This window comes from Pipistrellus kuhlii, unplaced genomic scaffold (assembly GCF_014108245.1).
Source record: "Pipistrellus kuhlii isolate mPipKuh1 unplaced genomic scaffold, mPipKuh1.p scaffold_m20_p_9, whole genome shotgun sequence".
Classification (NCBI taxonomy): domain Eukaryota; kingdom Metazoa; phylum Chordata; class Mammalia; order Chiroptera; family Vespertilionidae; genus Pipistrellus; species Pipistrellus kuhlii.
In genome coordinates, this window is record NW_023425595.1 from 46,040,100 (window position 1) to 46,112,188 (window position 72,089).

The 72,089-nt window shown below is 37.3% G+C and overlaps 2 protein-coding genes across 6 annotated transcripts in view; one reads left to right on the forward strand and one right to left on the reverse strand.

Moving 5' to 3' along the window:
- Window positions 1-3,247: 3,247 nt before the first annotated feature.
- Window positions 3,248-54,900, forward strand: NAALAD2 (N-acetylated alpha-linked acidic dipeptidase 2). The gene is made up of 19 exons (XM_036426334.2): window positions 3,248-3,528; window positions 4,273-4,384; window positions 19,412-19,598; window positions 22,494-22,595; window positions 23,270-23,395; window positions 27,505-27,691; window positions 32,990-33,083; window positions 34,058-34,156; window positions 38,600-38,685; window positions 38,971-39,090; window positions 39,193-39,275; window positions 41,367-41,430; window positions 42,523-42,590; window positions 45,038-45,129; window positions 46,206-46,296; window positions 47,629-47,893; window positions 49,993-50,074; window positions 50,245-50,337; window positions 54,534-54,900. The coding sequence occupies exons 1-19, from the start codon at window positions 3,351-3,353 to the stop codon at window positions 54,721-54,723; spliced, it is 2,319 nt and encodes a 772-aa protein (XP_036282227.1). The 5' UTR covers window positions 3,248-3,350; the 3' UTR covers window positions 54,724-54,900.
- A 4,990-nt stretch (window positions 54,901-59,890) lies between these two features.
- Window positions 59,891-72,089, reverse strand: part of CHORDC1 (cysteine and histidine rich domain containing 1) — a 25,560-nt gene continuing 13,361 nt past the window's right edge. For 2 of the 5 annotated variants that reach the window (XM_036426963.2, XM_036426962.2), the window contains 5 exons: window positions 66,728-66,798; window positions 65,556-65,661; window positions 63,552-63,671; window positions 63,056-63,118; window positions 59,891-62,858 (listed from right to left, as the gene is read on the reverse strand). In XM_036426963.2, coding sequence (XP_036282856.1) covers window positions 62,712-62,858; window positions 63,056-63,118; window positions 63,552-63,671; window positions 65,556-65,661; window positions 66,728-66,798 — 507 coding nt within the window. In that variant the 3' untranslated portion in view covers window positions 59,891-62,711. Of the gene's footprint in view, window positions 62,859-63,055; window positions 63,119-63,551; window positions 63,672-64,563; window positions 65,194-65,555; window positions 65,662-66,727; window positions 66,799-72,089 lie in introns of those variants that run through there. The other 3 variants (XM_036426964.2, XM_036426965.2, XM_045577468.1) reach the window with 3 other exon arrangements.

Genomic DNA, 72,089 nt, shown 5'->3' on the forward strand with positions numbered 1-72,089 from the left:
TATGTTCGTTAAGGAATTCGCCTATATTGCTTTATGAGGCCATGAGTCACACTTTGTTTTCAAATCTCCTGTGACCCAGTTGAGGGAATTTTAACTTGAATGTTACCAGAGAGCCTCTTTCAGTATGTGAAAAGGGGGAAAGATTATGTAAGAGCAATGTATGTGTGTGAACGGAGAAACTAGCTCAGTCATGTGAGAGGCCCACTGAATAATGAGCAGGTCGAAGGTGTGAAGCAGTTTTATTGAGCGTTGCATTTTCCAATACCAAAAGGTTTTTATACATTTCTTAGCTTTGAAGGAAAGATTGAAATGGGTTGACATAAATCAACAATGGTGTTTTGTTAAGTGTGCAAATATTGTCTGAGGACAAATAATTAGAAACTGGGATAGCAGCCTTGTGTTATAAGGTTTGTTAGGATAAAATAATGTATCTGTATCTGTATTAACACAAGGCCAAAGATGTGCTGAACCGGCTAAGTGAACATTGTACGATGGATTGGCAAGACAAAGATTGTAAATGCTACCTACTGAGGCAGCGGCAGCCTTCACATTTAAGGTAATATTGCTCCATCCTAGAACACTTAGCTTTATTTTTTAAAATACATTTTTTATTTTTTTTTTTTTTTTTTTTTTTACAGAGGGAAGGGAGAGGGATAGTTAGAAACATAAATGAGAGAGAAACATTGTTCAGCTGTCTCTTGCACACCCCCTACTGGGGAGGTGCCTGTAACCAAGGTATATGCCCTTGATCAGAATGGAACCTGAGACCCTTGAGTCTGCAGGCCGACATTCTATCCACTGAGCCAAACCAGTTAGGGCTAGAACACTTTAATTATATATTCAATATTTGCCTTCTCATTATACCACCAACTTCCTAAAGGCAAAGATCAGATTCTCAGAATTTTTCACTTCTAGCTGGCTGTAGCCTCTTAAAAATTGACTTAAGAATAACCTAACTTTTGCCGAAACCGGTTTGGCTCAGTGGATAGAGCATCGGCCTGCGGACTGAAAGGTCCCGGGTTCGATTCCGGTCAAGGGCATGTACCTTGGTTGCGGGCACATCTCCAGTGGGGGTGTGCAAGAGGCAGCTGGTCGATGATTCTCTCTCATCAATGTTTCTAACTCTCTGTCCCTCTCTCTTCCTCTCTGTAAGAAATCAATAAAATATATATTAAAAAAAAAAAAAGAATAACCTAACTTTAATTTGGGAAAATTAATCAGCTTAGAAAACTGCTAATTAGTACACTAATTTCTTCTACTAATCCAGCTTTAGCTATAAAGTTGGGATAGGAGTAGGAAAAAACAAATTTCATCAATAACAGTAATTTTAATCACTACTTTCTAGCTCGTCTTTCTGCAACAAGTCTTCATCTAGAAATGGTTTTGATCTGCCTTTTGAGAGGAATGTAGCCAATAACAGCAATCCCATGGGGAGCAGATAGAAAAGGCCTAGAGCCTAGAAATTAAGAAATTATATAATCAATCCTCCAAAGTTATACATGTAACATATTTTTTGTGAATACTGACACAAATGACATTTGATATTGTTTGTGACATTGAGGAGACCCTTGTCGCCCAACTGAAGTATTTTGAAATCAATTAATTCACTAACAACATTTGGTTCAATGCTAACTATCAGGCCTTTCACAAAAGTGCCAAGAGAAAAACCATCAGATATATTCATCAGTGATTACAGTGCCAGAAAAAAGTAATTAGACTCTTCTGGAAACTCCTTAGGAGCAAAGTAGAATGCCTTAACTTTGCTAATGCAAACTAACAGGCCAAAGTGATAGGCAACAAGCATTTCTCTGAGATCCAAAAGAACAGCTATTCTGGAAGCACTGATTCGGACAGAAGCCCCAATAGCGTTCTTAAAGACAAGGGGTTTTTATGAGAAAGGGAAGGAGAATAATCACGTTAATAGAAGGGAAGGCATTTCTATTGGTGCTAATAAGCCAAAGAAGGAATTTCTATAGGGACAGAGAAGCTAAGTTATTGCTTAGCTGTGCATAGTGCTGCTGATTCTACAGAATGTCTTTAACTTTCGGTCCTGTCGTCAGAATGTCTGCTTTGCAAACAGTGGTTTGGAATACCATGTGGCTTTGCCCCAGTTATTCTGCCCACTTAAAACACTTCAAAATTGGAGGAATGAGATGGGTACGACAGTTCCTCTGGGTTGGTGACTCCAGTTCCATTTACACATTTTTTTAAAGTATGTTTTTATTGATTTATTTTAGAGAGGAAGGGAAAAGGATAGAAAGGTAGAAGCATCGGTGAGAAACACGAGTGATCTGCAATCTGTTGCCTCCTGCATGTCCCCTATAGGGATCGAGCCTGTAACCCAGGCATGTGCCTGACCAGGGATCCAACCAGTGACCTCTTGGTTCGTGGGTCAACACGCAGCCACCAAGAGACACCCGCGAGGCCCTTGGCATATTTTTCACAGCTGAGGTCATCAGGGCTTGGAAAATGCAGTGGAGATTGGGAGTAAAAACCACAGATATACTATCTCTCATAACCCACTCAGAAGCATTTTTTCTTTGGCTGTAAAACTGTTTTTGGGACTTGCTAACGATTGCCTCTAGGGTGAAATAGTTGGATTGGGGAGTGCTCTTTACAGGGACTTTCCTTGTGCAAACTTTCTAAGACACGTTTGTTGTTCAGAAAACTTACTATACTATAAAGACAAAACACTTTTAAAGAGAAGCATCTGTAAATGTGTAAGTGGGGGAGGACAGGGAGGGTGGCATTTGTTGAGACCCTCCTGTCAGTTATGGAGCAAAGCACTTGCAATGGTTAATCTCATTTACTTGAATTTAACAGCACTCCAGTGAGGGAAGGAAACACTCCAGTTACAGAAGTAACTGAGAATCTGGAGACTTGTCCAGCTAAGGGAGAAACAAAAGAACTCAAACCTATCAGTTGGGATGCTGATGCCTGAAGGAACATGTGTGTGACCTTGGAGAGGGCAGCACCCAAAATGCTTCCCAAGTGTGACCCGTTAGAAATGAGGGCAGAGAGTCTGGGTAATCTACAGGGAAGGAAAAGCAAGTGGGACTTCAGTGCATTTCCAGCTGAAACTCAGCAGTTCCTAGAATGGGGGTGGCACAGAGGCAGGTCAGCCAGGCAGACTTTGCTGCCTGGAATCAACAGGCTGGAAGCTGCCTGCCAACTGGAACAATGTGTTTCCCTCCCCCTGCAGAGCTTTCTCTCTCCCTTGGAGGCCCCCTGGGGAACGAAGGAGCCCGCAGTTGCTGGGGGCAGGTTTTAGCTCCTCTGCGGAGGGACCTGGGGGGCGGAGGCAGGGCCTGGGCCAAGGTCCACAGGGGCCCCGCCCCGCGGGAGCCTGCATGCTCAGCGAGTCCCCACGCGTGCTCTCCTGGTTCCTGTGCACCCTCGAGGCCCCCCGCTGCAGCGCGCGCTCCAAGCTCAGCCGCCAAGAGGCCATGGCGAAGTCCAGGGGCCGGCTGTACCTCTGCATGTGCTTGGCTGCGGCGCTGGCCTCCTTCCTGGCAGGATTCATGGTGGGTAAGTGTGCAGACCCCTTCCCCCAGCTCAGCGCAGCTGCTGCTCTGCAGGAAAAAAACAGGGTTGGGCTGTGCTGGCCTCCTCAGGCCTGCTGAGCTCAGCCTCAGCCCGGGAAGGTGAACTCCCTCAGCCCGGGATGGTGAACTCCAGGAGTTTCAGCCCAACTGGAAGCCTCAAGGAAGGCATTGGGCCTTCCTACTAAAGTGGGGCCGCAATCCAGATCTAGTAAATGCTCCCTGGGTTCAGGGTACTGCTAAGAGCTGTTCAGAGAATTGAGAGCTGCCAGACTCCACAGGGATGAACATGGAAGTTTCCGTTACAAGCATTATCAATGAGTCAGAGCTAGTAATTAATATGTGCAGCGTTGCAAAAAGTGCCCTTCCCCCATCATCGACTAAATAAAAATCTGTGGGATGCTCCCTGTGTGTCTGGCATGGTGCTAAGAATTAGATTCCCCCTGCCCCCGGCTCCCAATCCCCACCTCCAGCCCCAAAACAAGACTAAGGCCCAGACCTTGATGTCTACGTGGGAAAATGAAAAGAACTTCCTGATATAAAAACTCTTTAACCAACTCAAAATTGCATTGCACAGTGGGATTAGGTTCCCTGCCTTTATGATATTCATATTTCTTACTTAGGGAAGGGCTAGTTTTGGCTTCTCGTTTTTATAAAACTGTAAAGTGTGTGTGTGTGTGTGTGTGTGTGTGTGTGTGTGACATATATGAACCTATGTGTCTTCTCTCAGGCTGGTTTATTAAGCCTCTCAAAGAAACAACCACTACACTGCGCTATCATCAAAGTGTGCGGTGGAACCTGATATCTGAGATGAAAGCTGAGAACATTAAATCATTTCTCCGGTAAGTGTGTTTTGCATATTTGATCTTAATAATAAAGTGTTTAAGATATTGCAGAGTGGAAGTGTACTGAAACTGGTTGTATTCCCATGGTAATCTTTGTGTCAAATTAACATGAGATCGCATTCATAAAATGCCCCTGAACCACTATGAGGACACACAGTCTATTTGACTGTTGCAGGAGTCTTTCTTGCCTAACTTCATCTTCAGACAAAGTTAGCCAGTTGCTTTATTAAGAGATGTTTCAACTTCATGTAACTTTGGGCTGCAACAGAATGTTATTCTTTGTTCCTCAGTCCCTGGGTTTAATCAGATCAGCAATGTTGTTTAAACATTATATTTTGTCAGGAAGACTTAGCTGGTTGTAAACTCTGGTTTAGAGGGAAGGAGGTTAAAGTTTCAGATTCTGTCTGCCACAGATTCAACCTCTCTCCCATATTGCAAATATAAGTAATAAAAATCGGACAAAGTGAAAGCAAAAGGGTCAGTGCAAATTCATAGGTCTCTACGCACGAAGAAGAGTGACATTTGAGGGAGTGGTTTTGAACTCCTTGGAGTTAATCAGCATGATATTTATTTCTATATTCAGACTCTTTCAAACAATATTGTCACAAAAAACATCCCAGCTTTATTGAAGTACTAGAGGCCCAGTGCATGAAAATTCATGTACTTGGGGGGATGTCCCTCAGCCTGGCCTTCCCTCTCTCACAGTCTGAGAGTCCTCGGGGTGGCAGGCAACCCAGCAATCAGGGGAATGCAATGCACCCATCACAACTCTGCTGCTGCCACCGCTGGCAGCACAAGCTTCAGCCAGCCCTAGCTACCTGAGTTTCCAGCAGCCTTAGGTGGCTGGGCAGCCACCATCCGAGGCTTGCCTGTACCTCAGGCCCACCCTGGGCAGCTGCACTGCCGCCATCTGAGGCTTGTCTGCACCGCGTGCTGCATGCCTGCCACCCTGGTGGGGCTTAGGGAACTGGGCACTGTCATCTTGTGGCTGTGGGTGCGACCATCTTTGAGGGTGTGACAGTCAATTAGCATATCCCCTCCTTATTGGCTGTGGGTGCCACTGTCTTTATGAGGGTGTGAGGGTCAATTAGCATATCCCCTCTTTATTAGATAGGGTAATTTACATAAAATAATCTTACATATAAAGCCTTTAATTTGAGAGTATTGACAGCTGTATAATAGACTCAACAAACCATCACCTCAGTCTCAACACAGAAAGTGTACATCATGTAACTTTGCAGTTTACTCCTCCCTTTACCCCTGGCCCTAGATGATCACTGATCAACTTTATGTCACTACTCGGGGCCCAATGCATGAAATTCGTGCAGTGTGGGGGGGAAGGGTCCCTCAGACCAGCCTGTCCCCTCTCACATACTGGGAGCCCTCAGGAGCCCTACTGAGGTGACCGGGCTGATCAGGGGAAGGTACCAGCCCCATCACCCAGCTGCTGCAGCCACTGCCAGTCACTGTAGCCACCAAGATATTTTAATCAACATGGACTCCAGTCCCTTCACCAAGAAAAAAGACAACTTTCTTTAGGCATTTTCAAGATCTGTCTTTCATAGAATATGACATTTCTTTTTTTTTTTTTTTTTTTAATCTTCACCTGAGGATATGTTTCAATTGATTTTTAGAGAATGTGGAAGAGAAAGGGGAAGACAGAGAGAAACATCAAAGTGAGAGGAACACTTTGATTGATTGCCTCCTGCATGAGCCCTGATCTGGGCCCTGGCCAGGGAGGAGCCTGCAAGCTAGGTACATGTCCTTGATCAGAATTGAACCAGACCCTGTTGCTAGGTCAGCAAGCCTAGGCATTATCCACTGAGCCAAACTGCCTAGGGCAGGATATGATATTTCTTAGCCCTGCAGCAGTGGGCCTTCCTTTTTTTTCTCAGAAGTGTGGTAGAAAAACCCTAGATCACCTTTTTGGATTCTTCTACCCAAGTTACTAAGAATATTACCAGTGGCAAACAGGGAGCTTAGCCAATGAGCGGTCAGAAAAGGTATTTCCTCTGTAGTTCACACCAATTGCCTCTGATCTCTGGCTCTGCCTCTGCCAAGGCCTAAGCCCCCACTCTCTCCAATCACCCGGCTCCACCCCTGCCCAGGAGTCCCCTGGCTCAAGCTCTTACCAGGTTGCTTAGGACCCAATGGGGGCCGACCTCAGAGTGACCTGGGTGCTGAGAAAGTTCCCAAGATCCAGGCTGCTGGGAGCCTATGTATGCAAATTAACCTCCATCTTTGTTGGGTTAATTTGCATACTCACTCTGGCTGTAGGCATAGCAGAGGTATGGTCAATTTACATGTTTATCTATTATTGGTACTATGAAATTCGTGGTGCATGAAATTCGGGCACAGGGAGGGGGTGTCCCTCAGCCCAGCCTGCACCCTCTCCAGTCTGGGACCCCCAGAGAGATGTCTGACTGCCCGTTTAGGCCTGATCTCACTAAATGGGCAGTCAGACATCCCTTTCACAATCCAGGACTTCTGGCTCCCAACTGCTCACCTACCTGCCTTCCTGATTGCCCCTAACCACTTCTGCCTGCCAGCCTGATAACCTCCTAACTATTCCCCTGCCAGCTTATTAATGTCTAACTGCTCCCCTGCCAGCCTGTTTATCCCCAACTTCCCTCCTCTGCTGGCCTGGTCACCCCTGTCACCCCTGCAGGCTTGATTGCCCCCAACTTCTCTCCCTTGCAGGCCTGGTCCCTCCCAACTGCCCTCCCCTGCTGGCCATCTTGTGGTAGCCATCTTGTGACCACATGGGGGTAAGATCTTTGACTAGATGGGGGCAGCCATCTTGTGTGTTGAAGTGATGGTTAATCTGCAAATTACTCTTTTTATTAGATAGGATGATGGATTTGTTTGCATTTTCTAGAATTTTATATAGATGGAATCATACAATAAGTGCTCTTTTGTGTTTATCTTCATTTACACAGCCTAATGATTTTGGAGTTTATCAAAGTTGTTGAATGCATCAGTAGTTTATTGCTTTTTACTGCTGAGTAGTATTACATTGAATGAATATACTACAATGTGTAGATGATAGACATTTGGGTTATTTCTAGTTTTGTTTTGTCTTTTATTATCGTGAATAAAGCTGTGATGAGCAAATGTCTGCAAGATTTTGTGTGCACATATGTTTCATCACTTTTTGGATTGCTGTGTTTGGCTGATAAGCATATGTTTAACAGAAGAAAATGTCAGACAGACTTCCAAAGGGATCGTACCGCTTTCCATTGCTCTGGATCATGTGTGAATGTACCAATGCTCCCTATCCTGGCCAGCAGTTAGTTTTGTTAGTTGTTTCAATCTTCACCATTCTAATGGGTGTGTAGGGGCATCTCATTGTGCTGCTTTAAAAAAAAATTAAAAGGCTTTATTATGAAAATATATCATCTTTGAAGTCTTCCATTCATAATATTTTACTTTTTTTTTTTTGCTTGTTAATTCATCTCATTCAGAGTTTCACTTTTTCACTAAAATTTCTCCTTCCTTCATTAAGAGAGGTGTCCGTTTCCAACTAAAGAATCAATAATTAATGCTCTCAAAGACTGAAGAATTAGCAGCTACTTCTTTTGTATTTTGAACAGACTGGTAAACTTTAGGTTTTGATGGATGGGAGGACTCTCTGGACTCATCAAAGGACTTGCAAATTGACCTGCGATCATTTTCTAGTAGAGTATGCAGTCTGACCATCTATGGAGCTTTGCAATCTGCTGTATACGTAGTTGTTATCATCCACCATTTTAAGACCACCATGTCTACTCGTCACTGTATATATATATTATAGATCATTATGAGGCTGAGATTTATATAATGCCAAAATGGGAGTAATTGTGAGAACTTTCACCTGTCCACAGGGTCATGTGGTAGTCAGGGTCATACCTAGACTTGGTCATTTCCCAGGAGACCTGCAGACAGAGCTGGCGGTCCTGTCATTTCTTCATCACTGCCTTTGTCATCACCTGGGACTCGCCTGTTTCAGCTCCGTTTGCACTCTGGGCCTGGAGATGCCTTTATGGGTTCAAGGTTATTCCCCCATAAATATCTTAGCTGGATGACAGTTGGCTCTACATTTGGCAGACTTCATGCATTTAACCTAGTTGCCACTTTGGTTTCCATTCTTTATGGGCAAAGTTCTCACAATTGTTCCCATTTTTACATGATAGAAATCTCATTGTGTTTTTAATTTGCACTTTCTGATCTTAAGCATCATCTCCAATGCTAATTAGACTCTTCTATATCTTCTTTTATAAAGTCTCTCCTTAAATATTTTCCTGTTTTTTAATTGTTTTATTTTCTTGTTACTGGGTTGTAGGATTTCTTTCTTCTGGATATAATTCCTTTGTCAGGCATGTATTGTGAATATTCTGTTCTGTGGTTAGCCTTTTTTGTTTACTTAGTAGATTATTAGAGTTTTTGAAGGGCAGAGATTTTTAAGTCCAATTGGCCAATTTTTATGTTTGTTTTATACTCTGTATGATGTTGAACTTTGCCTATGATAACTTTGAAATAATTTCTATCTTTATTTTTTAGAAGTTTTATAATTTTAGCTTGCACATTTAGGTAAATTATCCACTTCAACTTAAATTTTGTGTATGATATGAGATAATCAAGTTTTAAAATGTAAATATTAATCTATTCCAACAACATTTTTTAAAAAATAAAGCAATTTTCTTTCCCCATTAAATTGTCTCGGCATCTTTGTCTAAAGTCACTTGACCATAAATGTATGTCCTGTTTTTGGATTTTATATTTTCTTCTAATGACCTCTTAATTTATATATATCAATACCGCACTATCTTCTTTAATGTAGTTTAATAGTAAGTCTGAAAGTCAGGTAGAGTTAACTCTATAAAATTTTCTCTTTGAAAATTGCTTTGACTATTTTAAATTATTTGTATTTACAAATAAATTGTATTTATTTATTTGACAATTTTCAATATTTCAAGAAAAATAATTATTAAATATAATGTTACATGCAATAAACATTAATAGTTCAAGGAAAATCATTTTAAAAGTAATGTTTATTACATGTCACATTATATTTAAAATAGTTTTTCTTGAACTATCAATGTTTGTTACATATAACAGTACATTTCAAGAAAAATTATTTTAAATATGATGTTACACGCAATGAACATTAATGTCTCAAGAAAAACTACTTTAAATATAATAATGTTATATGCAATAAATATTAGTATTTTAAGAAAAAATTTTAAAATATATTACCAAAACTGTACTAACATAGTGTAATATCACAAAAATTATAGAAAATATTAAAAATATTTTAATCTTAAAAAAGATTACTTCTATTCTAAAATATTTTTTCTTCTGGCTCTATTTTTGTTCATCAGTTTATGTTGTTCATTATATTCCACAAACAAGTGAGATCTTATGATATTCTCTTTATGGATCAATCCCTTTAGATTATGTTGTTGTCTCTTGTGATGGCCTTCATTTTAAAATCTATTTTGTTGGTAATGAGTATTGCTACTCCAGCTTTTTTTTCTTTTCCATGGAAATTTTATTTTCCATCCCTTCACTCTCGTCCTGCGTGTATCTTTTGTTTTGAAGAAGGTCTTTTGTAGACAGCATTCCAAATTTTAAATCAACTTCTCAATTTCTACCAAAAAAAAAAGCCTGCTGGAATTTTGATTAAAACTGCATTTACTCTATAGATGAATTTGGAAAAGAAGTTACATTTTAAAAATACTGAGTCAATCCATTCATTCATTTATCTTGTGGGTTGTCCCGCGGTTTAACTTTCCACTCATTGAGGGACACTGCCATTTTTTTCAGTTTTGGGATATTAACATTTGTGTACAGGTTTTATGTAACCATAGGCTGTCATTTCTCTGAGACACATGCACAAGAGTGAAAATTGCTAGTTTTAGAGGAGTGCCAAACTTCTGTAGAACATGGCCTATCACTTTATATTCTCAATTAGTGTTGTCACTATTTTAAATTTTTCTCATTCCGAGACGTGCAAAGTGATACTTCATTGTGCTTTTAATTTGCATTCTCCAAGTGGCTAATTAATTACATTGAACATCTTTTCCTGTACTTATTCACCATCTGTATATATTCTTCACTGAAATGTCTGAACGTGTCTTTTGCCTATTTCCAGCAAGTTCGTGTTTGTTTTCCTTTTGAGCTTTGAGAGTTCTTATATTTTCCAGATATAAGTTTTTTGTATGCTTTGTGGAGTATCCTAATATATAAAATCCCAGGGCCTGTAATATCTAAAATGACCAAAGGCTCCACTGATCAGAAGTCAGTGCTGGGTTGCCATGGCGACCCATCACTGACTGCCACTGCTGCTAGTGCTCCAACCCAGCACTGACTGCTGAGGGGGCTGTGGATCAGGCCTGAAGAGAGGCCTGGGGTAAGAGAAGCAGGGTCTGATCCATAGCCTCAGTGGTAGCTGTTGATCAGCATTTGCCTCTCTCTTTTACACCAGGGCAGGCAAAAGCAGTTAGGAGTAATCAGGCAGGAGGATTAAGGGCAATAAGGCAGGAAGGCAGAGGCAGTTAGAGGAGATCAGGCAGGTAGGCAGGATCTGTTGGACATCCCCCAAGGGGTCCCCAATTGTAGAAGGTGAAGGCTGGGCTGAAGGACCACCCTCCATTCCCCCCCCCCCCCACCAACCCCAGTACACAAATTTTGTACATTGGGCTACTAATATATATATTTTTTCCCAGTCTGTTATTTGTTCTTTCATGATTAATGGGGCATTTGCAGATCAGAAACTTTTAATTTTAATGGGGTTTAGTTTATCAAGTTTATCAGTATTTTCCTTTTATGGATCATGCTTTTATGTTTATGTGAGTAGCCCTAGATCCCCTTACCTCTCTCCCCGCCCTTCCAACCCACATTGTAATTCATCTAGAGTTAATTTCTACAAAAGGTACAGTGTTTGATGAGGTCGATTCTTTTGCATATGGATGCCCAATGTTTCCAGCACCATTTGATGAAATGTTATCCTTCTTCCATTTAATCACTTTTGCCCCTTTGACAAAAATTAGTTGAATACATTTATGCAATTCTATTTGTGAGTTTCTATTTTGTTCTATTGATCTATGTGTCTACTTTCTCCAATACACTGTCTTTACTTACTTAATTGTATTTGGTTTACATTGGTTAAGAACATTATATAAGTGGTAAGTGCACAATTCTAAAATATACCTTTTGTGTATTGCATCGTATACTCATCACCCAGAGTCTAGTTTCCTTCAGTCACCATATATTTAACCACTCTTACCCTCTTCATCCTCCCCCAACTTCCCTTTCTCTCTGGTAACCACCGTACTCTTGAGTGTCTAAGAGTTTTAGTTTGTCCATTTGCTGCTTTCTCTTTTATATCCCCTATGTGAGTGAAACCTATGGTTCTTGTCCTTTTCCGTCTAATTTATTACTTAGCATGACACTCTCAAGCTCCAGGCATGCTGCTGACATCATTCTGTCTACACTGTCATGATTATTGAAGTTGTATCATAAGCCTTAATGTATAGAATGATTTCTCCCACTTTATTCTTTTAACAATTATTACAGTTATTCTATCTCTTTTGCCTTTTTATATAAAATACAAGAGAAACAGTAATGTTTAGAAAAGTCCTTGAGATTTTTATAGGAATTGAATTAATCTTATGGAGCAATATGGGGAACTTATTAGTTTTAATATGTTCACTCTTCTAATCCATGAATATAGTACACCTCTCTAGTTATTTAGGCTTATTTCTTTTATCAATATTTTATAATTTTCAGGATGCAGATCCTGCATCTGTCTTATTAGATTTATATCTATGTAGGGTTTTTCCCCTTTGGAGCAAATGTGAGTCATATGGTGTTTAATTTCAGTTTCCACATGTTTTGTTTTGTTTTTATGTAGAAATACTGTTGATTTTTATGTGTTGTTGTTATATCTTGTGGCTTGTCTAAACTCACATGTTCTATGAGTTTTCTGTAGTTTAATTAGGATTTTCTAGGTAGACAATCATGCCATTCTTACATAGGGACAATTTTATTTCTCCCTTTCCAAACTGTATGCCTTTTTCTCCTCCTCCTTCTCTTTCATTTTCTTTGTCTTTGTCTTTGTGTGTGTGTGTGTGTGTGTGTGTGTGTGTGTGTGTGTGAGAGAGAGAGAGAGAGAGAAATTCCAGTATTGTGTTGAATAAAAGTGGTGAGAGCCAACATTCTTCCCCTGTTTCTAAGTCTTAGGGGGAAAGCATTCAGAGTTTTACTATTAAATTCAGAGTTTTATGATGTTATCTGTAGATTGTGTGTGTGTGTGTGTGTGTGTGTGTGTGTGTGTGGATGCTCTTTATTGAGTTAAGGAAACTCACCTCTATCCCAACATTGCTAAGAATTTTTTTTAGAGTGGGAGAGAGAGGGGCAAGGCAGAAGAGAGAATGAAGGAGAAAGAGCAAAAGACACTGGTTTGTTTCACTTATTTATGCATTCATTGGTTGATTGTTTTATGTGCACTGACCAGGTATCAATCCCTCAACCTTGGCATATTGGGATGATTCTCTAACCAATTGAACTATCCAACCACGCAGAAGTTTCTTATTTCTTTTTAAAAATCATAAGTATTAAATATTGTCACATGGTTTATCTTCATCAATTTATCTGATCTTATGATATTTCTTTTTTAGCTGGTTAGCAATTCTTTTATTTCTTTAATGATTTGGGAGAGAGGTTCAAATTCTATCAGGAATGATTTTCCAGTCTCCTCTGGGAATGTGAAATTATCTGTTCTTTCTAATTCTTTAAATTATTGCTTTATATATTATAAGAGTCATTTATGAGGCATATACACATTAATTTGTTATGTCCTCAAGAAAGAACTACCCTTTTTCTTTATGAAATGTCCTTCTTTATCTCTGATAGTAATCTCTATCTTTAAATCTATTTTATTTGGTATAAATTTTGCCTTATCAGCCTTCTTATAGTATACTTACATGGTATGTCTTCTTTTACCACTTATTTTTAAACCTATAATTTCCTTTATAATTAAAATGTACCTTCTAAGAAACTCCATACTATTTCTATAGTGGCTGCACCAATCTGCATTCCCACCAACAGTGCATGAGAGTTCTCTTTTTTCCACAACCTCACCAACTTGTGTTTGTACATTTATTGATTATAGCCATTCTGATAGGCTTGAGGTGATATCTCATTGTGGTTTTAATTTGAATGACCTTGAACATCTGTGATGACCTTGAACATCTTCTGTCTGTTGGCCATCTGTATGTCCTTTTTGGAGAATTGTCTATTCAGGTCATTTGTCCATTTTTAAATTGGATTGTTTGTCTTCCTGGTGGTGAGTTGTATAAGTCCTTTATAAATTTTGGATATTAACCCTTATTTGATGTATCATTGGTAAATATGTTCTCCTATTCAGTGGGTTGTCATTTTCATTTTGTTACAAAAGCTTTTTAGTTTTATGTGGTCCCATTTGCTTATTCTCATTTCCTTTGTTTTCCTTGCCAGAGGAGATATATCAGAAAAAAAATATTGCTACAAGAAATGTCTGAGATTTTACTACCTATGTTTTATTCTATGATTTTTATGTTTTCATGACTACGTTTATGTTTAATCCATTTTGAGCTTTTTCTTGTGTAAGGTGTAAGTTGGTGGTCTAGTTTGTGTCCGTCAGTAAATGAATGGATAAAAAAGCTGTGGTACATTTACTTTCAGGGATTTGAACTCAGGGCTTCAGTGTTTTCTAGCCTTCAAGATAGCTGTTGAGATTTTGGGGCCATTTGATCCCAGTTCTTTTGTGTCTGATATTTCTTGAAGGTTTTAGTATATTTCTTTTTTAAAGAGCAAGGGGTTGGGAAGGGGAGGAGAGAGAAAGAGAAGAGCATGTGAGTGAAACATCATTAATGTGATAGAGACACATCAATTGGTTGCCTCCCGCATGTGCCTCCAACCGAAGCTGGGGATTGAAACTGTACCCCAAGTATGTGTCCTTGACCAGGAATCAAACCCACAACCCTTCAATCTAAGGGCCAACAATCTAACCACTTAGCAATACTGGCCAGGGCTCTCACATGGATTTTCAAAATGGGAACAATGGTAGAGGAATTGTGAGAGTTCAATGAGATAATCCATGTGAAAGTACCTGGCATATCATTCCTGGCATATAGTAAGTTTTCAACAAATGTCAATTTTCCTTTTTTGGTTGTTCTCTGCCTTACTAAAAAAAAAACAAATATGAAAGTATTATTGTTCTACTGATGGGGAAAGGGGTTTGGGAAATAGTTTTAAAATATTATTTACCTCAAGCAAAATAGATCTCATTAAGAACTACATTTGCGAGGTCACGTGAATGTTCCCAATCATTTAAACTCAGAACCAAGAGAACATTGCCCAAACACAATTCAACAACTTCTGTTGTATAATTATTAGGTGATAGGCAGGAAGTAAGCAGGAGGGATTTTCTCTTTAGTGATTAAATAATTTCATACAAAATGATAAAGCAAAAGTATATATATATTGAGTGGCTAGGTTATTATGACCACTGCATCAATACTTCGTTGGGCCACCTTTTGCCTTCAATACTGCATCGATTCTTCTTAGCATTGACTCCAAGAGATGTTGAAAGGTGATGAGAGGAATCTGACACCATGCCTGATGAATAGCACTGTCTAGTTCTGTGAGATTTGATGGCTGTGGAACTAGCTGCCCGATGGCTCTTTTAACTTCATTCCACAAATGCTCAATTGGATCCAGAGCTGGTGATAGTGTGGCCACCTAAGCAAGGCAAAGTCTCCCTCATGTTATTGAAACCACTCCTGCACAATACAAGCACCGTGGCATGGTGCATTGTCTTGTTGGAAGAAGTCATCTTCATTGGGATACACCATCAACATGATAGGATGAACTTGATCAGCAACGATACTTAGGTATGTTGTGCTATGCAGACGTTGTTCCACACAATTTTTTTTTTTAATTAGGAGTCATCTTTATTACGTCCCTTTCAGAGCAGAATATCTCTGTCAAATTCTGAACAAACAAAAGAAGCAGCATTCTCTTTTTATATCTTTTCTGTTCTTAGTGTATTTACTGTTGCAGATAACTTGTAACCTTGAGTATATATCATTTCTATACAGATAACTTATAACCTTGAGTACATATCATATCTAACAAACACCTGGCATGAGAATATTATCAGTATCAGTCCCTTAATGTTAGATGGCTAGCTTGCAAGGTCATACAGTTAAGTTTATCTTTTATATTATTAAAGCTAAAAACAAAAACAAATTTATTTTACAGAATAAGAGACTGTCTAAAAATGACAGAGTTTACAGAATAAGGGACTATTTAACAATAGCTGAGAATTTCAAACAGCAGTTTTAAACATCAATTTTTCCAAAAGACGGATTATTATGCTTCATTACCCATTGGTTTTATGTATAAGAGTCAAATCATTGATTCTTGTTTTATTGCTGGGGAGAGAGTTATAGTGACCTCTAAGGACTATAAGCTTGGTGGAATTAATTTTCTGTTGAATAAAGTTAGTAAACCAGTTTATAAGACAGGATCCCAGACTGAGGGCCAGGAGTATATGCAAGAGAGTCTCAGCTTTAGTCTGATGAAGAATCCTGGATTTTTTATTCTGCTGGTGCTGCCTTAAGCCCAATGTGATGAAGCCACATTGGGATCCCATTGACCTTGACCTTGCCATGGAGGTGGTCAAGATGACAATGTGTGGTCCTCTTTAGGTAGGAGTTAGTCCTTGTGTGGTAAATTTCTTAATCCCAGAGTCACCAGAGTGGAAGGGATGAACTGGATCAGAAGTTGGTATAAGCAGTACATCTCAGGTGTGCTTCTGGACTGCTCTTTGGGTGAACTATAAACCTGTAAGAACTTGAGTAAAGATTGGTTATGGATTTTAGCTTTCCTAGATTGGGATATAGTAGTTATCTTTTAGAAGCTCTGCAAGCTTAGCATGGTTCCATGTAAGCTGGTGAGGTGGGTAGGTCAGGGTCTGGAAGAGTCACTAGAATCTGCAGAGGCCCCACTAGTTTTAGGGCAGCCCCCCAGGCTGCTTCATCCACAGTTTAGTTCCCTCTTGCTTTTGGGGAGTCCCCTTTTTGGTGTCCCTTACAGTGGACCAATGACAAGACCCAAGGACCACCAGGGAGCTGAGTCCGATTCAATAAACAAAAGAGCCTCTTCCATGCTAGCATGGGCTCTGTCCCATTCACGCCAACATTGCGGAAGAGAGGCGAAACTTCGACAGGTCAAGGGGTTTTATAAGGGTGGTGATGTCACTGCTTTGGCTGACCCTGATTGGTTGGATGAGGGCTAGGGTTCAGTTACACAAATGGAGGATAGCTCTGCTCTGCCACACAATACAAAATGGAGTCAGGAGCTAGTCTTGCCCTGCCCTGCCCTTTCATTCTCCCCTTGTCTTATGTGCATGAGTCAAATCATTGACTCATCCTACTTCCTTTTAGGACATTTGCTGTTCTGTTATCTAGTCTTACTTAACCCTGGACTTTCTCACTGGCTTGTAAAAATGTTCTTGACAACATGAGTAAGAATCAGCATAAACAACAAATACAGTTACCAAGACCCTTAGTACCACAGTTTCCATCAGTATTATTCTCACTGAAGTCCAGTTCCCCTCCTGCAGGCATCAAGTCTCCTGCTGGCCTGCGTGGAGCCCAGACTGGGGATCTCACAGGTGAGGCCGCTAGTTGCCAGGATCTAGGCCATGCAGGAGCTGGGAGTCATGTAGTCAGGTCTGGGTGCCGTGTACTTCAGCAGCCGTGGGTGTGCTCAGGATAACAGTGTAGCGTCCCTTTGAGTCCTTGGGCAGTGAATTTCTTTACCCACACTAAATTTCCGGGCTACAGGGTCTGCGGTGGGCATTGGCAATGCATCTGGAACAAGCAAACTGCAGAGCCTGTAAGGACTTGAGCAAGGGAGTGGTTACATGATCTCAAAAAAGGGGAGGAAACCATCCCAGTAGGGGTACACCTGGCTCATAAGAGGGTGAAGGACAGGGAGTTGGTCCAATTTTCACCGATTTTAGGACACATTTAGATAAACTCCTTTTCAGAGTCCTGCTCATGCCAGTCCTAAGGCTTGAGCTATACTGGCAACCCAAATCTAGGTATAATCTCCTGGAGCAATCTCCTAACCACTATAAAGGCAGTTCCTGTGCCAGTGGGGTATACTTCAACCTAATCTGAAGTGTCTACAAAAACTGGACCTTAATGCTGGTGCTTTAATCTCTGAAATTGTTCCACACAAATTAAACGGCCCAAACCATGCCAGAAAATCATGCCCCAAACAATAACACTGCCCCAATCAGTTTGAAGGGTTGGATTCATACATGTAGGGTGCATGCTTTTATGCCATTTCCACCAAATTCTCACTCTGCCATTTGCATGATGCATCTGGAAACGTGATTCATCAGACCACATGACATTTTTCCAATGCTCGACTAGCTAATCCTTGTGTTCCTGTGCGAATTGGAGACATTTTATCGTGGTAACTGCAGACAGCAAAGGTGTTTGAACAGGCCTTTGGTTTCCATATCCCATAGGATGCAGTGTATGGCTAATTTGCCTACAAACATCAGGTGGTCAGAATAATCTGGCCACTCAGTGTGTGTGTGTGTGTGTGTGTGTGTGTGTGTGTGTGTGTGTGTGTGTGTATAGTGTTAAATAGACTTGCTCAACTGGTCTCTGGCAAAAATGATATTTTTTCAAAATGTTCTCACTTACTAATGAGCAGCAAGAAGGCATGCCGCTGGTATAGAGGCATGATGTTTGTCTAGGGTGAGTTCTCACACCTGAGTCTCTACTGATTATATGTGTTTACCATGACATGTGTTCTTTTCCAGGGGAGCATGATGTGAAATCTGTAGCTGCACACAAATATTTAAAAACTGGGGTGGAGCAGCCTAGCTGGTGTGGCTCCAAGAGATCAAGGTCGATGCCTGGTCAGGGCACATGCCCAGGTTTCCGCTTGATCCCAGGAGGAGGCATGAAGGAGCCAGCTGATCAGTGATTCTCTCTCATCATTAACCTCTCTCTCTCTCTCTCTCTCTCTCTCTCTCTCTCTCTCCCCTCTCTCTCCCCCCCCCCTCTCCCTTCCTCTCTCTGAAATCAATAAAATCACATTTTAAAAAGAAACAAACTGGAATGAGGCAGAAAAATAAATTTTCTTCCTACCTTTCCTCCAAGGTCTTCTGGGTGGACTGATAAACTAACATAACATGGGTTAACAGGAGAAAATAACCAAACTTATTGCATATACACACACGGGGGTCCCATAAGAACATGAGGCCGGAGGACAGATCCCACAGTTCAGGCTTGTACTTCACCTGGAGCTAAAGAAAAGGGCATTTGTGGTTTGGGACTTCAAAGGAGTTAAGGTTGGAGCCTTTGGACAAGAATGCAGGTAAAAGATGATGAAGCCCTGAAGTAGGATGATAGCAGGAATGAGGAAGAGAGATAGACTTGAGAAATAGTTAGGAAGGCAAATGACATGGGACTTCAAAGGGCATGATGGTAAGTCGCCTGTATTTAATGGTAAATACGCATTTTCTGGGCTATTTTAGATAATGGAACACAGAGAGGACTTTGATCAAATGGACCTTGCTAGATTCCTGCCTGTCTATCAGATTTGGCTCATAGTAAACTATGGTTACCTACGATGATATCGCCCTTTCTGATGCAAGTTCTTAAATTTAAATTCCTTTTAGCAGTAGAGGGAAAGGTCAAAGATTTTTTTCTGAGATGTTTATTTCTTGAAAATAACCAGCTTAAACCAATGAGTACCCTAAAAAGCTCATTTTGAGGTGGCCATCTCTGCTCTCCCTCACTGGCACATCGAGAAATGGGTAATGCTAGCTGGATTTTTTATTTACCGCTGATAGAGAAATGACAAGTTAATGCCTAAAGTCTGAGTAATGCAGCTAGGACAGTTCTTAGGCATATCACCTGAAAAGAGCAATCGTTAACTCCCCCTGGCGTTCTCTTTTCATTTTACTAGTTCTTTTACAAAGCTCCCTCATCTGGCGGGAACGGAACAGAACTGGCTGCTTGCCAAGAAAATCCAAACGCAGTGGAAGAAATTTGGACTGGACTCTGCCAAGTTGGTTCATTATGACGTTCTCCTGTCTTACCCTAATGAGACAAATGCCAATTATGTATCAATTGTGGATGAACATGACACTGAGGTGATGTAGAATTGTTGGTACTACTCATACTTTACAACACCACCTTTTTACAAAGTGAATTGGAATGTATGGTCAAGTAAAGATAAATTTGTTAATAGTGCACTGGAACTCATGTGTTTCTAGAAAATTTAAGTTGGCAAACTAATTATTCGGTGTTTACTATGTGCCAGGCACAGTGCTAGGTCCTGTGACCAGAATGAAGACTAGGGCATGCATAAGGTGAGGCAGACATTAGAACACATCATTTCAAATCAATGTGGTAAGTGCTATGAAGAGTATGATTAGGTTCTTTATCTGCAATGAAAAGGGTCATGTGGCCTAGTGTTGATGTAAGAACATCCAAATCTATAGAGAATTATTATAAAAGTTTATTTGATTCATCTGATCTCATATGCCAGGTTGCAACTTTTTATGCATTTGAAATTAAGAAGGGATCATAAGGAAGATCACATGGAGATGTGAGAAAACAAAGTGGGGATTGAATTACAGGATAATTAACAAGATTATGAGCTCTCTTGAGGATGGTTATTTCAAAGGTGTGTTAGCCTAAATGCACAGAAACAATGGACTGGGCTTGCTTAAGGCAAAGATCACTTTTTACTAAAAAGTTATATGTCTATTTTTACAAAAGATAATTATGGAGGAATATGTAAACGACCATTGTACTTACATGGAATAATAAACTTTTAAAAAGAAATCAGCAAATGTTAATATGTTTAGGGTGTGACTACCCATCATGACCTGCCCAGTTAGGAATTTATGATCATATAATCTTGTAAGGCTACTTTCCATAGAACACCTTTTTTTGGTCCATACCTCCATGTAAGTCAAAGAATTGATGTGTGAGTCATGAAGATTCTAAAGGTTTAATTAATCATATGAAAAAGCAAGCTAAGCCGAAACTGGTTTGGCTCAGTGGATAGAGCGTCAGCTTGGGGACTGAAGGGTCCTGGGTTCGATTCCGGTCGAGGGCATGTACCTTGGTTGTGGGCATATCCTCAATAAGGGGTGTGCAAGAGGCACTTGATCGATGACTCTCTCTCATCGATGTCTCTAACTCTCTTTCTCTCTCCCTTTCTCTCTGTACAAAAATCAATAATTTTTTTTTTTTTAAAGCAAGCTAAGAGAATTCTAGGTGGAAGAGAAAATATTGGCAAAATTGGAAATGTACCAATTTCATATTATTGGGGAATTAAAAGGTTTTCTGTATTTCAAGAGACTAAAATATAAAGAGCCATGAAAAAAATAATAAACTGAGCCATGATCAGAGATAAATCAGTATGCAGTTAACTCTTGAACAACATGGGGTGAGCACTGAACTACAATCCATGTATAACTTTTGACTCCCCAAAACTTTACAAAGAGCCTACTGTTGACATGAAGCCTTCCTGGTAACATAAGCAGTCAATTAATGCACATTTTATATGTTACATGTATTATATACTACACTAGAAGCCCAGTGCAAAAAAATTCTTGCACTCAGGGAAGGTCCCTCAACCCGGCCTATGCTCTCTTGCAGTCGGGGACCCCCAGGGGAGCAGGCCTAAGGTGGCAGTCAGACATCCCTCTGGTAGCCCCAGAGTCCTCTCCTTAGCACTGCAGAGGAGGCGGGAGAGGCTCCCACCACTGCTGCTGCACTGGCCAGCCATAAGCCAGCTTCTGGCTGAGTGACATTCCCCTGTGAAAGCGCACTGACCATCAGGAGGCAGCTCCTGCATTGAGCGCCTGCCCTCTGGTGGTCAGTGTGCATCATCCCGATTGATTGTTCTGCTGTTAGGATCAATTTGCATATTACCATTTTATTATATAGGATTCTTACCATAAAGTAAGCTAGAAAAAAGTTAAGAAAATCATAAGAGAAATTACATTGACTGCATTGCACATATTTTATTGAAAAAATTCTGCTTATAAGTGGTCTCTTGCAGTTCAAACTTGTATTGTTCAAGGGTCAACTATATATGTTTTGGGGCAGATCATGGAAGGGCTTATACGTTGTCCTAAGGAATTAGATATTCAACCTCAGTCAGTGAAACCAATGAGATGTCCTAATAAAATGGAAGGGTGTGGTTAGAGAGGGATTTAGATAGTTTGGGCAGTCTGCGGGTTAGACCTAGACTAGGAAAGGAGTTAAGATTGGAGACTTCAGACAACAATGCAGGTAAAAGATGATGAAGCCCTGAATTAGGATGATAGCAGGAATGAGGAAGAAGGATAGACTTGAGAAATAGTTAGGAAGGGGTATTGGCAGGACTTGACTAGTGATTGGAGGAAGGAGGGGAGGACAGAGTTCGGTTTGATTCCTAGGTATCTGTTGTGGGTGGCTAGCTAGTGATGCTCATAATAGCAGTAGGGAATGCAGAAGTAGACTGTGATGGGAGAAGATAAATGCAAAGTTAAGGCAGTTGAGTTTGGACAGCCATGCTGAAATATACATCAGGCCCTTAAATACATGTCTGGAAGGTTGGGCATCATAAGCATATCAGGTATAGGTGAAATTTTAAGTCAATGAAACCTCCCAGGAAGGGAGTATGGAATGAGGCTAGCACTACTGCAGATAAAACAGAGGGACACATTATTTAAATGCAAATGAGAGACAAACGGAAAGGAATAGGAGAATCATGAGAGTGCCTCCTTCGAAGCCTTTTTTTTTTTTTACATCACGTGGGAACTATTAGTTACCTGAAATTGCATGCATGTATAGACGTTTCCATGACTTTGAAGACAATAATGATGACAAGGCTCTTTCTCCTTGTTCCCAGTGGAATCTATCTTTTTGATTACAGAACTAGTTTCAGGATGCTTAACCTTAAGTGTGTACGTGGGGCAAGATGCATTATTCCTTAACAGCAACCTAGAAACTTTCGTCCTAATGTCATGTGTTTCATTGCTTGCTAGATTTTTAAAACATCATACCTTGAGCAACCACCAGATGGATATGAGAATGTTACAGATATTGTACCGCCATATAATGCTTTCTCAGCCCAAGGCACACCAGAGGTAAAATGAGACATTTTCTCATTCAACTCTTTAAAACTTTATTTGTTATATAAAACCTATGTGGGGGAAAAGATTAGGAGGCCCATGCATGCTGATCTTTGAAGTTCAGTGCTATTCACACACTTCTTTAAAAAAGAACAAAAGAAAAAGAAAATAAATACACAAAAATGAGACCCTAATAACCAAATGACACTTTTTGAAATAAAGAAATGCTAAACATGCCTTTAGTTCGGTAAGAGCAATAGATGTTTTTAAGTTTTTTTCTTTGTTCATAGTCTGACTTTGTTACAGAATTATCGATGTGATTTTATAGATCGGACTATAGACATTTTCAGATGAACTCCATAGTTGGAAATTAAACTTGGCTGGGATTTTAAAATGACTCTTATTTATCCTACTTCCCACAACTCTGGAAGTTTCTTCAAAGTAGGGCACGTGGTTTAATATGTTTTACATATTGTCGTTTTTAAAACTTTTGAACATATTGAAATATTTTCTACTCCTGTAGAATTAGCATGGACCTATCTATTAAGCCCAAGCAGGAAAGATAACATTTGATGATTCAGTGTTGGGGAGCAAACTTATTCTTCAGTTTTCTCTTTAACTATAGCAGTTTTTCTTTTTTTGTTTTCTTTTTTTGTGTGTGTTTTTTTGTTTGTTTGTTTTACCTGCAGGGAGATCTTGTATACGTAAACTATGCTCGTACCGAAGATTTTTTCAAACTAGAAAGAGAAATGGGCATCAACTGCACTGGAAAGATTGTTATTGCCAGATACGGGAAGATCTTCAGGGGAAATAAAGTACTGTGCTATTTTTTATTTTCCTAGAGTCCTAGAGTGAAGAAGATAAGATATATTCTGTAAATGTACATGAACATCTTATATTGTTTCCAAAATTGTTATATATATATTATATATATATCTCAGGCCTTGTGCACAAAATTCGTGCATTGAGAAGGGGATCTCCTTCAGCCTGGCCTGTGCACTCTTGCAGCCCAGGATTCCTCAGGGGATGTCCACCTGCCGGGTTAGGCCCGATGCCTCTCATAGTCCAGGGCTCTTGCAGTCCGGCACCTCTTGCTCCTTACCTCCCAGCACCACTGCTGTGCTCTTCAGGTGTGAGCCTGGCTTCTGGCTGAGCAGCACTCCCCCTGTGGGAGTGCACTGACCACCAGGGGCACCTACTGCCTTGGGCATCTGCCCCCTCATGATCAGTGCACGCCATAGCGACCAGTTGTTCCACTGTTTGGTACATTTTCATATTAGCATTTTATTATATACTAGAGGCATGGTGTACGAAATTCGTGCATGGGAGGGAGGGGGTGTCCCTCAGCTCAGCCTGCAACTTCTCCAATATGGGGCCTTTCAAGGGGTGTCGACTGCCCGTTTAGGCCCGATCTTGGTAGGATCGGGCCTAAACTGGCAGTGGACATCCTTCTCACAATCCAGGACTGCTGGCTCCCAACTGCTTGCCTGACTGCCTTCCTGATTGACCCTAACTGCTTCTGTCTGCCAGCCTGATCACCCCCTAATAACTTCCCTGCCAGCCTGATTGATGCCTAACTGCTTCCCTGCCAGCATGATTGATGTCTAACTGCTCCCCTGCCAATCTCATTGCCCTTAACTGCCCTCCCCTGCAGGCCTGGGTCCCTCCCAACTGTCCTTCCCTGCAGGCCAGGTCGCCCCCAACTTCCCTTTTCTGCAAGCCTGATCACCTCTAAATGCTCTCCCTTGCAGGCTTGATCGCCCCCAACTGCCCTCCCTTGCAGGCCTGGTCCCTTTCAAATGCCCTCCCTTGCTTGTCTGATCACCCACAACTGTCCTCCCTTGCAGGCCTGGTCCCTCCCAACTGCCCTATCCTGCTGGCCATTTTGTGGTGGCTATCTTGTGTCCATATGGAGGCAGGATCTTTGACCAGATGAGGGCAGCCATCTTGTGTGTTGAAGTGATGGTCAATTTGCATATTACTCTTTTATTAGATAAAATAGGATATAGACATATAGACATAGATAGACATAGATAGACAAAGATATAGATATAGATATACATATACATATATATATATACATACATATACATATACACATACATATACATATACATATACATATACATAGCACAGAAAATATTTTTGCACATAAAATCCTGTTTTTATCTCATATATCTATAAAGGGAAATTATTTTCAATAATTTTATTACCAAAGCAACAGTTGCTTTTCCCCCTCTTTTTTAAAAATGTGTTTATTGCTTTTAGAGAGGAAGAGAGAGAAATATCAATGCATCAACATTGATTGGCTGCTTCCTGCATGCACCCCCCTGGGACTTGAGCCTGCAACTTGGGCATGTGCCCAGACTAGGAATTGAATTGGAGATCTCTTGGTGCATGGATCAATGCACAACTGCTGAGCCACACCAGCCAGGCAATATTTGCTTTTACATTTAATTAAAGGACATTTATATGAATTAAAAAAAAAAAAACTTGCCCTGGCCAATTTGATTCAGTGTTTATAACATTGGCTTGCAGACTGAAGGGTTGCAGGTTTGATTCCCAGTCAAGGGCAGGTACATCCCTTAAAGGTTTGCTCTCCAACCCTGGTCGAAGTGCATGAAGAAGAAACCAATCTATGTGTCTCTGTCACATCAATGTTTCTCTCTCTTCCCATTCCCTCCTTTCCACTCTGTCTGAAAATCAAATGCAAAAATGTCCTTAGGTGAGGATTAAGAAAAAACAACAACAAAAAAGCCCAAAAAGCTCCCCTGTATTACCCAACTTCATTGCCCAGACATAATCTTAACATTTTTTTCCAGGCCTAATTCTGTGAAATATGAGTATAAATACATGTCTCTATAATGATTTTTACCTATGTAATTTTTTTTACATATATATTTTTTTTACAAAGAGGACACCAGAAACTATATATTGTATAACTTTATTTAGTCCCTCAGCAATAACTTGTGTGTTTTCCTCCACGGTTAAGTGTATGGGACTCTACATCGCTATAGCCTGGGTTCTGGTTTAGTATGGACTTCCTATTCCCTAGGTCTTTTACTGGAAGCAAATTGCTTAACCTTCTTTCTGTTCCAGTGTTTCCTCACGTATAAAATGGAAATGCTAACAATAGTACCAAACTCCTAGAATCCTCGTGAGGATTAAATGACCTGGTGTATAAAAGCACTTCAGATAGTGACTCATACTTATTAATTTCTATGTAACTTGTTTATCAAGCAAATTTCTCATTACTTTAGGTAACTACATAATATTTCACAGAATGGATAGCAACTTATTTAACTATTTCTCTGTTGACAGATGCTTATTGTCTTAAATTTGTTAGAACTATAAATCAATTGTGAACATCTTTGTGTATTTGAACATTTGTGTGAATATATTTTTGTAATATTGATTCCTAGAAGTTGAATGGCTGATTCATATTATATATTGTTTAAAAAGTTTTATACACACTATCAGATTATCCTTCAAAAATGTTGTAACAAGTTATTCTCTCACTAACATTATATATGAATGTTTTTTGAATGTTTTAATTGATCAAAACTGATGGTTATCTATATTTTGCTACAATACTTCTGGCAATGAGTAATTTAGTATCTTATAGGGTATACTAGGGGCCCAGTGCACAAATTCATGCACATTGAAAGGAACGGTAGACTGTGAGGAGGCTGCAGTGGGCACAGGGGCAGATCTTGACCCATCCTCTGTGGGACCAGTGCCCTCAGTGGGTGTGAGCAGCAGCTGCTGCCCTGATTGCCCCTCAGGAGCAGAGGGAGGTGGAGAAGACCTGAGGGGCGATTGGGGCTGGCAGCCGCTGCTTGTACCCTTTGACAGCATTGAGCAATCAAGAGCAGTGCTGGGTGCCAGCAGTGAGTGTAAGCAGTGGCATTGGTGTCAACAGCGGGTATGAGAGGTGGCTACTGGCCCTAATTGCCCCTCAGGAACAGGGGGAGGTGGAGAATCCCTGTTATTCGGTTGCAGCCAGTTATTTGGTTTTGCCATTTGGTCTATTTCCATATTAGGGTTTTATATATATAGATTTTCTTATTTGTGGTCAGTTTGGGTTATTAGGAAAATATTTACAGAAACACTGTGACCAATTTTTAAACAATATGACTCTTCTGCATATAATTTTAAATTAGTTTAGTACCACACATATTGTGGAGTGGTTACTTTATGATGTGCCAGATTTTGGAGGGTGGATAGTTCTTAAAAACACCCTCTGTTCCAGTATTCTTTTATATATAGAATGGAATGCTAATAATAACACTAATCTCTTAAAATGCTAACCCAGGGGAGAGAGGATATTTAAAAGTTTTTAAAATACTTTTATCCATTCTAAAATAGAAATCTGTACAAAACATAGAAGTACAAAGAGGAGAGGCATTAATTTTAATTTTTCCTTTTTTAAATTTATTTTTAGAAAGAGGAAGAGGCAAAGATTGAAAGATTGAGACAGAGAGAAAAGGGAGAAGAAGAGAGGGAGGGAGGGTAAGGGAAAGAAAGAGAGAGAGAGAGAGATATTAATTGTCTCACTTATTTATGTATTTATTGGTTCATTCTTGTATGTGCCCTGATTGGGGTTTAAAACTGAGTCTTTGGCATATTGCACAATGCTCTAACCAGCTGAGCTACCCAGCCAGGGCAGGAAACACTTATTTTCCAGTTTTAGGAACAGTAGGAATGTTTCCCAGAAGTGATAACTTATTTGGAGTTGTGTAGAATAAAGGAGAATTGTTAGGTCTACGGAGACATTATATTCAAGGCAAAGAGAGCTAAATGAGTAACAGCATGATGAAAAGCAGTGACTGAATTTGCTCACATTATTAAGGTGGCTTTTGCTTAGATGAACAACTCAGTCATTTGCCATTTGTATGTCACTGACTGCCCATTTCCCCTGCAGGTTCACAACGCCATGGCGGCAGGAGCCATAGGCATCATCTTGTACTCGGACCCAGCTGACTACTCTGCCCCTGAGGTACAGCCGTACCCCAAAGGATGGAACCTTCCTGGAACTGCAGCCCAGAGAGGGAACGTGTTAAATCTGAATGGTGCCGGCGACCCGCTCACTCCAGGCTACCCAGCTAAAGGTAAGGGATGAGCCTGTCCTGGTCTGCCTGTTTCTGCAGAAATAGTACTTGCCCTTAGAAGGCATAGAAGCAAGCATTTATAAGACATATTAGAGCTGTGTGCAATCATAACTTAGCTTGCTCTTGCTAGGAATTCAGACATTTCCCTTATATTGTCTTAGTTGTAAATGTTCATGAGATGCGGACATGGAGAAGGGAAGGTCAGTTCAATTGTCTCTCTACCTTTAGTAGAGAGGAGGTTCAGAAACACAGACCCTCAAATCCAACTAGGATGTAGGGTTTCTGAATTGCTTAGTGATTTTATGCTTCTCTAGATCATACATTTCTATTTTAAAAAATAACAAGGAGACTTTTTTTGTTATTAAATATGTAAAGTATGAAAAGTTTTGACATCCACTAGTATGTAACCACCTCCACAATCAAATTAATGAATCTATTTATAACCCAAAAGTTTCCTCACATCTCTATTTTTATAAATATATTTCTATTGATTTCAGAGGAAGGGAGAGGAAGAGAGAGATAGAATCATTGGTTACTGCCACCTGTATGCTCCACAGTGAAGGACTGAGCCCAAAACCCAGGCATGTGTCCTGACCTCCTGGTTCATAGATCAATGCTTAACCACTGAGCACACTGGCTGGGCTCCTCTCATCTCTTTGTAATGGCTCCCTCTCAACCCTTCCTGTCCCCTCCCTGCTAACCCCTACGGAAACATTGATTTGATTCCTGTCAGCATATTTATTTTGAAGTCCATGTTACCGATACATGTCAATAATCCATTCCATTTTTGCTGAGTAGTAAGTATTCCATTAAATAGATAAACTAGTTTGTTTATTCATTTACTGGTTGATTAAAATTTGGATTGTTTGCAGTTTTGGGCTATTCTATATAATAAAAGCCTAATATGCAAATTGTCCCCTCGATTGGGAGTTCAGCAGGGAGTTTGGCCACTTGCTATGCCACGTACTGACCACGAGGGGGCATTGTGGAACATGGCAGGTGTCTTCAACATGCTGCAATCTCTCGCCGGCTACCTGGGGGTGGGGGTGACTGGGACAAAGGTTGATGAGAATGTGGGGTGTCTGCCAAACTTGCTGCCACTTCCCCTGCTACCCTTCCCCAGGACCAGGGCTTGTGTGCCAGGGAAGCCCTTGCGCTCAGGTGCCAGGTGCCCAGGAGGAGCCCACCCTGCACTCACGTGGCCTCTTCCACGTGAGCTGGGCTGCAGCCGCTGGGGCCAAAGGGTCTGGTTGGGCTTCCCTGTGGGTTTGCACAGGAGCCGGTCTTTGAGGCCTGCTGGGAAAGAGTGCGCTGCCTACCAAGCTTCCTTGCAGGCTACCACTGAGGCCCATGCTGAGCCCCATCTGGCTGCACTCACAGAATCTCCACAGGGGGACTCAGGCAGTATGACTCAGGTGGAGAAGGGAGCATAGGGATCCAGGAGCTGCCCAGGGCCAAGAGGTCATCTGGGACCTGTCCTTCCATGCCAGACGCTTGTGCTTTCATAGCCGTCCAGGCCTAGAGACAGCACCCATGCATGAATTTTGTGCACTGGGCTTCTAGTGATACATAAAGCTGCTCTAATGCTCTAAAGCACATGTGTCAAACACAAGGCCCGCGGGCCAAATCCGTCCCGCCAGGCCTTGCAATGTGGCCCGCACCGCGCTGTCATCACTGCACTCCGCTGCGTTTCCATCACAATGACAGTTTATGACTGTTCAGTAAACCATTCGGCCCGCGATTTAGGCTGGATTTTAGATTTTGGCCCCTTCTCTGATTGAGTTCGACACCCCTACTCTAAAGAGTTGTATACAAGCCTCTTTGTATGTATGCTTTCATTTATTTTGAGTAAATACATAGGAATGGAAGGGCTGGGTAATGCGATGGAGGTATATTTAGCATTTAAAGGAAATGTTAAATTGTTTTTCAAAGTGCTTGCACCATTTTATATTCCAGCAGCAGTGCATGAGTGCTCTAGTTGCCACATCCTCACCAACACGTGTTATAATAAATATTTTAACATTATATTCTAATAGAAACGTGAGTTCTCCAAATTACGCTTCTTTTTCAGAGTTTTTGTGACTATTCCAGGTCAGTTTTATTTGAATTTTAGAACCAGTTTAACAATTTTCACACACACAAAAAAAGCCTCTTGGGAGGTTGAAAGACATTGAATTAAATCTATAGATCAGTTTGAGGAGAATTGGCATTTTTTAAAAATTTGAATCTTTATATCCCTGAACGTGGCACAATTCTCCATTTATTTAGGTATTCTTTAATTTCTCTCAGTGTTTAAAGTTTTACTTTAGAGAATATATATATATATATATATATATATATATATATATACATACATTTATACAGTTATGCATAAGCATTTTATAGTTTTGTTACTTGTTACATTTTAAATTTCAGTTTCCAGCTGTATTGCTGATACATAGAAATGTTATTGTATTTTTAGAAGAAATACACTGATATTGTATCCTGCAAACATGTTAAACTCACTAATAGAGTTTTTGTAGATTCCATCAGAGTTTTTACATAGATAATCATGTCACTTGCAAATAAAAACAATTTGTTTCCAACCTGGATGCCTTTTATTTCTTATGTTGCCTTACTAGAGGGTCTCTTGGCCTGGCCTGCAAGGTTGGACCAAAACCAGCTCTCCGACATCCCGCGAGGGGTCCTGGATTGCCAGAGTGCACAGCCCAGGCCGAAGGACCCCACTGGTGCACAATCAAGACTGGGGAGGGATCGTGGGAGGGCTCCAGAGCCTGTCTGGCCCATCTCACTCAGTCCCAATCAGCTTAACCCCAGCAGCAAGCTAACCTACAGGTCAGAGCATCTGTCCCAAATTCATGCATGGTAGGGTCCCTCCCCCTGGCTGGATGGACAGTGCTCTCCCACAGCTAAACTCCTGTGGCTGGCCAACCTCCTGCCTGCAGTTCCTCCCACTGATGGGCCCCATTGGGACTGGCAGTTTCTGCATTGAGCATCTGCCCTCTGGTGGTCAGTGCATGGAATAGCAACTGGTCCACCAGTCATTTGGTCATTCACTCAGGCTTCTCTATATACAGATTGCACTGGCTAGTACTTCCAGTACTCAGTTGAAAAATTTTATTTCAACTTACCCTGTTTCCCCGAAAATAAGACAGTGTCTTATATTAATTTTTGCTTCCAAAGGTCTTATTTTCAGGGGATGTCTTATTTTTCCATGAAGAAGAATACAATACACATTTATTGTTAAATAAAAATAAAGGAAATTTATTACCTGTATACTGTATAGTAGTATGGTAGTTGTCAACACAAACCATGACAAACTGTGAATCCTATAGTATCAAGAATTGACTCATTTATTCAATGACAATCATGTCATCATCTTCTGGAACATCATCATAACAATCCAATTCCTGAATTTCCTGGTGAATTTCTTGTGACTCCATTTCTTTTAGAATCAGTGGACCAAATCTCTGGTGTTTAGCCGGGTGGGGTGGGGGGGCTTATTTTCAGGGGGATGCCTTATATTTCACTCAGAAGGAAACCTGTAAGTAGGTCTTATTTTTGGAGGATGTCTTATTTTCGGGGAAACACGGTAGTATTGGAACAAGATATCCTTGCCTTGATCCTGCCTTAAGGAGAAGTCTATTACGTATGATACCATCTATATGTCTATTTGTTTGCTTTGACTATATATTTTTTTCATTGATTTCTGTGAGGGAGAAAGATACAAATATCAATGATGAGAAAGAATCATTGATTGGCTACCTCCAGCATGCCCCCTACTGAGGGGGATCAAGCCCACAACCCTGGCATGTGCCCTTGGTGGGAATTGATAGGCCGATGCTCTATCCACTGAGCCAAACCAGGTAGGGCTGTAAGTTTTTTTACAGATTGCTTGTCAAATGAAGAAAGTTTACTTCTATGGTAATGTGAGAAGAGATTTTTATCTTAATACATGTATTTAAAAATTGCTGATTTTTGTCAAATGCTTTTACTCCATCTATTAAAATGATGTTATTTATCTTTAAGTTAAATTGATTGCTGCTGTTTGTAATGTTAAACCAACTTTTCCTTGTTGGTTATGTTGCATTATTCTTTTATATATTGTTATATTGCTGGATTTGTGCTAAAATTTTGGTAATTTCTGTAGTCCTAAGAGATATAAGATTAAAGCTTTTTCTTATAATATCTCAGTCCTCATTTTATTGTCATTAATGTCCTCATGGAATGAGTTGGCAGCTATCTCATCTTCATTTTTTAATGCAAGAGTTTATAAGAATGGATTTGATTTTGTCTATGAATGTTCGGTAGAATTCCTCAATAGAACCACCAGGCCTAAAGTTTTACTAGTACGATTGCTTTTAACTAAAAATTCAATTCTTTAATAGATATATGGCTATTTAGTTTATCTATTTATTCTTTGATATTTTGTGTCTTCAAGGATCTTTGCCCATTTTATCTTGAGTTATTGAATTTATGGGCATAGAGTTGTTCATAATAATCTTATTTTTTTTGTCTGCAGATACTAGAGTGATATTCTTTATTCCTGATATGAGCAATTTATGTACTTTTCTTTTTTTCTGATCCATATTGCTAGATTTATTTGTTTTATTGATCTTCTCAAAGGACCATCTTTGAGTTTGATAATCTCTATAATTTTTCTGTTTGTTTCTTATATTTGTGCCCTGATCTTTCTGTCCTATTGTTGACTTTTAATTTATCTTTGTTTTCTAGTTTCTTAAGTATAATCTGATGTCATTTGTTTGAAACCTTTTTTCTAAATAGGTGTTTCAGTTGTTATATAATTCTGTTTTGGTTGACAAAGTCCCAAGGAGATTTTTAAGCCTGGTAACATGTTAACAACCTTTCTTTAGAGAGAATATTATGTTTGAACAAGATGTTTACCACTTATTCCCAATATCTCTTGAATTCCCTTTAAAATTTTTAGTTATTTCTAGTTTCAGAATAACGCGAACCATTTTCTAGATACCTGGTTAACTAAAGCTTCTCCAAGGATTCAGGATATCCTTAAGAAAATAAAATATGCTTGTAAAATTCAGGAGAATTGTGTGAAATGTCAAAACAAGTTTGGGAGCTACACTACCTAGAATTGATTTTTAAATTAGAATATAAATGGTTTAAATAGATCATATAAAACAATCATTGATTTGGGCAGAAAGTTTAATTTGAAAATAATGTCAAATATATAGCAAATCTGCAATAGTAACAAAAAAATACTTTTATACCCCTGGCTAAGATTCTTCAATTGTTTTCATTGTATGAAATTTATTTTTGCAGAGTACACCTTTAGACTTGATGTTGAAGAAGGAGTGGGAATACCCCAAATCCCTGTACATCCCATTGGATTTAATGATGCAGAAATATTATTACGGTACAGTTTTCTTATTGGTTATGAGATTAAGATATTTTGCATTAATGTGTTCATCTTCTAAAATCAATGTGACCTAATTAAATTTAAAGTATCAGATCAAAATAGCTCCTGAAGTAGGAATAACAGCACACCTTTTCCCCCACCCCCATACATGCAGTCAGTTTAGTGCCTATGAAAACAGTTTTGCTACAAATGAGCCTCAAAAGCAAAACTATACCCAAAGAGAAAAATACTGATTTGAGATTTCTGAAGTAGTTGGATTTTCTTAAATATTCATTTGATATTTGTACTTGACCGGCATTTTAAAAATGATAATACCCACCACTTGGATATGTGAACTTGGACCACTTACTCAATCTTTCTCTGATTCGGTTCCTTTATCTATAAAATGAGGACTGAAAGTTTCTCCCTGATAGGATTATTATAAGTAGACAAGGTCATGCATGTAAAGTATTTAAAATATGGTACACATTCTATTAATGTTTGCTGCTATTATATGTATCCTATAATGTTCCTTTTCAAATATCCTTATATATATTTATTTTTAAAAGTCTGTATAACATTTAGTAATTGCTTTATGAATACCTACTATATAATGAGTGCCTTCTCTATAAATTAATTTCTTCTCCTTAGCACAGCCATGTATTTTATATTTTTAGGATTTTCTTGGACCTAAGGCATCCTTACACAAATAAAATCACAAGTAAGGAGGCCGCAGCTTTCCTTTTCCTCTGTATATCTTTCCTTCGCTCCGAGCACTAACACATGAAATGTTTTGCTTATGTATTTCAGTTATGACTCTCCTTAGAACGTAAGCTCCACAAGGGAAGGGAGTTTGGGCAGTACCTGGCACTTAGTAAATGCTCAATAAGTATCTGTTAAGTGTATGAATATCTCATTATCACACTTCATGCTTTTTTCCTAAGAAATAGTGATGCTCAGCCTTTTTCTGTCTTTTCATTTTCTCCTGGCAGTCAGATGGGAGGAACCGCTTCACCAGACCACAGCTGGAAAGGAAGTCTTAATGTGGATTACAACGTCGGGCCGGGCTTCACAGGGCATGATTCTTCCAGGTAATCTCACTGTAACTTAATAGCCTGGCAAAGCCTTCGGTGTTTAATGGGGAAAATGTCAAGATAACTGTTCTACCAGGTGTATTTTGCTTATCATCTTTTTCTCACCTTTATAATAAATAAATGATCATTTTATATCACTTAAGAAATACATACAGAATCATGTATTAAATTTCTTATTTAGTGGAAGAAATTTATTTCATGGTTTCAAAAATGGAGACTTTTGAGTTTATAGATTTAATATTTTAACATCCCTTTTTACTTTAAGTTTTAAAAAATGGTTTCCCTATCACTTTCAAAATGTTATACTAGTGTGTGAAACACTAGGCTGACTTAAGGAGAAGAAGTAAAAGAGAAAGGAAGCAACATTACTGATCACTTACTGGGTGGGTTATGTATAATAAATCAAATGGGCAAGCACTAACTATGGCAGGGCTCAATACACTTATCTTAATTATTAACACATTACAGCACTGTTGTACAGGAGGAGTGAAAATAGAGGACGAGTTCATTGAGCTTAATTTTTCAGAGTTTATTTTCCACTGGATTGAGGCAGGCAGGCAATGCCAGCAAGAGATCAGCTGGAACAGAGTAGTGGAACAGCATGGCATGGTCAGACGTGAAGGAGTCCGATTTGCCTGAAATGCGGAGAGATAAGGCAATGCCATGGTGATAAATCAGGGAAGATAAAGCTATTTTTATTAAACCAAGATAATTAGTCATATTTGCTAAGAATTCATATTAACAGTGTGAATTCTTAAACTGTTCTTTATTTTTTCTAATTTCTTACTTATTGACTAGGGGCCCAGGGCACAAATTCGTGCACCTTGAAAGGAGCTGTGGGCTGTGAGGCTGCGGTGGGCACAGAGGTGGTCTCGGCCCCTCTTGTAGCAGCCCAACTTTCACCACTGCTGCCCTTCCCATGCACGGATGGCGTCGGCCCCAACCACACCCACCGATGGCGCAGAGTGGTTGGGGCTGGTGCCAGAGGCAGGTACAAGTGGGTTCATCTCTAGCAGTGGGTGTGAGAGGTGGCTGCCAGCCCTGATCACCCCTCAGGAGCAGGGGGAGGTAGAGAAGCCCTGAAGGGTGATTGGGGCTGGGAGCCGCCGCTCATACCCACTGATGGCGCCAAGCGATCGGGGCTGGCATTGGGCACTGGCAGCAGGTGTGAGTGATGCCAGTGCCAGCAGCAGGTGCAAGCACTGGGCAGGGCCACAGTGCATGGGAACAAAGAATTTTCATTAAACCTACCAGAGGCTCACCCCAAATGGCAGCAACTAGCACCGGCCTTGGTTTGATGCCCCCACCCACCATCCTGCCACAGCTGATGCCTGCCATGTTCTGCACGTGCCCCCTTATGGTCAGTGCACATCATAGTGACCAGTTGTTCAGTTGTTCTATGTTCAGTCTATTTGCATATTAGGGTTTTATCTAATAAAAGGGTAATATGCAGAGACCATCACTCCATCACAAAGATGGTGGCACCCAGTCCTTTTAGCCCTGTTGGAGTCCCCCAGTCCTGGAGGGGTTGGGGTACGGTCCCTGAGAGTGGGCAGCATGAGCAGCCTGGTGGAATGCTTGCTTCATCACTGTGGCAATGAAGCAAGCGTTCCTACGCCTGGCTGCGGATGGGCCTCTGGGCCACTGAGAACCTCTGGGCAGCAGGTGCAGTGACCAGGTCCCACAGAGAGCTACTGGTGTATGATTCGTGCACAGGGCTACTAGTATATATAGATTATTGATCTTAAGGGAAGGGAAAAGAAACATCAATTTTTTGTTCCACTTATTTATGCTTAATTGGTTGCTTCTTCTATGTGTATTGAGCCCACAACCTTGGTGTTTTGGATGATGCTCTAACCAAGTAAGCTAGCCGGCCAGGGCTAGTTATTTTCATTTCAGAACTTGCAAAGTATTATAAGTTTAATTTCCTTATTTTATAGACAGTTTAGAATTTTTTATATAAATGCTTATTTATCTCTATAACTCAATCAGAACAGAGTTCCTTTGATATATTTTATTATCTAACTAGAGGCCTGGTGCATGAAAATTTGTGCACTTGTGGGGGGGGGGGGTGTCCCTCAACCCGGACTGCACCCTCTTGTAGTCCGGGACCCCCTCCGGGGATGTTCACCTGCTGGCTTAGGTCCGCTTCCTGGAGGATCGGGTCTAAGCTGGCAGTTAGACATCCCTCTGGAAGCCCGGGTGCCCTCGGTGGACACCTGCCAGCTTAGGTCCATGGGGAGCAGGCCTAAGCCACAGTTGGACATCCTTAGCGCTGCAGAGGCGGCAAGAGAGGCTCCTGCCACCACTGCTGTTCTTATAGCTGTCAGCCTGGCTTGTGGCTGAGCAGAGCTCACTCTGTGGGAGCACACTGACCACCAGGGGTCAGCTCCTGCGTTGAGTGCCCCCTGGTGGTCAGTGTGTGTCATAATGACTGGTCATTCTTGGTCGTTCTGCCATTAGGGGCAATTTACAAATTACTCTTGTATTATATAGGATGTATTAATGTCCTCTAGAGGTAAGAAAAATACACAGTGAAAGGTAAAAGCCTATTTACAAACAGAAACAGTCATAGAGAAAGCAGCAAAGATGAAGCTTTAGTTTTATTTTTAGTCACAGTTCAAGAGAAAACTCAAAACCATAAAAATTCTCTGGTCAACATATAAAAAAGCTGACATCCTTCAACATGGGCACAGAAGCCTTGATTGATTTGAGTTCAAAATGGACAAAAACACAAAATTACTAAAAAATGCATTTTCTGTCAGATCTTACATTAAAGAGATCTTGATTATCTAATAATCCATTTACAGAAATTATCAAATGACAGGATATGAAATCAAATTCCTAGCCACAGCTGCCACTGGGGAATAACTTATCTGCCATAAGCAAACTAAAAAAAGATGTGGATGAACTCTTGAGAATATGAACGGATAGCCTCTGTTCATTTTCATTAAAATAAAATTTTCTAATGAAAAAAATTAACGTTTTTTTCTCATTCCTCACTTGACTTTCCTAAAATTTCATTTAATGATATATTATCAATGAATTGGGGTTTTTAATAGATATTAGGCTCATATGTTTAGAAATATATGTGAAAACATGTTTTTGTGGGATTTTTCTATTTTTAAAAAATCTGTATTTTATTGTTTTCAGAGAGGAAGGGAGAGGGGGAGAGAGATAGAAACATCAATGATGAGAATCACTGATTGGCTGCCTCTTGCACACCTACTGGGGATCAAATCCACAACCAGAGCATGTGGCCTTAATCACAATTGAATCCGGGACCCTTCTGTCCACAGGCCAACACTCTATCCACCAAGCCAAACCAGCTAGGGCTTTGCTATCAATTTTTATTAGCAAAAAATAAATCCTTTACTTGATGTCTTAAAATGAACAAAAACAAAAACACACAAAACACCAACCATTGATAAGTTTTCCCCCAAAAGCATTTTTAATTGAATATTGCACATAAATTAAATATGCCTTCAGAAGTGCAATAAACTTTTGAAGGGAAAAAAACAACACAGAACCTGCACTTAACAATTTATAGGTTTTGACAGATTGTTAGTTCTTCCATTAAAAAATGATCTACAAATTATAAACTGCTGGAATCTCCACTCTTCACCTCCCTCCTCCCCTCACACCCCTCCCACCGGCAACTCCTCCATAGGTAAATTTTGTTCCCTTATGAAAGAGACTCAACATTTTCCCATGTCATTTTGGATTCATGAAATATTAATGTATTTTTTCCCATCTTTGATTATATTTTCCTTTGAATTCTAATTAGGTTGATTATAATTCCTGAATATTTAAAAGATTTCCCCAAATCGGAATCATCAGTGATGGCCTGGGAGTTTCACTGTATGTTTGCCTTGTACATATTAACAGGCACTTCCCCAATTTCCATTTACAGAATTTATCATGTTTCTTACTGGCAGCACTGAGCCAGCTCTGTAATTGATACACTACTTCAATAATGAAGAAAACTATTAAACAGCAGAAAATGTAAATACAAAGCCACATGTAAAAAATGATTTATTTGCCCTTAAATACATAATGGCTGCATTCCTTATTTTTGTAATTAAGCAGCCTATACTTCACATTTTAGAATGAATACCCAAGACATGTTGAATAATAGATTTCTTTGAATTTTAATTAAATATCAATATAGTTATAAAGAATATAAAATAATTGAGTTTTTAAAATCTTACGATAAGGTGCATGCTTAAGTACTTAGCAGTAAAATGTCATGATGTCTGCAACTTACTTGCAATTGGTTCAACAATTATTTAATTTAGGTGGTGGCTATATGGTAATTCACTGAACTATTATAATTATAAAGCTTTTTGCACTTCTGATACATTTCATAATTAAACGTTGAAAGAAAGCTTTTAGGCATAACACTCTATGTGAAGTAATTTATTCCTTTTGAAATTCTAGGAAGGTTAAAATGCACGTTCATAATACCAATAAAATTACAAGGATTTACAACGTAATTGGAACTATCAGAGGATCTGTGGAACCTGGTGAGTCTGAGAATTTTAAAAAATCCTTTGTTTTTACAAACATTAAGAGTGAGAGAAGATCATTGTACTCAACTGTTTTTTTTTTGTTTTGTTTTTTTTTTGCTAATACAAAACTAGTACATTTCAAAAAAATAGTTGTACTAATCTGAAATAAGACTCTCCCCTGTAGTGCTAATGTTTTTCTATGGAGGAAACTCAAGCATGAGGAAATTTAAAAAGCACGTAAATTATAACTATTTATAATGCCTTCAAAATTGTAGTTCTTTTGAACACATTCTTTTCCAGACAGGTATGTTATTCTGGGGGGTCATCGGGATTCCTGGGTGTTTGGAGGTATTGACCCAACCACTGGCACAGCTGCTTTACAAGAAATTGCTCAGAGTTTTGGAAAACTGATGCGTAGAGGTAGGTAATGTTTCTTGGGTGGGTGAGGACAAAGTGACACGCTGATTCTCCTTTATTTTAGGCAGGTGTACCTACCTAACTGTGTGTTTACAATGATTATAGGATGGAGACCTCGGAGAACTATCATTTTCGCCAGCTGGGATGCAGAAGAATTTGGACTTCTGGGATCCACAGAGTGGGCTGAGGTAAGTCAGTCATTTTCTTGGTCAACAGGGAACAAAGTTCTGTGCCTCAGGATGTCCACAAATAGATTCCACTGCCTAATATGGTTTTAATTTGGAGAAAGTTGAAAGTCTCAAGAGAACTTAAGAACTTAGAGTTTGTTTTTACTTTCACATCAGTTTGGCAAAACAGAATAACCTTCTAAAATCTCAAGTTCAGAAAATAGTCAAGACTAGCGAGCTGTTACAAGTGAATTGACTTACCTAAAAACTCGTATAGATCTCTAGAGTGACTTTTCAAGTTTTTGATGTTTCCTTGAAATTCTTCCAAGAATACAAGAGGTCCTATTAAGATGTCTTGACTTTGATTTTAATTTCACACATATACAATTGCAACTCCATATAAAATTGCAATCGTATGTATATTTTACCATTCACAAAAGTGCCAGGTTGTTGAGTACATGTTAGTTTGTACATAGAATTACTTTAGTTAACTGCCTTACTTTAGAATTCCTAAGATTTATTTTTTCTTCAGATATGATTTTCATTTGTGACTGGCTCTTTATGCTTTATCATTTAGTGTCTCTCTCAGGCCACCTTCTTTCATCTTTTCCCCTTAGCCTCTCTGTCGAGTAAGTTCTTAAATGTACAAGGTAAGCTCATGATTCTTATAAAGGCATGTGCACTATATAAGTACTTATTCTCCCTCCCTTTCCCCTGAGTATCTTTTTAAAGTCCAGATATTTTTATAATCCAGATTTTATGGGGTTGTTTGAAACATGTCAAACATTTCTTGGCATTGGCTCTAGTTCTTAAAATGTTTTCCTCCTGACTCATTTTCTCTTCACTTTACTTTAAAATAGTAAGAATCAAATCAGTAAGGGGGTAAAATCACACACACAATTACCCGTCTATCACTTATCCTTTTGATTCCCTTTATATCACAAAGTTTTATTAGTACATTGCTTTTTGGAAGTTGACTATTTAGATGAGCCAAACTTAATTAAGGTCATTTACATTTAGAAATATGTAATTTCATGTGAATATATGTAAACATAAATTCATGTTTCTAGAATTTTAGCAGCTTAAAATAAAGATCAAAGAAATCTAAGATATAAAATAACATGCTTTGCATTAATTTAAATCCTTGTTGGTTAAAAGACAATTTCAAATTTCTAGTTTTCTACCATCCCCCCCCCCCCATCATATTCAATAGCATTCTTTAAGTAATAAGAAATCTTCCCTATTTCTAATTTAAATCTGTTATAATGAAAACTCTGACCCTCTAGCTCCCCATAACAGAGGTAAGTACTGTGTGGTATGGGCAGTGCAGAGAAGTGGCAGTCCTCATTTGTGCCATAACATCTCACAGCTTTAAATGCTTATTATAAGTTCTTATAAGGTAGTGAGAGAGAAATAGAGGGCACCCTCGGCATATTCCTATCTGTGTGTGACATTCATCTTCTCTACTTAATCTTTTTTGTGGGGGTGTGGAGGGAGAAAGTCAGAATCAGTCTTGTGTTTGTCCAGGGTCCTTCCTTTTCTCCCTCTTGTTTTCTTCTGTCTTCCTCTCATATTTTTTTTCATTGTATCTTCTAATTTACAAAAAAAGTGAAATTTTCTATTTTTTCACTTAAAATGATACATTTATTTGGGTATCCATGATCTCAAAATTTCAATGAGTGTTAAGGATTGCCAGGACACCTTTTGGGAAATACAGATTTCCAGACCTTGCTTTCAGCAATTCTTATTCAGTAGGTCGGGGGGGACGCCCACATTCTGGAAGCCTCACCCCTTCACATTTGGTCTGGTTTAGGAAATAAAAGAACCACACCTTGAAAGTATTTTTTCTCTGGGACTGCCTCTATTGTAAACAATAAATAGCTATAGTAGCACAATCTTTTTCTTTCTTGTTTTAATTTCATTAATGTTGTTGTCAACCAACCAGTTATCGGGCATTTTTCAGAAATTATGGTTGAAGGCAAAGGTATTTGATTCTTAAAAAGTATTTGCAGACCACTTTTCTTGTTTCTTTTTTACCAAATTAATTGGTTTGTTTCCATTCCCACAACTGTAAACACTATGATTTAAGTAACAACTTTGCTTCAACTGTAGGAGAATGCAAAAACACTCCAGGAGAGAGGCATCGCTTACATCAACTCAGATTCATCGATTGAAGGTACATTTAATGTATAACTAAGTTATCGAGCCTAATTTCTTTATGATACTTAGCATTTGGATTACTATCGATATTTAAAAATCTAGTATTAACTACGTCCTTCCTATAGAGGTATTAAAAGAATTTGACTAGCCCTAGCTGGTTTGGCTCTACTGGATAGAGTATCGGCCTGCGGACTGAAGGGTCCCAGGTTCAATTCTGGCCAAGGGCACATGCCTGGGTTGCGGGCTCGGTCCCTGGTGCAGGGGAATGCAGGAAGCAGCCGATCAATGATTCTCTTCATTGATGTTTCTCTCTCTCTCCTCCCCTTCCACTCTGAAATCAATAAAAATATATTTTAAAGAATTTGACTAAAATATTTCAGAAGTGGTTTACATAATATTTCACATAGAAATAACTTTCCAGCCCTAGCCAGGTTGACTCTGGCTAGTGTTAGCCCAGACTGAAGGGCTTTGGATTCGACCTTGGTCAGGGGTATGTACATTGGTTGCAGGCTCTATCCCCAGCTCTGGTCGGGGCACATGCGGGAGTCAACCCTATCAATGTATCACTCTCAAATGTTCCTCTCTGTCTCTATCCTTCCCTTCCACAGTGTAATGGCTTGCTATATACTAATTGAATGAATGCTGGAGCCTTACCATTTCTTCGCCAAACACCCTGTAAGAGACACTGTGTTAATGACCCTTACAATATGGTAGCTGCTGTCCTAGCTACCAAAGTCCACTTATACCTTCTGTGAAGAGTGCACTACAATCTCTTTTGCTCAATAACTATTTCCACCCTATTAATTTTTTTTTTATTGATTGTTTTTAGAGAGAAGAGGGCATGAGAGAAAGAGATCTGTTGTTCCTATTATTTATGCATTTATTGGTTGATTCTTGTGCCCTGACTAGAGATTCGACCCTCAACCTTGACATAGCAGGACAATGCTCTACCCAAGTATCTAGCCAGGGCTTCACCTTATTTTCAATTCCCAGAGAGTGACCCCATTGAAATTTGTTACATTTTTATAATTAGAAAATAAAGTTAAAATTTAATATAGATTGGAATTTCATTTGAAAGTATTAAAATACTCTGTGCTTTATTTTACAGGCAATTATACTCTCAGAGTTGACTGTACACCCCTTCTTTACCAATTGGTGTATAAGCTGACAAAAGAGGTACATAATTAGATCTGTCTCATGTTTTCTGATTAATGGACTAGCGAATAACACCGATTTTTCTTAATTAGCTGTACTTGTTTTTAAACTGGTAACAGACATAACTGATTTGTATAACAAAGCAGAACAAAAATCTCTAATACACGATGTGACATTACAATTAAGATAGTATTACTTAATTGTAAAGTCACCAACTTCTGTTCTATTAACTTTGTATTGGGTCCACTGAGCTGGAATGGAAAAGCCTTGATTCAGAGATTGCCTTGGCTACTCATTCATTCAACAAATATTTACTGAGTGGTTACTAGGTATCAGGTCCCATAAAATAATTTATAGCAGCAATGATGATAAAATGACAAGGTCACTGACTCCAAATACTTTGTAATCTAGAAAGGATATAGACCCGTAAATGAGGAATTACAGTTCCCTGGAATATTGGACACTCTATACAAAGGAGAACAGTTATGGAAGAAAACCTAAAGTCCCGAGGTAGATGGGGAAGTTGGGAAGCATCGGGATGTTTACAGAATAATTACCGTATTTTTCGGACCATAAGACGCTCCGGACCATAAGACGCACCAGTTTTTAGAGAAGGGAAATGAAGAAAAAAAGATTCTGAAACAAATAGTGTCCTAAAATATTTTATGTGCATTAAAACCCAACATCACAGTCATAAACACATGTAAAGTAAACAGCAGCATTTAGAACCATTTTAGAGCCGGGCAAGCACACAGAGACCACACAGAGCCGGGCAAGTAAAAAAACTTTTTTTTTAAAGTATATGTGTAGGCTATATTTGGACCATAAGACGCAGGGACTTTTGCACAAAGTAAGCTGTGGGAAGATGGTGATAAATGGAGCTTGACAAATCTACTAAGACTCAGTAGAAAAAGGACTCTCTTCTTCTCCTGTAAGCATATGATTACAAGCTTATCAACCTCTAATGTGTGTTGTGAGGTTGGTAGGGAGGGCTGAGTTTCCTCCCTACCCTCATTTAAAAATATATATTTATTGATTTCAGAGAGGGAGGGGGACATAGAAACATGTTTCTGCATGCTCCTCACTGAGGATCAAGTCATAACCTGGGCCTTGACCAGGAATAGAAAGAACCATGATCTCCTGGCTTATAGGTTGATACTCAACCACTAACACTGGCTGGGCTGGGAGGGCTGAGCTTAAGAAAAGATAAAAGCAAGAAATGGGACAAGGTGTCCATGCAATGGAGGAGGGACAGCAACTATGACAGTACATATAGCCGAGACAGAAAAATCTGATCCAGGGTGTCCAGGACAAACAGACAGGGTTCTGGTTAGTGCTAGACTGAGATGGCCTGATTCCTAGACACTAGAGAGGATTTTGCAGGGAATTTGGTCCAAGCAGATTGTAGAAATTGGAGGACCTCAGCTATTGCAAATTGGCAGGAGCTGAGTAGATCCCAGTCAGTTGTCTGGAAATGAGCTGAACATCCCTGCAGCTGCAGAATGCTAGCAGGGAGGGGATGCTTCTGTGGAGTCCCTGGACTGTACGCTGAAGACTCCTATGTGGTGATGAGGGGATAACTCACTCTGTATAAAGGCCAGAGAAGATAGCAGAGATGATGTTTAAGTTGAGATGGGCACGATTCTCTCCATTTTCACAGGTAAGAAAATTAGGGTTTAAAGCAAGACTCCAAAGATGTCTGAGATAAGTAGGGTCTATCTTGGGTCCATTTTTGAACAAAGCAGAGCTATAAATGAACAAACTTCAACCAATATGTGTGATAAAATGGATCTAAACTAGAGATGGTCAGATTCCACAAGGTCTCATTGTTCCAACACATGCCCTTGTTCTTTCTTAGAGTGGAGAAAGAAAAGCAAAGCAAAGTATAAGTGTTTGTAAACATTCTTTTAACGAGGGTAATAAAAATGTGTAGGTATACCAGAGTCTCTTAATATTCCCAAATGGAAATCTGAGATTTGTAAACCTATCAAATCCCAGCTTTATTCAAATATAATCAGACTTTCTAAAATAACATTCTTCTTTACCCACCACCAGGGTTGGTGATAAAACTAAGGTTTATAGTGACAGCTTCAAGCTCAGCTTCATAATCTAATCTGTTGCCCGAAGACTCTGCAACTCTTCCCAGACAAAAACAATTTACTCTAAATATAATTCCCCCTCCCAATACTTTCTACTAAAAGGAATCGAATTACATTTATTAAAAATACGAATCTCTATGCAAAACTGTACTAAAAAAATTAGTAAACTTCATCCTTGGTTATTAGGCAAAATTACCAATAGGCAGGCATCATAAATAAGAATTTGGGCTGGACATTTTTCTTCCTATTTCCAAAAGCATATTTTTCTACATCAACATGCATATAGTTAAAAGTTGCTATTAATATGTGGTTTTATGTTGGCATAAATTTAGTTGCTTCTGCTTCTAATTCCCAGTATTTTTTTTTCAGATCTCTAGCCCCGATGATGGTTTTCAGGGTAAATCTCTTTATGAAAGCTGGTTGGGAAAGGACCCTTCATCTGAAAATACAAACCTTCCTAGGTAAATTACTTGTATAATTTCTACCACAGGATAGATTAGGAATCTCCCTTTACCCTTGTTTTCCTCCCTAGGCATATAATGCTCAGGTGCTTCAACAATTTGAGTCCAGACAATTCTACAGGATCCCTCTGTGCAGCCTTCGCTGTGCTGATCAGCCAGAACAGCCACATCTTTTAACCCACAAGAGAGCAGAAATCTAGTTTCACAAGATTTTAGTCAAAATTATTTTGCTACAATATTAGGCATTATTTTGCATTCTTATATAAAATTTAATTTAGATATGTATTGAATACATTAACAACATAACTTCAAATGATAAAGATGAAGTTAAAACTTATTAATGGGGATTATCAATAACTACCAAATTTTTAATCATACCTGTTAACCAACTTCGACTTTAAGTATTAATGTATTTTAGTTCATCTCAGTCATAGAACAGTTTTCCTGAATTTATTTTATATTTATTTTCTACTTCAATTTCTAAAAGCAGCAGATGTAGTTGTTTATGGCTTCATTCCATATTCCAAATACATCTGTGAAAGTTTAAATGTTTCTATTATAAATGTTTCACATACTTACATAGAAGGAAAAAAAACCCACTTGAAATAAGTATATAGTTAGGTTCTTCATGCATATGTAATTTTATATTTTGTTATGACAATTTTTTTCCATGTGATTACATTATTATATGTAATACATATATATGTGTATAGTGGTCTCTTAATTACATGCAAAGAAATATATTGTAATTAAGACTTCCTCATTGCCATTTTCTGATCAGTGCACAATTCTGAGGGCAGGAACCATATCTTGTCTTCCCCTCTAAAAAAATACCCTAAGTGCAGAAAATATGGAACACAGCAGTCACTAGACTGGGGTCTTTTGGTGGCACTGCCAAGCTCTGGTTGTGATCAATGCAGATTTATCACACCAATATCCAGCAGATGGCACCCAAGTGTCTTGGGGTGGTATCTTTTCCTAAATCCTATAAATGTGCCATTAAATTCCTTCTAATCTTGGGATGGGATTCACTGCCCCATCTATTTAACTTCATTTTATTTATATTCTACATGTAGAATTAACAAGCTGGGATCTGGAAGTGATTTTGAAGCTTATTTCCAGAGACTTGGCATTGCTTCAGGCAGAGCCCGTTACACCAAGAATAGGGTAAGCGATTTGATTATTTTGGATACATAGTCCCTCATCCACATCCTTTTTAAGGATTCTGCCATTTTGCTGTTTGGTACAGGCACTGGGTAGACATGTGGCCTGTAAAGAATTTCAGGGATAGAGACAGACTGCATGTCCCTTTGCAAGTGGATTCGATAGAAATTGGGTGATTTTGTGATTTTCATTGCCAGAATTATTCAGTGCAGTAGTAGTTGATCAAATAATATCAGGGACTTATCTAGTGATCAATATTAAGTAGTAGCTCACATCCTTTCCCGACACAGGCATTGTTGGAAAATCTCATGCTCCTAGTCTGGTAGGCTTTGATGTGCTTTTCCTGGAGAAAATATGCTGGTGAACATTTCTGTTACAAGGAATGCGGCTGAGATTATTACAGGCTCTTTATTGTTATAGGCCTTCTACATTCCCACCCTGCCTGTCATCTGCATCCAAACTCTTGAATAGGCAACAAAACAAGTTTCTTTTCATTTTTAACTTGATCTTGGTTTGCATGATTGCCATTCAAATACACTGATGATAAACAAGTACTTAGATATGCCAATATATAATGTTTGCTTGCTTCTGTTATAAATTATCATAAATCACACTGAATCCTAGAGTGAAGAAAAGCAAAGTATAGCTTTACAAATTGGCAGGAGTTGAGTAGATTTGTCAGATTTTAATAAATTTTCAAATCATATCTGCAATATAACATCTTGCTTGTATAGAATATAACTAAGAATGAAGTAGAATAATTCAAAGGCATGCATTTGTATATTAATACTCATCACACTGAATAAATGATGTGCTTTACCTCTTTCATTGCCCTTTCATTTTACTAAGACAATGCAGATTAAAAACAGAATACTAGACATAAGGATATTGTCTGATATCAATGAAGATACATAAAAACTAAAGACCTAAGAAATTAAAAATATATATTTACACAGAATACCACCATGAGATACTTTTATAATGGTAATATTTAAATACTAAATGGCATTTGGTTATGCACTAGCTGGGGAGACAGGAAAGGAGCTTAAATACATCATCCTTCAGCTACATAGACTTAACTGCCCAGACCGTTCATTCCCAATTGTCAAGTGTACTCCTTTGCAACTTGAGTATGAACTCCTTAATCTTATCAGAAATACAATAAGAAGAATTTAAGTCGAAGTATTTTGCATGAAGATTACATAAATTATTTAATGGTAACTTTTTTTTTTTACTTCATTGCAATAAAACTCAAGAGGATCATATAATTATATTTTTTCTTTAATCATTTGAATATGTAATGTTTGTATTTGGTTTCCCCCACCCTTTCTTTAGAAAACAGATAAATACAGCAGCTACCCAGTATACCACACAATTTATGAGACGTTTGAATTGGTCGAAAAATTTTATGACCCGACATTTAAAAAACAGCTCTCTGTGGCTCAATTACGAGGGGCACTGGTTTATGAGCTTGCAGACTCTCAAATCATTCCTTTCAATATTCAAGACTATGCAAAAGCTTTGAAAAACTATGCAACAAGTATCTACAATTTATCCAAGAAACACGACCAACAATTGAAAGACTACAGAGTATCATTTGGTAAGAAGTGACTGAGCAGGTATTCCATAATCTTTAAGTAACAGGTTTAAGATATTTGGTATCATCAATGTATGCTGTGTCATCTAGAATTTATCCTGCCTCAGTAGTGTGGCTTCTAGAAACAAATTTAACATCTAGTAAAGACTGATTTAATTTGGTCTTTGTAGAATGAATTCATTTTGTTAAAGTTAGTGCTACAAATGACTTTAAAATATTTTTACTGTTAAGACTACTCTACAGATGCAGTACACCACTACACTAATATTGGAAAGTAGAGAAAACCAATTCCAGTACATATATAATTATTACTGCGTATGTCTTTTAATGTTTCTCTACATGGAGGATTTTTTTTAATATTGTGGTTGCTGTTCTACGAAACATGAATAGTGTAGTAGCATTGGGTGTGGTTCGTATCCTGGTCACTGTGAGACCTTAGCAAAGTTACTTGAGCCCTCTGTGTGTTGTCAATTTTCTTATGAGTAAAATGGTAAAAAAAAACAAAAAAACACGTTTCCAAGATTGTTGTGGAGGATCAATTGTTTGACACAGAAACAATGGTGACTGACACTTAGTGCTCATAAATGTTACCTATTATTACTGGTTTATTATTCTGAGTATATTTTAGCATATAACGTAATTTGTACTGAATACAAATTGTGTACCTATTGTGTACCAAGTTCTGTTATTTCCTGGACTATATATAGATATTTGAATAGTCTGTTTAAGACAGTCATTGTCCTCAGAGCTTAAAGTCTCATGTGGGGAAGACAACAAAATGCAAGGGACAAGTTATTATACACAGAGAGTACTACTATAGGAGCACAAAGGTCAGTAATGACTTTGGAGTATTATTACATAAGAATTAGTATTCTTCAGAAAGTTATGATCAGCAGGTACTAAGATCTAGAAATAAAGCAAAGACAATTTAGAAAACTGTTCAGTCATGAGACAAAATATAGACATAGCAGGGTCTACAGCAAGATGGATATCCATAGGTGCATGGCTATCCAGATCTCTACCTAAATGCCCTGATTTCCTCTTGGCAAATTACCTTTTATCAATTTGTATCAGCTAAATTGATGAGAAACCACACAGCTATAGTGGAAGGATTCTTTAGACAAGGTTAATTGATTCACCTATTTTTACTGTTATAAGACTACTTAAGAACCTAGTCTGATCTATTAATACCTTTCTCCCCATATATTACCAAATTTTCCATCTCATATGATTCTTTATCTTAAAAACATTTCCTTTCCTAATGTGCCCTACTTACTTCACAATCAAAATTTTTCATTTAGTGCCAGGAAAAAAAAAAAAAAAAAAAAAAGTCCCTCAAATGTTTTAATGACAGAATAATGGATGACCCCCACTCCCCCCACTTCTAGTTCTTTACCTCCCATTAACCAAACCCCTGTACTGTCTTCAAGTTCCTACTATGCAGTGAAATCCCTTTTGCCAAAGTTTCATCCACCTATGTTACTAAATCCCAGGAAAACATTTCAGTTCTCATCTATCTTGATTTCTATGCTTCTTTTGAAATTTACAATTACTTCTTTGACCCTCTTTGTCCTTAGTGCCCATATCTATTAGATTTTTACATGGTTTAAAACAGCAATAAAAATTAAACTTTATAGAATATCTAGGGCTAAATAAACCAGGTTTTATATTGAATGTACTATAGGAGGTCCTCTAATATTGTTTCATTAAAACATAGATAAATGCCTATGGACATTAAGTCTAGTTTTTATTAAGTAGCCTATGGTAAGACTTGTTTCATTATATGTTGCCTTGTTTAAAGTTACAGAATCTAATCTATTATATCAATGATGTTAAGTGAGGGCTTACTGTCCTTAGTAGCAGTGTGAATTATACATGCCCTGGATTCTTAAAAGTTATTATCTTAAGAACCAATTTAGCCATTTCTGACGCTTTGTCACAATACTTTAAACAATTTCCATGGTTCTGCCAGAGGTTCAGTATAAAAACAGCTTCAGTATTATTCAGTCATCTCAACCTGGAATGGGAGAGCAAGAAAGCAAACCTCTGAGAGGAAGCCCTTGTACTTACGCATTTCCCTCCTGCTTTTCTCCTTTGGAAAGATGCCTTGTTTTCTGCTGTACAAAACTTCTCAGAGGCTGCTTCAGACTTCCACCGAAGACTTGCAGAAGTGGATCTTAATAAGTAAGTTTCCCATGTAAAGTTCCCCTGCTGTTTTAAAAAGCAACCTAGTCACTTAAACATTGCACACTAAATCACTGCTACTCAAATTATGGGCAGCCTTATCCTTATTTATTATTTTAAAATATGGCTTCAAGGTAAGACTTGTAATGATCTGTTTCTTGTTCTCAAAGTCCCATGGCAGTGAGAATCATGAATGACCAGCTGATGTTCCTGGAAAGAGCGTTCATCGATCCCCTTGGCTTACCTGGGAGGAAGTTCTACAGGTAAGGAAGCGACAGGTGTTCCACTAAAGAATACTTTCAACTACTGTCATGTGAGTGGAAGGTAAATACGTTTATCGAGAGGAACATGAAAAAGTTTCTGCAAAAACAGTGTATTTTAACTTATAATAGTAGAAAAATTAATTTCATGTTCCTTATTGCTCTGCTGTAGATGTAAAGTAACAGAATCTTTAAGGGGATCTCATAACTCATGTGGTTCAACATTCTGCATAAATCTTTTCTTTAGGATTTCAGATATAGGCAAACCTCATTTTATTGAGCTTCACACATAATGCCCTTTTGCTAGTAGAGGGTTTTGCCTTCAATTTGTAAAAAAGACTGAAGCTCTCTTTACTGTGGTGGACTGGAATTGAACTTGCAAAATCTTCAAGGTGTGCCTGTACTAAACATCCAGCCGCTATTTGAATCTTCCGGTGATGGGGTGCTTACTACCTCTTGAAGTTTTTCCTGTAAATTTCCCCAAAATTGAATAGAATAAATCTAGATATATTTTTATTTAACATTTTGAGTTCTTGAAGATGCTCATATTTCCCCTGAAGGAACTGCCTCTTTTTTCTATCTAGAATTTTTGCTTATAAATAACTATCGATAGTAACAAGCAAAGGATTAAAATAATATATTGGCATCAAACATTTATGTTCATATGACTTATGATTTTATAAAAATAGCAGCCATTTACTGAGTGTCTCTCTGAGCTAAATCCTCCATATACCTTAAACCTACAAGCCTTTGGAGGGTGAAAGCAACAATAATCTCCATTTACCTCTGGGGAACCTGAAGCTTAAAGAAATAATCTGCCCAAGTTATACTTAGTATGTAGCAGAGCTAGACTTGAAAATCCTGTTTATTATCAGCTAGATGTTAATACTAATCCTAATATTTATAAGAAAGGCAACAGAGAACATGAACTAGTATGTTATTTAGTGAAAAACACCCTTACAAAATAGTTTTCACCATCTAAATTGAGATGAAAACACCCCGGAAGTCTCTTATATATGTATAAGTGAACTAGATTACGGGTTTTCTGATTCTAAATGATAGGTGCCATATTTATGCTTTTTCTCTCTGGAGCTCCAAAGCACCAGTTCTTGTGTCCTGGTTTTTATAGTCGCTGCCCAGGGAACAGCCTGGAAGGTTTGGTTCTAGAGCTCTCCACCTACAAGTTACTACACACCTGTCTTCCTGAGAAAGTATATGGAGGTGCTCTCAGGGAATGGAAGCTGGTGGAAGCAATATTTCTGCTCTCCTGCCTCACTCCAATTAGTGTCTCCTCCTAGAAAGGAGGATATATCCTTTGGTGCCCCAATTTGTGTAGCTACTGCCCAGGGGCAATTCTACCTTGCCTGGCTCTGGTGGTTTATGCTGGCGGGTCCCACAGGACTGTAATCAATGGAGAAGTTCTTAACCAGCTCCACCCTCAATGCATGAGGTGCAGGAAATGCAGTCTTCCAGTGAAAGTGGCCTATAAGCTTATCAACTACATCTAAGGATTAACCATACCAGACATGCTCCATGGCTGGTGCCATCTCTATGCTTTTCTTCCATGCTCCAGAATCTCTCATGTGTCTCGTGCTCCATTTTTACGCATGAAAAAAGTAGTAAAACATGACTTCAAAAACAATGGTGCAGTTGGTTTGAGCGTCATCTCATACACCAAAAGGTTGTGGATTTGATCCCTGGTCAGGCATATATGGAAGGCAACTAACTGATCAATGTTTTTCTCCTTAAAAATCAAACATTTGAATGAGGATAAACCAAAAACCATGAAATCTGTGTATGGTGGGAGAGTAAATACATTTTTAGAAGTATAAATTATCGTATGTTAATCTCACTGCAGCCACAAAGCAAAAGAAATTTAAGCATGCTAATAAATAGTCATCAAACCACAAGAGAAACAACAGAGAACTGTTAACAGCCAGCAAAACAATAGCCATTAAGTGCATACTAATATTTACTTCTTTCCAATTAAAAGACCAAGTGGTAAAGAGTTTAAAAGACTCACTTGAGAAGGACACACACAAACTGAAACTTATGGAAAAAGATACCCCATACATGTGGAAACCAAAAGAAAATAGAGTAGCTCTACTTATATCAGCCAAGACAGATGTCAAGGGCATTATTTACTCTTGATGTATTGACATACATACACACACACACACACAGATGTTATATAATGATATGTGCACTCAATATAGGGATTTCAAAACCATACTTACATGGATGGATTAACAGATAAAATCAGCCTTAAATGATTTATATAAAACATTCCATTCAAAAGCAACAGAAAACACATTTTTCTTAAGGATAGATGATATATATATTAGGCCACAAAACAACATTTAAAATCAAATCAAGCAAATTTCCCAACCACAATGGTATAAAACTAGAAATCAATTACAAGAGAAAACTGGGAAGTTCACAAACAGGTGGGGGAAAAAATGCTACTGAACAAGTAAAAGGCCAATCTAGAAATCAAAGAATACATATCACTCTTCTCAAACTCATTTTATGAATCCAGCACTATCCTGACACCAAAACCAAACAAGGAAATCAGAAAACAAAATTGGAGGCTAACATCCTGATGAACATAGGTACAAAAATTCTCATAAAAATATTAGCAAATTAAATTCAAAAATACGTACAAAGGATTATACACCATGCATTTATTCCAGGGATGCCAGGATGGTTCACTATATGCAAATCAATGTGATACACCACATTAAAAGAATAAGTCATATCAATAGGTTCAGAAAAAGCATTTCACAAAATTCAACATCCATGTATGGTAAAAACTCAACATAATAACAGAATATATATATATATATATAATTATCAAGCCTGCTACCATATACTGAGTGGTGAAAAGCTGAAAGTTTTTCAAGAATAAGACAAAGATGGCCTCTTTTATTCAGCATACTATAGAAAACCCTGAAGACTACCAAAACCTGTTAGGACTAATAAATTCATTAACATTGCAGGGTAAAAAAAATAAATACTAGTATACAAAGAATTTATAGTTGTAATAAGCAGAATAAAACACTAGGAATAAATTTAAGAATGGAGGTAAAAGACTTGTACAATGAAAACTATAAAATATTGAAAGAAAAAGATGACTCAAAGAAATAATTCATGCTCATGGATGGGGAGATTTGGCATCATTAAATGTTCATATTTCCTAAAGCAATCCACAAAATGAAAACCCCAATGGCATTCACAGAAATAGAACAAAAAATGCTCAACTTGCATGGAACAAAAAAAGACCCTGCATAGCCAAAGCAATCCTAAGAACAGAGACAAATGTGTCACACACCCTGATATCAAACCATACCATACAGATACAGCAATCAAAACAGGATGGTATTGGCAGAAAAACACAGAAATCAATGGAACAGAAATACATCAGACACAGATACCATATGATCTCATATATATTGAATTAAAACAAAATCACACACACACAAACCAGCTCATACAGAGAACAGACTGGTGGTTGTCAGAGGGTGGGGGATGTGTCATAATGGTGAAGGTGGTTAAAAGTTACAAACTAAGTCATGGGAATGTACAGCATGATGACTATAGTTAACGACACTGTACTGCCTATTTGAAAGTGGCTAAGAGTAAATCTTTACACCTATGGGGCAAGTTTAGAGAACTTAGATAATTTGCCAAAGACAACAGAGGTGTTAGATGCCAGGTCAATGATTCAAACAAGGTTTGATTCCTCTGTCAATGTTTCATAACACTCTCCCTTCACAATTCTCCAGAAGAGGGCAAGTGTACTGAGGAATATCTATGACCTGTATATATGTGTGTGTGTAAACACACACACACACATATATATGTATATATACATATACATACACACACACACCCATAAAAGACACATTCTATCACTATGGCAGTCTAGGCAGTTAGACAACTAATGCACATAACTTAAAAGAATCTAGTTCCATTCCAATTATATGGGTTGGCAACATGATTTAGCTCCTTTGCTTAAAAGAATACTGTTACATAAGTATCTCAAATCAATTATATGTCTTCATTTTGGAGTAATAATAGTGAATGCTAGGAGAGAAAGAATGAAAAGGGAACATATTTAAAAAGGCATAGAAGGTATATTTGTATAGTTTTAAACTCAACCTGTCTTATGTTTTTTGTGTTTTGTTTTTTCCTAATAGGCACATCATCTTTGCTCCAAGTAGGCACAACAAATATGCTGGAGAGTCATTTCCTGGGATCTATGATGCTATGTTTGACATTGAAAATAAAGCAGACCCACGTTCAGCCTGGACAGAAGTAAAGAAACACATTTCTATTGCAGCCTTTACAATTCAAGCAGCAGCAGAAACACTGAAAGAAGTGGTATAATAAGGTCAGCCAAGTGGCCATCCATTAAAAATATCACTGGAAGTCTGAAGATAAAATCTGTGTTTATCTTTTTCATATCATGTTTGATTTTAGACTTCCACCTTGTTCATCTGCAAAGTGTGTTCTGGTTCTTTAAAAATGCATACTTCATCGTGTGTGTTATTAACAAAATAAAACCAAAAACTCCGTTCATGTGGCAAAAGAGATAAAAAACTGAAAATTCCCTAAAATAAAACGTGGCAAGGAACTTGAAATCTCATATTCTGGTAGAAATTTAAAATGGTATAACCACTTTGGAAAAAATTTTGTTAGCTTACAGTGTTTCCCAAACTTTTGACATATGTGTATCCCTTCTATAATTTTCGTAACGCTGAGTACCCCTCGTTCTCATGAGAATGTAGAATTAGGCGCAGCTAAGCACGGTGCAGTGCATATCCCCACCAAATTCCGGTGCAACTCGTAACCCCACCAAACTCTTCCCGTACCCCTGGGGGTACGGTACCACAATTTGGGAAACACTGGCTTCTTATAAAGTTAAGCATATACTTATTTTATGACAACTCAAATTCTACTTCTAGGTATTTATTAAAGAGAAAAGTGAATATACTTTAACTTCACCTCTACTGATTAAGTGTGATAGGTTAAAAAAAAAAAAAAAAGTTGCCACAAAAACTGTATCAGCACCAGAAAACTTTTATGCAGAGGCTACTGACCCAGAATTATGGGTAAATTGACTAAGGGTTGGACAAGCTTGTTCAGTTAGCAAAAAAGAGTTGAAAATAAAAATTTAAAAAGCCCTTATAGGCAGGCACACTAATTACAATAAGAAGTGACCATTCAAAGTTTGACTATAAGAGAAATTTCCCCTGGTACCTATGCTTGCTAACCAAAACAACAATAAAACAGTCGGAGTACTTAGTTTAGGGCCAAAGATTTCCTGAATACCTCAATATTAACAGAGGGTATCTCAATGATTTTCCACAATAACATAACAAATAATAGGATTCAACAAAAGCAGTTCTAAAAACAAAGTTAAAAGTGATAAATGAACTAATTAAGAAATCAGAGATCTTAATCTAATTTTATATGTCAAGGAACTAGAAAAAATAACAAATTAGCCTCAAAGTAAGATCAGAGTCGTAATGAATGAAATAGGAATCAGAAAAAAAACAAAAGAAAAAATACAAAGGATCAATGAAAATGAAAGCAGATTCATGGAAAAGATAAAAGTTGATGAGTCTCTAGCAAAGCAAGACTAAAAATTGGAAATGAAAAAAAGATACAATTGATTCTATAGAAATACATAGGACCATAAGAGACTATTATGAAAAATTATATGCTAGTTAGATAACCTAGAAGAGATGGATAAAATTCTAGAAACACAAACTAGCAATACTATAATAAATTCCCAAAAATAGAAAACCTGAACAGCCTACAAATGGGCAAAGAGATTGAATCAGCAATCAAAACCTCCCACACAGAAAACTCCAGGAGACGGCTTTACTGGTGAAGTGTACCAAACATGCAAAAAATTAATACCAATCCTTCTCAAACTCTTCAAAAAATTTGAGGAAGAGATTGCCGAAACCGGTTTGGCTCAGTGGTAGAGTGTTGGTCTGTGGACTGAAAGGTCCTGGGTTCAATTCTGGTCAAGGGCATGTACCTGGGTTGCAGGCACATCCCCAGTAGGGGGTGTGTAAGAGGCAGCTGGTCGATGTTTCTCTCTCATCGATGTTTCTAGCTCTCTCTCTCCCTTCCTCTCTGTGAAAAATCAATAAAATATATTTTAAAAAAAATTTGAGGAAGAGGAAATACTTCCAAACTTATTGAGGCCAGCACTGAGAATATCATAAGAAAACTATAGATCAATATCCCTGATGGCTAGAAATATAAGAATTCTCAATAAAATATCAGCAAACCAAATTCATGAATAAATAGGATTATACACCATGACCAATGGGATTTACCCCTGCAATGCAAAATGGTTCTATATATGCAAATCCATAAATGTAACACACTATATTAATAAAATGAAGGATAAACATCACATGTGAATTGATGCAAAAAAATAACATTTGACAAAATGTAACCTTTTTTTAAATGATTAAAACCCTCAGAAAATTGCATATGGAAGAAACACTCAATAAAGGCCAAAAATGACAAACCCACAAGTAACATAACACTTAATGGAGAAAAAGACTTTCTAAGATTAGGAACAGGACAAGGATGCCCACTCCTACTTCCTTGATTGAATAAAGCATTGGAAGTAGTAGCTACAGCATTTGGGCAATACAATGAAATAAAAGGCATCTAAATAGAAAAGGAAGAAGTAAACCTGTCATCATTTGCATATGACGAGGTTTTAACACAAATTATCTCAAACCAAAGACTGCTAAAAATAATTTTAGTAAAAATTATTACTAAATACAAAATCAACATACAGAAATCAGTTTCATTTCGATACACTAAAGATGAAACATCTGAACAAGAAAATGATCTTAACACCACCAAAAAACAATACTTAGGGACTAAATTCAACCAAGAAAGTGAAAAATATAATGAAAACTACATCACTTTGCTAAAAGAAATCAAAGACACAAAAAGCAAAGATATCCCATGCTTACTGACAAAGAATGCTGCTATAATGTCATATAACCCAAAGTCATCTACATATTCGACGGAATCCCCATCAAAATACCGAATAGAAACACACACACACACACACACACACACACACACACAAAAAAAAAAAACAATCATTAAATTTGTATGGAACCACAAAAGACCCTCAAATAGCCAAACCAATCCTGAGAAGCAAGGAAGCTGGAGGTACCACACTTTGTGACAAAGCTACAGCAATAAAAACAGTATGATACTAGCAAGACAAATGTAATAAAGTTCAGAATTAATCCCTGCTTATATGGTCAACTAATATTTGGCAAGGGACCCAAGAGCATTCCATGGAGAAAGAGTACTCTGGGAAAATTGTGCTGGAAAAACTGAATAAACTCATGCAGAGCAATGAAATCAAATCCTTATCTTACACCACACACAAAAATTCGAAATTAAAGACTTAAACATAAAACCTGATACTATAATACTCCTAGAAGAAAATGTAGAGAAGCAGTTTCTTAGCATGGGCATTGGCAAGCATTTATTAGATATGACAAATAAAGCACAAATAATGTAAAGAAAAAACAACAAATGGAACATTAAAATTTAAAACTTTTGCACAATAAAACATTTAAAACACAACCTACAAAATGGGAGAAAAAATATTTGTATATACCATATATCTGATAAGAGATTAATAACAAAATATATAAGCTAATAAAGAAAAAAAAAAGCTTAATTAGACTCACGCTGTGTTTTTCAAACTCTATTGTATGTTACAATGAAACACAAAATATACCTCAAATTTTTGGGACATCACTTTGGTTCTGATTCAGTAGGTCTGACATTAAAGAAAAAAAATTAGCATTTGTCACAGATTCTGAGATGCTGATACCATTGGTCTAGAACTGATATTTTAATAACCACTGACCTGGGCTAGAAGACAAAAGGAAAATATTCAAATGATCCTTCGCTATCTGTCCCTAGGTTTACAATCTTATACGTTTCTTATGCTGCAGACACTCCAATTCTTATTAACGGCAAAAACAAAGATAAGTTGATGTTTATTTTGTTTAACAAGTAGATATGAATTCCCATCTATGAGTTACATACAAAATATGTATCACTATCAAAATGGCAATGGAAAAAAAAATTTTTTTCAACTGATTTTGACTAGAGACTCTAAGAGTTGCCAAATCACAAATGACGAGCTTATTGTTATAACCAAAACCATCCATACAAAAGGACGTATTTTATACATTTATTTTCTAATAAAATATATGAAACTAAAAAATGTGGTCCTGGTGACTGAACACAGTGTTATTAGTTTTCCTTGCCATCTGCCCATGCTTTATGGAACCTATTAATTCAAATGACAGACATAAGCAGCACAGAACACAAAGCCAGGATGCCCTGAGTTTGAATTCTCTACTCCACAACTCACTCATTTTGACTTAGGTCAAGTTATTCAACCTGTGCCATAAACCAGTTTTCTCTCCTGTTATATAGTAATAAAACTTACCTGTTATATAGTAATAGAACTTACCTGATAGGTTGAATTTGAGGATCAAGTTCATATTCACTGAAGTCCTTAGTGACTGGCCCATCACTAATCCTTAGTGTCTTGATATTTACAAAAGCCAACCAACATGCCAAATATTAAAAAATGAAGATAAAATGATTGGCCCAAACACAAAGTTATATGCAGTTTATGAGAAGATATAGACACTTACAAATTAATCATTGAAATAAAATATGAAGTATGGAACTGCAAACTGAAATAAACATTGTGAAGGAAAGGATAAGCATTTTTAAAAAAGCATTAATAGACCCATTTCCCTGTTCCTAGGCTTAACACTAATACTTTTACTCAAAGTATCAGCCTTAAAAAAAGATTATCTATCTGGATAATAGCATAATCAAAAATGAACGGCAAGTTAAATTATTTTGACACAATCTTTAACACAAAAATGTTAAAGGCTGGAAGTTTTATTTCATTTTAATAGACATTAAATAACCTTGTAAATTGGAAAACTAAAAAGTCATTAATTAGCATTTAACAAAAATATGCTGTTCAGAAAAACTGTTCTTGAATGAATTACAACTAAAAACTACATAAAAACTTAATATCAAACAATAACTGCCCAAAAGAAAATGTTGCAAGCCCAGTATTTTAAGGATAATGCCACACAAATATATAACCCCGTGTGCCTACCCTTACTTAACAAGACATGCCATACAACAAAATGGGTTTAAGTTGTAAGATACTTGGAACAGCAAGAAAGCAATCAGGTAAAAAAAACAACTTTCCAACTACCAAACAAACCAGCAATGAAAATATATGGGGGGGAAAGACACACAACAACAAAAACACCACAAACAACCCCAAAAAACGAATTACAAAACCTAAGAACATGTGATGGCAAGAAATTATATAAGAAACAGAATCAAATACCAAATATGAATTCTATATCAAAGTAATTCATAATTAAACAAAAACACCTGTTAATGTTCTGATAACCCAAATGCCCTAAAACTGACATTAGGCCTTGTACATGAGTTTTTTAAAAAGTTTATTGTGGGTGTATGCATGACAAGCATTTTCAAACTGGAGAATGACTGACTTTTTTTTTTTAAAGCAAGGGGTGGCAGAGCAATAATCCAAAGTCACTTAATGTATTTGTAAGAATTCTTTAAGGTTCTCTTTGCCATTAAGATGCTGAAGACTTATCTAAAGAAAACCAAACAAAAGTTATACATGATAAAAATTATAATTGATGGTATAAAATATAAATTATAATAAAATAGATTACAGTCCTTTGCCAGTATATGTTCAGAACAAGAAATTACACCTTTGACCTATAAACATTTGTCTATGGTAGACTGACTTCAATTTATATTTTTAATGGTTTATAAATTCCTGGCTTAAATTATTACCAAAAACTAGAATATGTCTTAAGAACTACCATTTAATAGTATTCCTCTAAAAGCATGGTCAAAATTAATTTTCTACTTTAGTTAATAGTAACGTAACATGACTTATGATTATGTAAGATTTTAAAACTAGGGAAAGATTAACATATAAAAAATTATGTACTTTTTTTTTTTTTTTGCAACTCCTCTGTAAATTTAAATTTCCTTAAAAATAAGAGGTTGAAAAGAAATAAAAGCTCAACTTCTTAGGACCTTACTTTATACTACTAACAAATGTGGTAGGCAAAAAAAAAAAAATAATTTTCCCCATGATTAGTTTAGCTATCAAACTGATTAGTTTAGCTATCAAATTAGTTACCAAGTATATAATAAACATAGCTTTGACTGCTTTGCTATAGTAATTATTGTACTAGCAATGTTGAGAAAGAAAAAATATATTTCTAGAGGGACAACTTAATAAAAGTTAAGAATTGTAATTTTTTGAAAGTCTGATAAAAGTAAAACACTTTACCTAATTATAAATGTGTTGCTATATGTATGTATAAGTTAAAAGACAAGTATCATTTAAATTTTTATCTGGCCAGCAAATTCAGAGGTTCGTGGAAATTAACAACAGAAAGGTCACTAATGTAACCAGACTAAAGTGTATGCTGTATCCAAAAATAGTACAAAAGTCAGAACTTTGTAACTATTGGGTGTATAATCCGCTTGCTTTAAACAATATTTCAATAGCACAGAACAGAGTAAGGTGGTGTTTAGGGGAAAATAGCCTCAAAAAGGACATATAAAAAAAAGGGTATATTAATTCATTACCTCAAATCAAAATAGCAACCTTTCCCCTAAACAATGAAGATTGCATGTGTCCTATTGAACCCAGGTCCTAAGTTATGAAAACTACCGTTAAAAAATTTAAATACAATTCACTTAAATACTCTATTTGTGTACCAATTTTACTGCCAAAAATTTCTTGCCAGAGTATTTTAGTATCATAAAAGCCTAGTTGCCGTATTTTACATCTTTATTTGTAACAGAGCTAAGCCATTTAACAATTACATAACTACATCTAATAGTTATTTATAGAGTGAGATATACTAATTCTTTAACTAAAATTGTATTTCAGCAAATTTTCAGTGATAAAAATCCTATTCATCAAGAGGACGAGGGTAGAGGGGTTGCAGGGACGAGGGAAGAACCACTCAAAGGGCTTAGGAAATAATCATTTTAATTTCTGCAAGCATAATTCATGCCCCAAAATTCTGCCAGAGTTTTTGCCTTCATAACATTTTTCATTTTCTTTGTGAGCTCTGCACTACCTCAAAAGGTAATCTATTCTTTAATGGGTTCAATAGGCATAAACAATCTAATTCTCTGATACTTATTTAAAAAGTACAATATATAATCAATATTGTATCACCTGGAATTGTCAAACTGTTCATGAAAGTCTAAAAACAAAACAAAACAATAAAACAATTACACTATTTTTATTTAATATGTAATAGCTGTCATAAAGCAACGCTCAAATATTTAGTTTTCTGAAATTCTAGTGTATTTCCATAATGTATTTCTATAATTTTATATAGTTTACCATCAGGAAAGCCAGATATATATTGTATATTTAGTTTCTCTTTATATGTAATTAAAAATATTAAGAGGGTATGGCCTATGATTCAAATACAATTTAACCATCACACCATACCAAGACCTTATAAATAATCAGAGATATTTAACATTATTGCTTAGTCTCATAAAATGATGTATTTTAAATAAATCAATACCTCTGTATTTTTTATTTCCTGTATTCTTAAGTGATACTGCCTTGCAATTAATATAGGTACTGATATAAATTTTTTTGCAATTAGTTGCAAATAAATTGTAATTTATTAATCAATGCATATATTCCTCTTTAACTAGTTACTACACTATCTTACAATTTAATCCTCCTACAGAAATTAACCGTCCGAGTGGAAAAAAAACATTGCAGAGCTTTAACTTTTAAAGATTTCAAGTATTATAGGAACACAAACTCATGAAAAAACTAATTAAAAATTTGACATTCCGTCTTGCTTTACTAATTATGGAATAATAGAGATGTTACTTTATATTCATCTGTTTAACACAATATTATACAAAGAACTATTCTACTTACAAGCTATTTTCTAGCTTTTTCAAGTATGGGACACAACTATAATTCTATTAGTGAGGCTAACTGAATAATCAATCTTAGTTAAACCAAAAAAAGAGAAAAAGGAAAAAGAAAAAAAAAAAAAAAAAAGGAGGCACAAAAAGATAAAACTGACTTTGGCTTTTAAGAACCTACACTGTTGACCCTGAAATACCAGATTCAACTATCACAACAAAACAAAGATTTACAGCAGCAAGCTACTACTTCACCACATATTAAGAATTCTAAAACAGGCAATAACTTTTTATTCCCTCTCAATTCATTCTGTTTTATCCTCTTTTTGCTTTTCCTGGGTTTTGGTTGCAGGCAGTTCAAGGCTTGCCCACTGCATTGGTTCAGCTTTTCTCATGGTGATCTCAATCTTTGTTGCAGTCATAGTTACATAACTTCGCGTTACATCAATCACCTGCAAAATATCAAAGAGAATTAAAGTAAACTTGGGTAGTGTATTAGTCTTGCCTATTTTAATAATAAAAAATTCCAAGACTTTAGTGCTATTTAAATACCTAGATTTCACCTTTTTGGTTAGAATAATTACTAAAGTGCTGCCTTTTACTATAGAAATGGTATTTTAAATTATTATGCTGGATTCATAATACTTACACCCCATAATTTCACATTTTGATGAAATTCCTTCTCTCCTTCGAATACAATGTGCACATTTAACTGAAAAAGATATTTATAGAAAGCTGAATAATCAAATCCAAACTCAAGGTTTATGATATAAAACAATGATTATGAAAATAAGAATATATTGATAAAAATCATTTAAGCCATTTTAACAAACTACCAATATTGTACTTTTTATTTGAAAAAAACATGAGCAGAAAGAAAAATTATCTGAAATTTCCCATTGAGAAAACTAAGTAGCATATTATTTGACAATTTTCTAAGCTACTACAGTGTCTCCAAAATGCTCCAGAACTGTATTATGTAGAAATTTTCATTTAAAATATTCCTTTAAAAGTAATTTCAAATTTTATATGGGAAAGATGAAAAGAACTTATCCTAAAGCCAATTCAAATAAGAATAATTATTACATCAACATAAAGAATAAATACAAAGATAATTTTTACTCAGAGATCTTTAGTGTACTTACCAATGTGCTATTTGCTACTACTTGACTAAGTTCCGGAAGTGAATTTTTAGCATATACTGAAATTGTGACTTGACCCCCAGTTTGATGCCAGTCATGTCTACATGGAACAACTTTTTTCCCCTGTAATATAAGACAACCTTTATGAATTTACAAAGCTCCATGTAACTTCTGAAAAAGAGGATTTTTTAAAAACCTATCTACATGAGAAAAAATTATCATGTAATTACCTTTAATTCTTATGAGTAAACTTCTAAAGTTGCCATAAAAAGTCTGAATAGTAAGATATATCATTATACCAAGAACCTTTATAGTTTTATGATTAGAGAACACCTGTATTCCTTCTTTTTTTTTCTTTTAGAGCCTCCCTTCCTCTCTGAAATCAATTTAAATCATATATATTTTTAAAAAGGAGAGATGAATGGATAAACAAAGTGTGAGACACACACACACACACACACACACACACACACACACACAGAAGGAAGTATTAAAACATGCTACAGTGTGGATAAGTATTGGAAATATCATGCCAACTGTAATAAGCCAGACAGACACAAAAGGACAAATATTGTATGATTCCACTTATATATCTAGAATATATAAATTTGTAGAAATAAAAAGTAGGTTGAGGTTACCAAGGAACTGGGGAAGCAGCGGAATGGGGAGATATTGATTCAATGGTATAGCGTTTCTGTTTGGATCAAAAACTTTTGGAAAAAGATAGCAGTGATGACTACATAACATTGTGAATTTACTTCAGGCTACTGAATTTTACACTTCAAATGGCAAATTTTTAAACAATCTGAACTTTTCTTTCACACAATTTATAATTCTGCTTACTCTTTTCTATAAACAGGAAAAAGAAAGCTATTTTAATTTACAAAAAAAATCTCACCAAGGGTTGTATTCTGAAAACTTTTGCATATAATAAAAAACAACAGTTTATTGTTTTAAATAAAATCTTCAAATTTTTGGACTTAGGAGAAAATGCAAGAAGACTTCACTCTTTTGCTAATAAAACACATTTAGAAGTTTTGTGATAGATGAATTATAATTTGAAGGATTTACAGTGTGGGACAAAAGGTTTATAGTTATTCATATAGAAATAATATAATAATTAATAAGTAATAATACAAGAATTAAATCCTGTGTTTCAGGTAATCACAACTGTAAACCGACTTTTGTTCTACCCTATATTTAATAATCTCCAACCATGTGCTATTAAAAGGCAGAAAATATAGAATACTCACATGCAGAATAAATCCCTACAGCAATTTGAAAATTTACAATTACTTTTAAAGTTAAAAAACATATACTGAAAATATTTGCCTTGGATTTTTTAGTGCCAATGCAGCACATAAATCTAACTACATTACATAATATATTAATAATAGCTCTCAAACACTTATTTAGCAATAAATTACTTGCTTTTTACAGCTTACTGGGATTTGGGGGAATTATTTGCAGAGCCCCAAGTCTTTTTAAAAAGCTACCTAGGGAAGTAGGAACTGATGCTTTCTTTTTTCTGTTGACCAATTTCCCTGCAAACAGAGGCAATCAAAACAATTTCAACAAGTCTGCAACACTTCTCTTTCGCTACCAAATGAAGTGTTTGTTCATATGCAAATGGCTCAATGGACTTCTAAGAGACCAAAAGACAATCAGAGGTCTAAATGATCCATAACATCAAATGAGCAGAAAAGTGATTAAAAAAAAAAAAAGTGGGAATAAACCACAGAATTACAGAAAAATATCTAAAAAATTTTCCAGGCTTAAGTATTTCATAAAAATGTATATACTAGCATTAATATATACAATGACTATTTTGATCAAAGGGCATGCTCTGGGAGTTTGACTCAGATTACTTTTAGTTTTTAGGCCCATCAAAACTGTGTGTGAGATAGAGGCAAACTTTTATTTTTAATCTAGATAGGATAATCTCAAATTTTAAAAAATAACACAGATGAATATACTTTAATATGTTATCTTGAAAAGGTAACTTACAGCATCTTTTGCCGTCCACATATGTTTCCCTTTTGTACAGCCCTCTTGGGCTAAGAAAGTATTAAAATCAGAAGTTTTTCTTCTACAACAGCTCCAGTATTTCATCCTATAAATTATCATAGAAAAGTTTCAGAAATAAAATCTCACAACCAATTAAGTTCAGAATTATCATAGCGACAAGTGTGATGTAAAAAAATCACTAAGTGTGCAACTTTAGTATCTTAAATCTAAGTAACCAGTTAATATTATCAAGACTAATATTTTAAATTCACAATGTCATTTATTATAAGTTTTGGATCTAAGTAATGGTGCTTAAAAACACCATAGAATTACAAATCAGCTTTTCACTGACAGCTCCAGTGTCCTCATGAAGCTACCAAAGAGTGCTATGACCAGTTTTATATCCTCACATTTTAATAACCCAGGAAAATGAAAACATGCAAACAAAACTAAAAACTAATGTTTGCACATCTGTGAAGGTCATTCCCGAAGTATTGGGTTTGTGAATAATGAAACCCACCATTATATACTTGATAAAATCTAACATTAGAAGACAAAAATTACAGTAAAACTTTTGGGCTTGATTTCTAAAGAATAGTGGAAACAATGCAAGATTTCAACACAGTTTTTCTATAAACTACAGGATGATGAGAGGCTCTTAGCTACAAGCTGTAGACAAGCATGGGTTTTTGGACACCACAACGTCGGTGGTGTTAGTGCCCAAGGTCAAAAACTATAAATGCCCTGCAATGCTGTTCTTCAAACAACAAAAAGCTGTTTAGCTCAAATAAGTATCACATCCTATATAATAAAGAGCTAATATCCTAATTAGACTGGACAGCGGAATGACCTTCTGGAATGACCAGTGGACGGGGCCGTGGGGCCACGAGGCAGCTGGGGCTGCAAGGGCCGAGTCCCTTGCACGAATTTCATGCTTTGGGCCTCTATTAAAATATAAAATAAGGAGAAACATGAGGTTTGAGTCACAATGGCCACTTAACTGAAATACTTTTTCAGTTTCTCATGAGTAAAAAGACAAAACACACATTTCTAGATTATTGTAAAGATTACACAACACAAATAAAAATATCTAATTTACTGCAGGGCAAATAATGTTTAAAGGCATAATGACTTTTCTAACCTCTACCATAAAGTTTTAATAAGTAAGTTACCCTTCATGGAAAATAGGTACACCAGAATGATATACACAGACTTCTTCTAGACTCTGTAGACCCTGATATGTCTAAAAGAAAACAAACAAAACAAAACAAACAAAGTTACATACCTTAAAGTTACATTTCACACATATTAGTAGTAGTGCTGACCTCTATGAACTATGAAAATGCTCAAGAAATAACATAACCTAGTGTAGTCACAAATTCACACAGGCCATTTCAATAAGAAATGAAAAATTATTCCTGTTTGAATATGCTTGAGTTTCAGTCCCCTATGAAAAAGGCAAATCGAAAAGTAGGCAATAGGATGTATTAATATGCTTTCAGACTTTTGGGTATGAAGTCACATCCAAGAATATTGAGGTATTTAAATTTACAGAATATTAAAACCAAGAGATTAGAAATCTCATCAGAAATGCAGTTACAGTATGATTTATGTGCATAGTAAAATCTGTTTGGGTATTAGGGATTAATATGGACAACCTAGTAAGAAATTCTGCAAGTTCTAGAGAGATTTCTTATTCCCATGAAGGGTAATATGAGCTGCAGACATATACATAGGATTTGTCTAGAAGACCCGGGCCCCATTCCTGCTGTAGGTGAAGGCCCTACAGATGAATTCACAAAACGTTATGTTAATAAAACATAAATGCAGCCAGTAATATATTTTCTATTTTGGTATTTACTGTAACCACCTACAGTACAGAAAATAAAATTCTGTACATTTACTCTTGTGTAAATCCAAAGTTCTGGGTATGTGTATCTCCTAAAGATATAAGTACATGTAACTCAGTATGTTAGATTCTGAACTTATCACTGTTGCTCCCCAAACCTATTATCTTATTTGATGACACCATATCAACTCAATCTCCCAAAGCAAAATTCTGTAAGTCCTCTTCAATTTTTCCTCTCCCTCCAATCATATGCAGTGTATCAAAAACTGTCAATTTGACTTAAAAATATCAACTTGACTTGCTAATCTTTCTCATGATCACCACCATATTTTAGGCAATCTATTTATATAAAATAGAGAGATATGCTAATTAACCAGGAAGCTGTAATGGGTCAACCAGACAGGAGGAGGTTGTGCACACAGTGTTGGGGGGCGGGGCGGCAGGGGCCTCCATGTGCCTGCACTGGCGGAGGGCCTGATCAGCAGAGGGTGTGGCTGGTTCAAGGGCTGGAGAGGAGGCAGAGTCGGACCAGCAACTCAATTTCAAATCACACGCTGGGCTCCTAGTGAGACTATAACAGATTCTCACTCAGGGCCTTGAAGTAAGCAGATTTCATAAATAGGACACAGAAAACACTAGTCACAAAGAAAAAAATTAATGAATTGGATTTATTTTTAATTAAAGAGCCTCTATTTATCAAAAGTCATTAAGATAGTGAAAATGTATACTGACTCAAATAAAACTTTTATCTAAAATAAAATATATAAAGAATTTCAAAAATCAGTAAGAAAAAGCAAATTTAATAGGAAAATAGGTAAAAGATTTGGACATTTCACAAAAGAGGATATCCAAATGGCCAATAAAAATACAGAAAGGTACTCAATCTCATCACCCAGAAAATGAAATTAAAACCACAATGAAAACACTACATACCCACCAGAATGGCTAACATATAAAAGATCGATATTACAGTGTTACCAAGGTGCAGAACAAATGAAACCAGCCTAACAAACTGCTGGAGGAGTATAAATACAACCACTTTGAAAAACTATGTCAAAATATCTGCTAAAGCTGAACATATGCACACATAATGCAGCAATTCCACTTTTAGTCATATCTCTAACAGAATGTACATATTCCAAAAGTTATGCACAAAAATGTTCACAGCATCATTAATCCAAAAATATAAAGGACAATAGCAAGGATAAATTGATATATTCAAACAGCATGTTTCAAAGCAATGAAACTGAACAAACTACGGCTAATGCAAAAAAGATCACCCTAATATTTTATTAGGCAAAGAAGACAGAGACAAGGATACCTGTTCTATGATTCTATTTACATTAAGTTCAAAAACAGATAAAATTCATCTTTGTGGACAGAAAACTGTGGTTACCTTTGGGAGAGTGAATAATGAGAAGAGGCAAAAGAAGGGTTCTGCTACAGAAAATCCCTCAAGCTATCAAATTTGTATTTGCATGTCTTTAAATGTATATTCAATGAAAAAGAGAGTAAAAATTTTCTGTAATAGCCTTCATAACCTAAAGTCTCACTTTTGAGCATTATAAAAGCCTTTCAGGATCTGGCCCCTATTTATCTCTTTTAATCTCAACTTTGCAAGAGCAAGTTGTTCCATTATTAACTATTCTTTTGTTTCCTGCATGCTACTTTTACCACACCTCTGCTTGGGATACACTAGTACCATGGTCAGCAAACTGGCTTGCGAGTCAAATGTGGCTTTTTGGCCCCTTGAGTGCAACTCTTCCACAAAATATCACGGCCTGGGAAAGTCTATTTTGAAGAAGTGGCATTAGGAGAAGTTTAAAAAATTTAGCTCTCAAAAGAAATTTCAATTATTGTACTGTTGATACTTGACTCTGTTGATTAATGAGTTTGCCGACCACTATATTATTAGGTCTAGTAATAATTAATATCGTTTTCTAATACTTTTTTAAATCGAATTTATTTAAACTATACAACAAAATTTAATCAACAATACAGTTGCCGTTGTTTTCTACTACTTGTGCCCAACGCTCAGGAAGCATTTTAATCCCTCTGTTGTAAAATTCTTGTGATTTTGATGCAAAAAATTCGGTCAATGCATTTTTGAGGCATTCTTCATTATTAAATTTTTTTCCAAGAAGAAAGTTTTGCAAAGAACGAAACAAATGGTAATCGGAAGGGGCAATATCAGGAGAATATGCAGGTTGAGGGAGAACTTCCCATTCCAACTGGCGCAGTTTTTCAGCAGTGATTCTTGCAGTATGCGGTCTTGCGTTATCGTGGTGAAGAATTACGCCCTTCCGATTAATCAGCGCGGGTTCCTTTTCTCTTAAAGCTTGGGCTAACCTTTCCAATTGGGCGCTATACACTGCACTTGTAATGGTTTGGTTAGATCACATGTGTCAAACACAAGGCCCGCGGGCCAAATCCGTCCCGCCAGGCCTTGCAATGTGGCCCGCACCGCGCTGTCATCACTGCACTCCGCTGCGTTTCCATCACAATGACAGTTTATGACTGTTCAGTAAACCATTCGGCCCGCGATTTAGGCTGGATTTTAGATTTTGGCCCCTTCTCTGATTGAGTTCGACACCCCTAGGTTAGATGGTAAAAGTTCATAATGAAGAATTCCTTTAAAATTCCACCAAACACACAATATCACTTTTTTCGCATGCAAGTCAGGTTTTGGCGTGGGCTGCGGAGCCTCATTTTTGTCCAACCATTGAGGCCGCCTTTTCAAATTAACATACAGCACCCATTCTTCATCTCCAGTAACAATTTGCTCTAAAAACGGCTAACGGTTTTGACGAGAGAGGAGCGAACTGCAAATTGTGACTCTTTGATTACGGTTGTTGTCGGTCAACTCATGAGGAACCCATTTTCCAAACTTTTGGACTTTGCCAAGTGCACGCAATTGATTGGAAATTGTTTTTTGTGAACAATTTAAAGTTGTCGCAAGCTCTTGTTGGGTAATTTGAGGATTTTGCACCAAAAGAGCTTGAAGAGCTTCTTGATCAAAATTGGACACACGGCCTCGACCACTCTTGTCATCTAACGAAAAATTTCCCTTGCAAAATTTCTCAAACCAACGCTGGCATTTTCTGGCGCTAACTGCATCTTGACCAAGAGCACTACAGATGTTTTTTGCAGCCTCACTTGCTTTTCTTCCTCATTGGAACTTGTAAAGCATGCAGTGCCGAATATGCTCTTTATCCGCCATCTTCTTAGCCCTAGTTTTGCAACAAAAACCAAACCAAACACAAACTTTTTCAAGCAAAACTTGTTAATTGCACTTCACACGTTCTGTAGATACCACGTGTTTGAAGGTTATGTCAATACAAGTCAACGCCAAGCAAGATTTTAAATGAATGTTTACAAACGACATTAATTATTACTAGACCTGAAGTGTATTCTTTTCCTTTCTGTTCATTTACAGAACTATCAGTTTTTTCAAAATTTACCCAGAATACCTTCTTTCTGTCTCTTTCTCCACTACTCTACCACGTGCCTTGACTCTCCTACCCCAAGAATTATCATTTATCTACTGCTTCTACCTTTGTGAAGACGTTTATATTTCTATCCCTAAATGATTAAGGTGATCTCAAACTTAACATGAGGATAAACCACACACCTGCTTCCTCCAACTCGTCTTTCTTCATCAATGCTCCACCAATCACCTACATGCTAGAGACACAAGCCTCCTTCCTTCAGTTCCAGTTCATTAGCAAGTCCTGCTAATTCTTCAAGATATCATTCATTCTACATGCATTTGCCATGTGCCAGGCACTGCACTAAGCACTCAAAATACAGCAAAGAGGCAAAACAAATACAATCACTTCCTTCTAAACTTCATATAAGGGAAGGAGGGGAATGGAAAGCTAGACAGAACATGAGCAAAATAAATATGCAAAATAAGTAATATGTCATAAGGTGTGAAGTGCTATGGAGAAAAAAAGGAGAGGAAATATTGGAGGGTATGCAATTTTACATAGAACAGGGAGAGAGGGGGAAGCCTCATTGAGATGTTTGATTACATCCCACATTTAACCACTTCTAAAAAATATACTTTCTAGTCTCACTGCCTGGTCTTCCACAATAATATCCTAATTACTTTTCCTTCTTCAAATTCACTCTTGCCCCATTATAATTGCCATTTAGCAGCCAAAAACAAATTTTTAAACCGCTCCTTAAAACAGATAATAGCTTCTCATTTTACTTAGAATAAAGCCCAAACACCTCATTGTGGCTTTTAAGGACCTCCATAATGTTGCCCACCTCTTTTCCACTACCTCCTTACACACCTTTGTCCAAGCCCCACTGAAGTTCTCATAATTCTTTGAATAGACAAGCTCTAAAGCTTCTATACATACTACTCCCGAGTCTACTCCAAGACTTACTTAACTCATCCATACATAATTAAATTTTTTAAGTGTCACGATTTCATAAAAGATTTCTCTTGACATTCTGATTTAAATACCTTCACTCTATTTTCTTCTCTTCATAACTGTCTGAATTCATTTTAATTACCTATTTGTTGTTCTTTCTTCTAAACTAGACTATCACAAGAACATAGATTTCTGCTTTAATCTACTATGTTCCTACCTTACACAATGTCTGGCACATTGTAAGCTCTGTGAGTGCTGACTAAATTAGAATTATTTAATCCTATGACCCTATCAGATATG

Excerpts from the sequence above, each read along its gene's own strand:
- NAALAD2 (XM_036426334.2), top strand. The coding sequence starts at position 3,351 with ATGCTCAGCGAGTCCCCACGCGTGCTCTCCTGGTTCCTGTGCACCCTC. Across the intron at positions 33,084-34,057 it reads GATGCAGAAATATTATTACG|TCAGATGGGAGGAACCGCTT; the intron begins GTACAGTTTTCT and ends TTCTCCTGGCAG. Across the intron at positions 46,297-47,628 it reads CCCGTTACACCAAGAATAGG|AAAACAGATAAATACAGCAG; the intron begins GTAAGCGATTTG and ends CCCTTTCTTTAG.